A 63,824-nucleotide genomic window follows, 5' to 3' on the forward strand; every position below is an offset into this window, starting at 1 on the left:
GTTCCACCCCCAGTACCACATTAAAAAAAAAAAGACAATGAACCCCTATATATGCATGGTCTAGATTTATTAATTACTGGCCTTTTGCCACATTTACAATGTTTTTTTCTCTGCACACACGTAAAGCACGCACACAAGAGAAATAATCGTATCTATATACATAGATTGGACATGCAAGTGTGTGTGTGTGTGTGTGTGTGTGTGTGTGTGTGTGTGTGTGTGGTACTAGGGAATAAAACCAGTGGGGTTTTGTCACTGAGCTACATCCGCAGTCCTTTTTATTTTTTATTTTGGAAACAAGATCTCACTAATTTACCATGGACTGTACTAGAATCTGCGATCCTCCTGTGTCAGTTTCTCAAGTACTGAGTTACAGGAGTGCACTACACTCTTTTTTTTTTTTTTTTTTTTTGGTGGTACTGGGGTTCCTGGAAGCCCTTCTACCTCCAGGCTACACTCCCAGACCTATTTTATACTTTTTTATTTTTTGGGAACAGGGTCTCTTAAACCAGCGAGGCTGGCTCCGAAGCAGCGCAATCCTCCTGTCTCCGCCTCCCAAGCTTGGGGATTACAAGCGTGCCCCACCACCCCCGGCTACTACACTCTTTTTTATTTACTTATTTATTTGCGATACTGGGGATGGAACCCAGGGGCATTCGACCTCCAAGCTACACCCCCTGCCCTATTTTCTTATTTTGAAACAGGTTTTCACTGAGTTGCAGAGGGCCTCACTAAGTAGCTGAGGCTGTCCGCGAACCTCCAGTTTCAGCCTCCTAAATGCTGGGATTACAAGGGTGCACCACCACGCCCGGCTGTCTTTTTTTTTTTTTTTTTTTTTTTGAGACAGAGCCTCATTATGTTACCCAGGATGGGCTCAAACTCCTGGGCTAAGAGATCCTGTTGTGTCATTTTTGGAAAAATGACGTAACTAGAGAGTCAAGCAAGACTCGAAAAGAAAAAGATCAGCTGAGACCAGAGGATCGCGGTTCGGGGCCAGCCTCAGCTACTTAGTGAGGCCCTCTGCAACTCAGTGAGACTCTGTTTCAAAATAAAGAATAAAAAATAGGGCTGAGGTATAGCTCAGAGGTAGAATGCTCCTGGGTTCCATCCCCAGGACCGTAAAAAAAATTAAAAAATCATATATTTTTGTATATTTCCTCTTATCTGTAGAAGTTAGAGGGAGAAAAAGAAACAACAGAATATCATGAAAGCAAAAGCAAAACCAGGTGTGGCTGCACACTCTTGTAATCCCGATACTTGGGAGGCTGAGACAGGAGGATCGCGGGTTTGCTGCCAGCCTCAGCCACTTAGTGAGGCCCTCTGCAACTTAATGAGACCCTGTTTCAAAATAAAGAATAAAAAAATATGACTATAATGCACCAATAAAAATTTTAAAAAAAGAATAAAAATCGGGCTGGGGGTGTAGCTCGGTGATAGAATATCCTGGGTTCAATCCCCAGGACTGAAAAAGAAAAGCGGGCCATTCACTGTTTAGATAAAGGAAGGAGATCAGGAGGAGGGAGGGAGGACAGGGAGATATGCAGGTCCAAACATGCCACCATGAAGCCCACTCTTCTGCATAATTAATATGTGCCAATCATATACCTTTATATATAAAATAGCAAGCGTCTGAGGCTATAGGGGCACACCACCACGCCCAGCTCTACGTAAATTTTTGTACTGAACCATTTGAGATTAACTTGTAAACACGGTGCCTCTTTACCCTGAAATACTATAGTACTATCACCAACATTGATAACTTTAATATTATTGATACAATATTATAGTCTAAGTACCATATTAAAGTTTCACCAGTTTCTCCAATAACATCCCTCCCCCCTTACTGCTGCTCCCTCCCTCCCTCCCATTTTCCCTTTCACTCTCCCCCTTCTCTTCCTTTTTCTTCTCTCCTCTTCGCTGAGACTGAGACGCAAAAGGCCTCACTAAGTAGCCGAGGCTGTCCTCGAACTGCAGTCCTCCTGTCTCAGTCTCCCGAATGCTGGGATTACAAGCGTGCGCCACCACGCCCGGCTATAGGTAACGACTTTTGCATTACCTTTATTTTGTGTCCTTTCTCAGCATATGACATTAGAAAGTATATGACATTGGTTTAGCCTATTTTAAGAAGTGTGAGCTTTGATCATTTGGTGAAAATGGTAGCCCCCATGCCTCTCCACTGTTAAATTACTATTTTCCACTTTGTAATTAGTAACTACTTTGTCAAGTAAATTAACAGTTCTCCTCCTCCTCCTCCTCCTCTTCGTCTTCTTTTTCCTCTTCCTCCTCCTCCTTCTATCTTCTATTTCCTCTTCCTCCTCCTCCTCCTCCCCTCCTCTCCTCCTCCTCCTCCCCTCCACTCTTCTTCTTCTTCTTCTTCTTCTTCTTCTTCTTCTTCTTCTTCTTCTTCTTCTTCCTCTTCTTCTGTTCTAAGCACTAGATTTGTTCTTTATTTTGAAACAGATTTTCACTGAGTTGCAGAGGGCCTCACTAAGTAGCTGAGGCTGTCTGCGAACTGCGATCCTCCGGTCTCAGCCTCCCTAATGCTGGGATTACAAGCGTGTGCCACCACGCCCAGCTCTCAGCACTAGATTTGAACCCAGGGCCTTGTGCATGCTGAGCAAGCACTCAGTCACTGAGCTACACCCCACCCCTTTTATTTCCTTTTATTTTATATATATATTGCAGTACTGGGGATTGAACCCAGAGGCATTCTACCTCCAAGCAACAACCCCAACCCTATTTTTTATTATTTATTTTGAGACAGAGTCTCACTGAATTGCAAAGAGCCTAAATAGTTGAGGCTGACTTCGAACCTGCACAGTCCTCCTGTCTCAACCTCCCAAACGCTGGGATTACAAGCGTGCACCACCATGCCAGGCTTTATTTATTTATTTATTTATTTTGGTGGTACTGAGGTTCCTGGAAGCCCTTCTACCTCCGGGCTACACTCCCAGACCTATTTTTTATACTTTTTTATTTGGAAACAGGGTCTCATAAGCCAGCGCGCGCGGCTGGCTTCGAACCTGCGCGATCCTCCTGTCTCTGCCTCCCAAGCGCGGGGATTACAAGCGTGCGCCACCACGCCCGGCCTAGCCAGGCTTTATTTTATATTTTGAGACAGGGTCACACTAAGTTGCCCGCTCTGGCCTTGAACTTGCTGTCCTTCTGCCTCAGCCTCCTGCCTAGCTGGGATTCTAAGTGCGCGCCCCCACACCAAGCATCCTCATTTTGCTCTTGTCTAGTGAAAATATCAAGATCGCCACGATTCATAGACTGGCTCTTGAAAACCCCTGAACGAGGATGCAAGCAAGCCCTTCACTGAGCAGAACGCTGGAGTGCTGTGTGTGCCAGTGCCGTGCCAGACCCCACCTTCTCCACCCCGCCTTGTCTTAAGTAGACCTGGAGAGGAGGCCCACCTTCTGGTCCCCAGAGCCACCTTCTGAGCTGCTGGAGGAAGCATCAGATCCAGGGATGCATGTGGTAGTGACTCTGGAACCTAGGAAACGCCGATGTTACAGAGTCCTGCAAATCTACAGATGCAGCAAGGCTTCCCTGCGATGAAATAAATAAGAGCGCTCATGTGTTTATATTTTAATTAGCTCTCCCAAAGTTCCACTGCGGAAACAATGTAAGGATTTATTTCTCATGGGTGTCACATGTCAGCTGTGGTAACTGGTGGCTCTGCTGTGTATTATAATCTCCATTCCAGGATCTAGAGAGAAGACAAAGATCCTATCTGGAACATGTCAACCTCACGGTGGGGGAAAAAGAAAGCGGCTCTATGGCTCCTGTAGGGAAGAGCAGAGCCATCTCTACGCACATTTCAGTAGCCAAGGCTATGTTCGTCATCAATGGGGCAATGAAGTATATTCCCCTCCAAAAAGAAATACTGCCGATCACACAGCCCAGGGAGCAGATGTATAGTCACCTGCCGGGGAAGAAGAGAACATTATGAGGCCAGGCTCGGTGGCTCGCGCTTGTAGTCCCAGTACTTGGGAGGCTGAGACAGGAGGATCACAGGTTTGCAGCCAGCCTCAGCTACTTAGTGAGGCCATTCGCACTTAGTGGGATCCTGATTCCAAATAAAGAATTTTAAAAATAGGGCTGGGGGTGTAGCTCGGAGGTGTAGAATGCCTCTGGGTTCAATCCTCAGTTCAAAGAAATAAAAAGAAAATAATCAGGACTAATCCTATTAACTAGAGTACAACTCTTTCATAGGACCTCTGGACCTAACTTCCACACTTCAACATAGGGCAAAAGATCGAGTTAAACAGCGCCGTGGCCAGGCGTGGCGTTGCATTCCTGTAAGCCCAGTACTTGGGAGGCTACAATGGGAGGATTCCAGGCTCACGGCCAGCCTCAGAAACTCAGTGGGGCCCTCTGCAATTTAGTGAGACCCTGTTTCAATATAAAGAATAAAAAGAGGGCCCCTGGGTTCCATCCCCAGTGACAGACACACATATACACACACACAGTACCATGAGGAAACGATTGCCAAGTTAAAAGTATGGGACAGTCAATGAAAAAGCAGAGCCTAGAGTTTTCAAAAAGAAAACGTCATGTAAAAAGAAAGGCGTGACAACACGGGTGTGGCGGCGCATGCTTGTAACCCCAGTACATGGAGGCTGAGACGGGAGGATCGCAGGTCCATGGCCAGCCATAACTACTTAATGAGGCCCTCTGCAACTTGGTGAACCCCTGTTTCAAAAATAAAGAATAAAAAATAGTGCTGGGTTTGTAGCTCTCAGGTAGAATGCGGAGTCCCATCCCCAGTACCTCAAATAAATAAATAAATAAATAAATAAACAAACAAATAAATAAATGAAAGAAAGAGAGTGACAATAACAGATTAAAAGATACAGCCGAAGCCAGGCGTGGTGGCGCACGCTTGTAATCCCAGCATTCGGAGGCTGAGACCGGAGGATCGCGGTTCACAGACAGCCTCAGCTACTTAGTGAAGCCCTCCACAACTTAGTGAGAACCTGTTTCAAAATAAAGAATAAAAATAGGGCAGGGCATGTGGCTCAGAAGTCAAATGCCCCTGGGTTCCATCCCCAGACCCGCAAAAAAAAAAAAAAAAAAAAAAAAGAAAAGAAAAGAAAAGAAAAGAAAAGAAAAAAACACAGCCGGGCGTGGTGGCGCACGCTTGTAATCCCAGCGCTTGGGAGGCGGAGACAGGAGGATCTCGCAGGTTGGAAGCCAGCCACGCTGGCTTAAGAGACCCTGTTTCCAAATAAAAATATATAAAAAATAGGTCTGGGAGTGTAGCCCGGAGGTAGAAGGGCTTCCAGGAACCCCAGTACCACAAAAAAAAAAAAAAAAAAAAAAACATCACCAAGCCTGCCTTAAATTTTTATTTATTTTATTGTGGGTCTGGGGATGAATCCCAGGGACATTCTACCTCCGAGCTACACCCCTGGTCCTATTTTAGTCTTTTTAATTTTTATTTATTTATTTATTTTTACGGGTCTAGGGATGGAACCCAGGGGCATTCAACCTCTGAGGTACACCCTCTGCTCTATTTTTTATTCTTTATTTTGAAACCAGGTCTCACTGAGTTGCAGAGGGCCTCACTAAGTAGCTGCGGCTGTCTGAGAACCGCGATCTTCCTGTCTCAGCCTCCCGAATGCTGGGATTACAAGCGTGCGCCACCATGCCAGGCTTAAATTTTTATTTTTGAAACAGGGTTTCACTAAATTCTGAGGCTGGTCTCAAACCTGCAATCTTCCTGTCTCAGCCTCTCAATTACTGGAATTACAAGTATATATAATCACATCTGGCTTAAATTACTTTTATATTAAAAACAAAATGATAAAATATAACACTGAATCACTTCATGTTTTTTTCTGAAGAATACAGAGTCCCCCTGAGGGTCACTGGAGCCTCATAAAGGGGTAGGACCATCCCAAGCCACAAGGTGGCAGCGCTGCTTCCAGAGGCTCTCCCATCAACCCTCCTCCGGACACACAGACATCGCCTGAGAAAAGGCTCCCCCCTCTCAGCGCCTCCCTGCAAATGGCGCAGGGGAGTGGAGATGGCAATCAAGAAGTGCCCCAAGCCGGGCGTGGTGGTACTCGTTTGTAATTCTAGTACTTGAGAGGTTGAAACAGTAAGATCACAGGTTCGAGGACAGCCTCCTCCAAGAGTAAGACTCATCAGCCTAGTGAGACCCTGTTTCAAAATAAAAATAAAATAAGACTGAGGGTGTAACTTGGAGGTAAAATGTCCTTAGTTCAATCCTCAGTACCCCCCCAAAAAAAAAAGTCTCTTTCCTACCAGATATGGTGTTACTTGGGAGACTGAGACAGGAGGATCAAAGTTTCGAGGACAGGTTCTGCAACATAGCTACAGTTTTTTTGTTGTTGTTTTTGTGGTACTGGGGATGGAACCCAGGGGCATTCTACCTCCGAGCTACACCCTAGCCCTATTTTTTTTATTCTTTATTTTGAAACAGGGTCTCACTGAGTTGCAAAAGGCCTTATTAAGTAGCTGAGGCTGTTCTTGAACCGCAATCCTCTTGTCTCAGCCTCCCAAATGCTGGGATTACAATCGTGCGCCACCATGCCCAGCTTCATAGCAACTGTTTTAAAAAAAATTAAAAAGGGCTGGGATGTAGCTCATAGGTAGAATGCCCTTGCATTCAATCCTCAGTAACACACACACACACACACACACACACACACACACACACACAGAGAGAGAAAAAAGAAAAAAATCAGGTGTTGTGGCACAGGCCTGTAATCCCAGTATTTAGGAGGTTGAGACAGGAGGATCACAGCCTTGTCGAGGACAGCCTCTACAAGTAGTGAGAATCTCATCAATCGAGGAAGACCCTGTTTCCAAATAAGAAATAAAAGCAGGTTAGGGGTATAACTCAAAGGTAACTTGCCTCTGCCTTCAAACCCCAGTACCACAGATCTGGGGATGGAACCCAGGGCCATTATACCTCGGAGTGACACCCCACCCTATTTTTTATTCTTTATTTTGAAACAGGGTCTCACTGAGTTGCAAAGGGCCTAAGTAGCTAAGGCTGTCCACGAACCGCGATCCTCCTGCCTCAGCCTCCCAAATGCAGGGACTGGTGGCGCACGCTTGTAATCCCTGAGCTTGGGAGGCTGAGACAGGAGGATCGCACAGGTTCGAAGCCAGCCTCAGCTACTTAGTGAGGCTCTTAGCAACTTAGTGAGACCCTGTTTCCAAATAAAAATATAAAAAGGTCTCGGAGTATAGCCTGGAGGTAGAAAGCCTCTGGGTTCCACCTCTAGTATCACCAAAAAAATAAAAAAAATAAAAAAATAAATAAATAGGCCGGGCGTGGTGGCGCACGCTTGTAATCCCTGCGCTTGGGAGGCAGAGACAGGAGGATCGTGCAGGTTTGAAGCCAGCCATGCTGGCATAAGAGACCCTGTTTCCAAAAATAAAAATAGGTCTAGGAGTGTAGCCCGGAGGAAGAAGGGCTTCCAGGAACCCCAGTACCACCAAAATAATAATAATAATAATAATAATAATAATAATAATAATAATAATATAAAAATAAATTAAAAATAAAAATAAAAGCGTGCGCCACCACACCCGGCTTTTATTCTTTATTTTGAAACAGGGTCTCACTAAGAGCTGAGGCTGTCCAAGAAACCGGGATCCTCCTGTCTCAGCCTCCCAAGTACCACCAGGCCCAGCTCTCAACTCAAAATTTAAAAACGTGTTCTGTTGCGCTGAGAGCGCGGCTCAGTGGTAGAAGACCCGGGGTTCATCCTCCACCACACACATGAGATAAACACACTCTGCGTGTCTTACGCGTTGTGTCATCTCCCTCGGGGTTTCCATGTGTTTTCCTGTTCAGTGTGGCTTCATTTCAGAACAATGTGGACAGAATGTCGAAGAAAATACATTGACTTCATTCCTGATTCTACGCAGACTTTCTTCTGCGTTTCCATCCAGACATTGTTCATCATATGAAAATCCTTTCTGCACCTGCCTTTGAAGCAGGATCAATGCACCACACTGATTTAATTTTAGCGGAGAACTCAACAACAATATGAAGCGCACTGCATACATTTCTCATTCCGCTCTGTGGGCTTAAAACAAGACTACTGAGTGTACGAAACAAGGCTGTAGCCATATTTATAAAGAAATTTTCCAGTTAGCAAATGTTTAATCATTTTTTTGTATTGGGGTTGAGTGTAGGGACAGTCTACCTCTGAGCTGCACCTCCAGCCTCCAGCTTTTATTTGTGTGTGTGTGTGTGTGTGTGTGTGTGTGTGTGTGTGTGTGTTGCTGGGGATGGAACTCAGGGGCATTCTACCTCCGAGCTACACCCCCAGCCCTATTTTTTAGTCTTTATTTATTTATTTTTGTGGTACTGGGGGTGGAACCCAGAAGCTTTTCTACTCAGAGCTATACTCCCAGACCTATTTTATATTTTATTTGGAAACAGGGTCTCACTAAGTCGCTGAGAGCCTCACTAAGTAGCTGAGGCTGGCTTCGAACCTACGTGATGCTCCTGTCTCAGCCTCCCAAGCGCGGGGATTACAAGCATGCGCCACCATGCCCATCTTTATTCTTTATTTTGAAACAGGGTCTCAGCCGGGCGTGGTGGTGCATGTTTGTAATCCCCGCGCTTGGGAGGCTGAGACAGGAGGATCTCAGGTTCGAAGCCAGCCTTAGCTACTTAGTGAGGCTCTCAGGGACTTAGTGAGACCCTGTTTCCAAATAAAATATAAAAATATATAGGTCTGGGGGTATAGCCCACAGGTAAAAAAAAAAAAATAGCCCCTGGGTTCCACCCCCAGTACCATCAAAATAAATAATTAAATTAAATAAAGAATAAAAAATGGGGCTGGAGCCGGGCGTGGTGGCGCACGCTTGTAATCCCAGCATTTGGGAGGCTGAGACAAGAGAATCCAGGTTCACAGCCTCAGCTACTTAGTGAGGTCTTCTGCAACTCTGTGAGGCCCTGTTTCAAAATAAAGAATTAAAAAATTGAGCTGGGGGGGTGCAGCTTGGAGGTAGAATGCCCCTGGGTTCAGCCCCCAGTACCGCAAAAAAAAAAAAAAAAAAAGGGTCTGGGAGTGTAGCTCAGAGATAGAATGCCCTGGGTTCCATTCCCAGTACCACACACACCACCATGAATAACATAACAGCAATTCGATTCTCAAGTTTTCAGAAAGATTTGTGCGTGAATGTTTATAGCAGTTTTATTCACAAAAGCCAAAAACTGGAAACAACTCAAATATTCATTGACAAGAAAATGGGTAACTAAATTGTGTATAATTAAAGACAAGTCAATAACTTTAAAAACCAAATTACTGACACACATAAATGTGTGAATCTTGAGAAGATTACACTGAGTTCAAAAGATGTAGCCAGACAAAAAACAATGTAGTGTGTAACTTCACTTACATGAGTCCAGAGCAGACGGACTCGGCTCTACGGTGGCAGATCGGCACTTGCCCGAGGCCAGTGCGGGTGCGAGGGTCGACTGCAAAGAGGCAGAAGGCAATTTTCTGGGACAGTGAAATGCTCTGTCCTCTCTGGCATGTGGCTACATGAGTGTACACCTTGAGAAAACCCACTGAGTTGCTCTAATATACTTGGTGTACATTGAAATTACTGTACGTAAGCAGGGTGCAGTGGCACAGGTAATCCCAGGACTTGGGAGGCTGAGACAGGAGAATTGAAGGTTCGAGGCCAGTTTTGGCAATTTAACAAGACCCTGTTTCAAAATTAAAAATAAAAAGGAGGGCCGGGCGTGGTGGCGCACGCTTGTAATCCCCACGCTTGGGAGGCGGAGACAGGAGGATCGCGCAGGTTCGAAGTCAGCCTTGTTGGCTTAAGAGACCCTGTTTCCAAATAAAAAAATATAAAATAGGTCTGGGAGTGTGGCCCGGAGGTAGACGGGTTTCCAGGAACCCCAGAACCACCAAAAAATTTAAAAATTAAAAATTAAAACATAAAAAGGGGTTATAGCTTGGGTATAGAGTGCCCTTAGGTCCAATCCCTGATAGCAACTAAACAAATAAACAATAGCAAAAATTGGGTACACCCATGATAAAATAAAATGAATGTATAGGTGCTCATTTTATGATGGAGATATGTCCTGACAAACCCATAGTAAAGAGAAAATATTGTAAATTGAAAATAAACATAATTCGGGGATGGTGGTGCACGCTTGTAATCCCAGCATTCGGGAGGCCGAGACCAGAGAATTGCAGTTCGCAAACAGCAGCCTCAGCTACTTAGTGGGTCGACCCTGTTTCAAAATAAAGAATAAAAAAAAACTAGGGCTGGGGGTGCAGCCTGGAGGTAAAATGCCCCTTGGTTTCCATCCCCAGTACCACAAAAAAAAAAAAGTAAAAGAAAATGCATATAATATACCTAACCCACCAAACATCACGCTCACACTGTACACTGCAATGCAGCACACTGTACGTATTGGGTTTTTGTTTTTTGTTTTGGTGGTACTGGGGGTGGAACCCAGAGGCTTTCTACCTCCGGGCTATACTCCCAGACCCATTTTCTATTTTATTTGGAAACAGGGTGTCACTAAGTTGCTGAGAGCCTCACTAAATAGCTGAGGCTGGCTTTGAACCTGCGTGATCCTCCTGTCTCAGCCTCCCAAGCGCAGGGATTACAAGCGTGCGCCACCACGCCCGGCTCTATTGGTTGTTTAACCTTGCAGTCTTGGGGCTGACAGGGAGCGAGTTTGTGGCCACTGCGCAATATCACGAGAGAGTACTGCACGGCCTGCCAGGAAAAGTACCCAAACTCAAAATCCCAAGTAGGGCTTCTAATGAGTGCGAATCACTTTTCTGACCATTTTAAAGCTGAAACCATCCGTCAAACCATCACAGCCAGGGACCATCAATCTTTACAACAGGTACATTTTATTGAGTGTAAATCAGCTCTCAGTAAACTTGACTGAAAAATAGTAAGCCATCGTTGGCTATTACAAGGGCTTCAGCCGTCTCTGTTTCTTCTCTATGTCAGAAAATTTCTGCTGTGCTAATTATCATAATGAGAAAGGGGGTTTCCATGGTGAAAGTAAAAACGTATTGATCAATAAATTAATAAATGCTCCTCTGAGGACTACTGTGAGGACCAAATGGGATGCCATCTGTGCCTTGCAACTGCGAGGGGTGTACGAGGAAGTCCTGGCTTGGAAGTCAGAGATGCCCCGGGATCCCAGCTTTTCGGCCTCCCTACCCTCCCGAGCTGCCCCGGCTATGCCTGCCAGGGTGTCGGCTTACTGCAGTCACCTCCAGGCCTTGCCCTTCATCCCTTGCAGCAGCGAAGGGGGCCCATCTGCCTTGCCTCTGAGAGCCTTTGCCTCTTCCCTTTGCCCGGCACCGACAGGATGCTCTTTGCTCTGACTGGCCTGAAGATTCGTAAACTGTCTTGACTATACTACAGTCTCAAGGAACTCATCCTGGCAAACTGGTAGTGAGCAGGAACTTCCCCTCCCTGGCTATAGAACTCAGGGGCTTTCTACCTCCAGGCTACACTCCCAGACCTATTTTATATTTTATTTGGAAACAGGGTCTCACTAAGTTGCTGAGAGCCTCCCTAAGTAGCTGAGGCTGGCTTCGAACCTGTGCGATCCTCCTGTCTCAGCCTCCCAAGTGCTGGGATTACAAGCGTTTTTTTTGTGCCGCCACGCCCAGCCCTCCTCTTCTTCATACTAGAGATTGAACTCAGAGATGATCTACACTGAGCTACCACCCACTTTATTTTTGTGGTGCTGGGGATCAAACCCAGGGGCATTCTACCTCTGAGCTACACTCTCAGCCCTATTTTATTTTGTCACTAAGTAGTGGAGGGCCTCAAGAGGTTGCTGAGGCTGGCCACAAACCTGTGATCCTCCTGTCCCAGCCTCCCAAGAACTGGGATTATAGGTGTGTCCACTAATTTTGCCTTGACCTTGCTATTTTTTTTTCCAGTTAGACAACTTTATTTGAATGTTGGGGACAACCGAGCCCTCCCACCCGCAAGGTCCTGATGGTGTCAGAGACACTGGCGATCTGAGGAGAAAAAAACAGGGTCAGGTATTAGTGATCATAGTCCAGACCGCACGAGAGCTGCCACACAGGGACTGTTGGGGCCCGGGCTTCACCCACCCACACCACGTAGTGAGTGGTGAGCTGAGGCCCCTGGAACTCTGGGTGCTGAATCACACCCCTGGTCACGGCCAGAGCCAGGGGTGATTTTCAACCAACGCCCGTGACCTTGCGATTTTTTTTTTAAGGGTCTGGGGATGAAACCCAGGAACAGTCAACCTCCAAGCTACACCCCCTGCCCTATTTTTTTAATTCTTTATTTTGAAACAGGGTCTCACTGAGTTGCAGATGGCCTCACTAAGTAGAAGCTGAGACTGGCCTTGAACCTCGATCCTACGGTCTCAGCCTCCCAAATGCTGAGATTACTAGCGTGCGCCACCACGCCCGGCTGTGAATATTTCTAATTCCTACAAGAGAAATGGCTTAAAATAAATAAATATACAGAATATTTTTGTATTTATTTATTTATTTATTTATTTATTTATTTATTTTGGGTGCTGGGAATGAAATTCAGGGAGATTCTACCTCTGAGCTACACCCCCAGACCTATTTTATTTTTTATTTGGAAACAAGGTCTCACTGAATTGCAGAGGGCCTTACTAAGTTGCTGAGCCTGGTATTGAACCTGCGATCCTCCTGTCACAGCTTCCCAAGTACTGGTATTACAGGTGTGTACCACCATACCCAGCTCAGAAGATTCTTCACTGTTGTACCCAGTTATCAAGATTGTACCCAACTGGGGGTGGTGGCACACTCATGTAATCCCAGTACCTGGGAGGGTGAGACCGGAGGATCGCAGTTCGTGGACAGCGTCAGCTACTTAGAGAGGCTCTTCGCCACTCAGTGAGACCCTGTTTCAAAAAGTAAAGACACAGGCCGGGCGTGGTGGCACACGCTTATAATCCCAGCATTTGGGAGGCTGAGACAGGAGGATCGAGGTTCGCAGACAGCCTCAGCTACTTAGTGAGGCCTTCTGCAACTTAGTGAGACCCTGTTTCAAAATAAAGAATAAACAATAGGGCAGGGGGTTTAGCTCGGAGGTCAAACGCCCCTGGGTTCCATCCCCAAACCAGCAAAAAAAAAAAAAAAAAAAAGTAAAGACACTAAAAAATAGGGCTGGGGTTGTAGCCTGGGTTCCATCTCCAGTACCACATCTCCAGTACCACACACACAAAAAAAGATTGTACCTACTTATTCTGCTACTAATAACACACGAGCCTTTCCTCCCGTGCCCAGTGGCCTTTCTTCAGTGGTTTTGGCAGTGTCAGTCTGATAGGTGAAAACGAGCAATAACCTTTCCAACAGAAATCAGCCTCAGCAGTCAGCACCGAGCGAGCAGTCCTGACCTCCAGCACCGCGCTCTTGGGAGTGTGAGCGGAGAGGGGTGAACTCTGGCCCCTCTCAGGAAGGCGGTTCAGGCTCAGCCAGCTCTGGACTGGGGAGTCCTGTACTTTCATATGCAAGGTCTCCTCTCCTTTGAGCTACACTTTCTGCCCTTTTTGGTTTTTATTTTGAAACAGGCTCTCAATAAGTTGCTAAGGGTCTGTTTCTGAGGCTGGGACTCAAACTTACAATCCTCCTTTCTCAGACTCCCATGCACTGGGATTTCAGGTGTGTGCCACACCACACCTGGCTTACTTACCACATTTTTATAAGGAGGCAGACTTTTCCAAATCGTAAAGTTCAGAAGTAACAGCCAAAGCTGGGCATGGTGGTGCGTGCCTCTAATCCCGGTACTTGGGAGGCTAAGACAGGAAGTATCACAGGCTCAAGGACAGCCTCAGCAAGTAGTCAGACTCTCATCAACCTAGCCAGACCCTGTTTCAAAAATAAAAATCAAGGCCGGGCGCACACTTGTAATTCCAGCATTTGGGAGGCAGACAGCCTCAGCTACTTAGTGAGCCCCTTGCAATTCAGTGAGGCCCTGTTTCAAAAACAAAGAGTAAAATATTAGGGATGGGGGTGTCACTCAGAGGTAGACTGCCCCTGGGTTCCATCCCCAGTACCTAAAAAATAAATAAATAAATAAATAAATAAATAAATAAATCAGCCAGGTGTGGTGGTGTAATCCCAGCACTTGGGAGGCTGGGACAGGAGGATCACAAGTTTGAAGCCAGCTTCAGCAACTTAGTGAGGCTCTCAGCAACGTAGTGAAACCCTTGTTTCCAAATAAGAAAATAAAATAGGTCTGGGGGTATAGCCCAGAGGTGAATGCCCCTAAGTTCAATCCCCAGTATCACGAAAAAATAAAAAATAGGGCTGGAGGTGTAGCTCAGAGGTAGAATGTCCCTGGGTACAATCCCCAGAACACACACACACACACACACACACACACACACACACACACACACACACTATAGCCAAGCTGTAGGAGAGCTGTTACCCGGGTGACAGTGAAGCGGGTGAGCTGATGAGGTGCCTGCAGGCCTTGTCCGCAAGCTGATGGGCAACTTCTCCCATGCTCTTAGCTGACTGCAGAGACAGTCACTACCAAAGAGCCCTCAGCAAAGACCCCCTCAAATTAACCCCACCCCAGACTAGCCTCCTCGCCCGCCTGCCCGCCTGCCTGCCTTCCTTCCTTCCTTCCTTCTTTCCTTCCTTCCTTCCTTTCTTTTTTCAGTGCTTCGGATGGGACCCAGGAGCATTCTACCTCTGAGCTACACTCCCAGTCCTATTTTCCATTTTTTATTTTGAAACAAGGTCTCACTAAGTTGTGGAGGACCTCACTAAGTAGCTGAGGCTGGCTGCAAACCTGTGATCCTCCTGTCTCAGCCTCTCAAGTCCTGGGATTCTCCTTGTATTTCTACAGAAATAAAAGCTCAGTTTGTGAAAGGAATACCGCTTTCCAAATTTGTACATGTGGATTGGATTTTTGTTCACTGAGTTTTCCTAGAGTAGAACAAACTGTATGGCACTACAGTTTTAAAAGTGCACTTAAACATTTTTTGTAGTGACCAAAGTGTTCCCCAAAACAGCAAAGTATGAGCCGGGCGTGGTGACGCACGCTTGTAATCCACGCGCTTGGGAGGCTGAGACAGGAGGATCACGCAGGTTCATAGCCAGCCTCAGCTACTTAGTGAGGCTCTCAGCAACTTAGTGAGACCCTGTTTCCAAATAAAATATAAAATAGGTCTGGGAGTATAGCCCGGAGGTAGAAAGCCTCTGGGTTCCACCCCCACTAAAAAAACAAAACAAAACAAAAAAACAGCAAAGTATGGATCAGCAGATTTTTTTTTTTTTTTTTTTTTTTTTTTTTTTGCGGGTCTGAGGATAAAACCCAGGGGCATTTAACCTCCGAGATACACCCCCTGTCCTATTTTTTATTCTTTATTTTGAAACCAGGTCTCACTGAGTTGCAGAGGGCCTCACTAAGTAGGCTGAGACAGGAGGATCGAGGTTCGCGGACAGCCTCAGCTACTTAGCGAGGCCCTTTGCAACTCAGTGAGACCCTGTTTCAAAATAAAGAATAAAAAACAGGGTGGGGTGTCACTTGGAGGTAGAATGCTAAAATGCCCCTGGGTTCCATCCCCAGTTCCGCAAAACAAGAAAACTAGGAATGAAACCAGCACGTGGCTCAGCTGTAGCATTCCTCGGTATCTTTCTAAAAGGATAAAGTCAGAATGTTACGGTGGCACATGCAAACACATGATTATAGAAGCCCGATTCACAATCGCCAAATTATGGAATCAATCTAGGTGTCCACCGACAGATGGATGGATAATAAAAAGAGTGGTGGATACACAAAATGAACTTTACTCGGCCATAAAGAACAAAATCATGTCATTTGCAGGAACATGGACGGAACTAGAGAACATTACGCTGAGTGAGGTCAGCCGGCCTCAGAGAGTCAGAGGTCGAGTGACTTTTCTCATATGCGGAAGCTAGAGAGAAAATAGGAAAGAAGAGGGCCTTTAGATAATCAGAGAGAAAAGGCAGTAGATATGAAAGGGGATGAGGGAGGGAAGTAGAGAGAGGGAAAGGAAGAACTGATGAAAGAAACCGTTCACGGATGCTGTGCCCATGCATGAAGGCGTCACTACCGGCCTATCGGGGATGGAGAGGGGCGGGGCCTGAGGGACTCCAAAGCCTCAGGCGTTTGTAAGACTTTGAACTTCACTGCGATGCAGAAATACAATGCACCAGTAAGAGTACTTAAAAAGTATGGCTTCTGCCGGGTGTGATGGCTCACGCTTGTAATCCCCGCGCTTGGGAGGCAGAGACAGGAGGATGGCGCAGGTTCGAAGCCAGCCGCACGCGCTGGCTTAGGAGACCCTGTTTCCAAATATAAAATGTAAAAAGAGGTCTGGGAGCGTAGCCCGGAGGTAGAAGGGCTTCCAGGAACCCCAGTACCACCAAAAAAAAAAAAAAGTATGGCTTCTGAACCATGAATACTTACAATTATTACTGAAGATATGAATGTAAAATGCACACAAGATACAGCGTATACTGACATACGGAAAATAGTCCCTCTCAGTAGTCAAAGAAAGAAATTCAAACAAAAACAAAGAAAAAACTTTTTTTTTTTTTTTTTTTTTTTTTGCGGGTCTGGGGAGGGAACCCAGGGGTTCCACTGCCACTTTGTCTGTGTGGCCTGGGGCAAATGACCTGATCTTCCTGAGCCCTTGTCTGCAAAGATGGAAGAAGAAAAATAGGCTGGGAGAGTCCTGTGGGGCCAGGTCATGGAGGATCCTGATTGCTAAGCAAAGATTCCAGGCTCCGTGCAGTCAGGGGGAGAACGTACACGTACACGTTCAGAGCGATGTGTCAGGAAGATTAACCCGGCAGTACCATGCAAGATGAATGGGACGGGGAGAAAGCGGAGGTGGGGAAGCCAGCTAGAAGGCTTCTGCAGTAGTCGACGTGAGAGGCAATGACTAATTAAATAAAACAGCTCAAATTGTGTGAGTACCTTGTGGGTGATGAGCCATTATCATAAATCTCCTGCCTCCCCGTAGCATCTGTTTTATAGTCTGCACTGAGCCGAAATAGTGCAGACTAACATCTTACGTTTCTAAAGCCCTTTACAGTTCAGAAAGCGCTTTCCTGGGCATTATCTCATTTGATCTTCTAGGGCGTTAACAGGTTGATATTTATGAAGGAACTTTCTAGTTATTGAGATCAGACCTATGGGTTTATCATTTCCAGGGTCCACCTTTCTCTCCTCGCCCACTCAGCTTCCTTTTGTTGGGTCTTCAGGTCCTTTCTGACTCTTTATTCCATTTCACGGGGGCAGGGGGTGTGCTGAAAAGTGTGCTTACGTCCCGCCAAAGGCAGGTAAGCCACCAGGGTGCTGGGTTTGAGTGTATTGGTTTATTTAATCAATTGTTCATCTTTCTCTGAACACAGCAGAGTTTCAAATGTTCCACCATATGTTGTCCCCAAGATGCTCTGCATTGGAATGAGAAAGCCCACGGTGGGGGGGGGGCTCGCCTTCCTCTTCTCCCTCCAACTTTGACTCTTGCCCCATATCAGGGAGGAGGTCTCCCTGTGGAGGCCCCAAAAGGCACCCAAGTCACACAGACCCAATCCACCGGCCGTGCGGCTAGTAGACCCGGGAGGCCTGTGGCCCCGGTCTCCGCTGTGATGGGAGCTTCCTAACGCAGGGCTTCTCTGGCTTCCAGAGGCACTAATGAGCAGGGCTGAGCGGTAATTAAGACTGCTCAGTTCCACATCACGAGCACAGCTGCAGCCGGCGAGAGGAGGGAGGGAGGGAAGACAGGAACGATGCCCTCAGCCTTCTCTTCCACTCCAGCCCGCCTGCCCCCCAGAGCTCTCTTTGGTGCAGCAAGGGGGGGATGGTAAAGCCGGAGGATGAGGGGGAAAACGCCACAGAACATGGCAGCCCGGGGCTGGAGCGCCAGCCAGGTGATGCTGCTCCGTCCCCTGCCCCAGGTGGGTGCTGGTGGTTTTCTTAGAGGTGTGGAGCCGTGCAACCAGCCTGGCACCGGTTGGGACTGCAGGATGCGCTGTGATCTGGCAAGAAAGGGGGTGCATGACATCCGGGCGTGGTGGCGCACACTTGTAATCCCAGCACTGGGGGGCTGAGACAGGAGGATCGCACAGGTTCAAAGCCAGACTCGGCTACTTAGTGAGGCTCTCAGCAACTAAGTGAGACTCTGTTTCCAAATAAAGTATAAAATAGGTCTGGGAGTATAGCCCGGAGGTAGAAAAGCCCGTGGGTTCCATCCCCAGTACTACAAAAAAAGAAAAAAGAAATGGGGTGCATGACATGTACCACCCATTCATTCCTCACTGTCATGCGGTTACATTCATTGTCTCTGGAGAATCTGGGACCCTCTCTGGGCCTCTTCTGGGGAGACCCAATCGCATCAACAAATATCCGGTGGGTGGCACCGAGCAGAGTGCTGTTGGCTCACGGGTAATACAACCCTGTCCCATCAGGGGAGCACACAGTCCTCTGACAAAACAGAAGAGAAAAGACAGGACAACTGTGCCAAGAAAAGGCCATGGGGAAGCCCAGACTCACCTCGGGCAGACGCAGGGAACCGTCATCTGTAGGGGGCATTTGAGCTTGGAACAGAAGAAGATGAAGTCACGAGGAAAGATGTTTGGGGCAAGAGGAACAGAAGGAGCCAAGACTTGGGCCACAGAAATAATGGCTGCCTGGCCTAGCCCAGCGAGCGCCAGCAGAGATGTCCGGCCCATCCAGAGCGGCCGGAGAAGGGCGGATACGGCCAAGTCAGGGTCAAGGCCTGAGGAGCCATGGCCAGGATGACCCACACTTCGGATTGCTCCACTTCAGGAGTCAGGCAGATGTTCCTCGGCTATATATTTATAATGCCTGAGGAGCTATCCCAGCCTCGTCCGGAGGGAAGGCTTGGGATGAGTCAAGGGGCTAACAGAAAACAGACAGCTGGGGGAAGGGGATTAGTTAGAACCAAACAGGAAGGAATTGATCACCGGGCACCAGTCCCCTTCTGAGTCAACCTCAGGGAAGTGAGTGCAGCCGGGGAGATAAAAGGTCCAACCGCGAGGCCCAGGGAGGAGCACACAACCTGAGTCAGAGAAAGAAAGGCTAGAGCCAGGCGGCGTGGTGGCGCAGGCTTGTAATCCCAGCATTTGGGAGGCTGAGACAGGAGGATCGCCGTTCACAGACAGCCTCAGCTACTAGGCCTTCTGCAACTGAGTGAGACCCTGTTTCAAAATAAAGAATAGAAAAATAGGGCTGGAATGGTAGAATGGCCCTGGGTCCCAGCCCTAGTACTGCAAAAAAAAAAAAAAAAAAAAAAAATAGGGCTGGCTGGGCGTGTTGCTGGGAGGTAGAATGCCCCTGGGTTCTATCCCCAGTACCAGAAAGAAAGAAGGAAAGAAAGAAAGAAAGAAAGAAAGAAAGAAAGAAAGAAAGAAAGGTGGGCTAGAGTCTTGCCAAGCATGGTGGCACAAGCATGTTACTTAGGAGGCTGAGACCAGAGGATTGAAGGTTCAAGGCCAGCCTCAACAACTTAGTGAGGCCCTCAGCAACTTCAAATTAAGTGCGCGCGTGCGTGCGTGCGTGCGTGCGTGTGTGTGTGTGTGTGTTGGTGCTGGGGATGGTGGACCTAGGGCCTTACAAGTTAGGAAAGTGCTCTACCACTGAAACACAAACCCAGCCCCTCAGATTACTTTTTTTTTTTTTTTTTTTTTTTTTGCGGTCTAGGAATGGAACCCAGGAGCATTCTACCTTCGAGCTACACCCCAGCCCTATTTTTCACTGAGTTGCAAAGGGCTTCACTAGTAGCTGAGGCTGTCCTCGAACCCAGTCTTCCTGTCTCAGCCTCCCACATGCTGGGATCACAAGCGTGCACCACCACTCAGCTCTCAAATTACTTTTTGAGATGTTCTAACTTAGGGCCACACAGCTCTGCTGGCCCCTCTTCTGCCCAAGATACCCTTCATTAAATGAGTTGCAAGAGGGTGGTTCCCCAAGGGGATTTGGGGCTCTTGTATAACAGAAACCCTGTAACACTGGTGTGTCTGCACCCACCTCTTGGCAGGTGAGCGCCCCCTTCAGGTCTTTTCTTACTATAGATTTTTTTTTTGTACTGAGGATTGAATTTAGAGGCATTCTACCTCTGTGCTACACCCCCAGACCTATTTTGCTTTTTACTTGAAAACAGGGTCTCACTAAGTTGTGGAGGGCCTCACAAGATTGCTGAGGCTGGCCTCAAATCTGTGATCCTTCCCTCTCAGCCTGCCAAGTACTGGGATTACAAGCGTGCACCACCACACTCGGACTGAATGCAGATTTTCTTTTTTTTTTTGAAGATTTAAAGAAGTTTAGTAAAAAGATAGAAATACAGAAAAGAGTTACAGCCCCATGTAAAAATGGCATGGGGGAGTGACTTGAATAAATACACCAAAGGGATCACACGTGGACCGGACTTTTTATACCCATGACCTCCATCTTGTTTACATAATTTTGACGTAGTAAACGTCCCTGTAAGGTACCTCCCCCAGCAAGGTGTGGTAAGGTGTCTCCTTTCATGAAGGTCGACCCCTCCTACCATCTTAGCTAGCTTATCTAATATTCCCCCCTCTGTCTAGTAACTTCCTGACACCTGTCAGGCCAAAGGTAGCCCCAAAGAAACAGAAAAACAGAAAAACAGAAAAAGATAGAAATACAGAAAATAGTTACAGCTCCATGCCAAAATGGCATGGGGGGGGGTGACTCGAATGAATACACCCCAGATTTTCAATAAAACAGATTTTTCCATTCTAAGTTGTGGTCTTGTTTCCCATAGCACCGGGGCCCAGAGAGCTTGAGGTCTTTTACATGGCTGTCTGGAAGTTGTATCCAACAGGTAAGCTGTGTTCACCGTGGAGCTAGCCTGAGGCCGTCCCATACTGCTCGGCTCTCACTCACGAGGTCACAGAAGACCACGGGGGCTCATACTTTACTCCCTCCCAGTACTTGGGAGGCTGAGACAGGAGGATCTCAGGTTCCAGGCCAGCCTTAGCAACTTAGTGAGGCCCTGAGAAACTTAGTGAGACCCTGTTTCAAAACAAAACAAAATTTTAAAAATAGGGCTAGGAGCCAGGCGTGGTGGCGCACGCTTGTAATCCTCACGCTTGGGAGGCAGAGACAGGAGGATTGCGCAGGTTCAAAGCCGGCCGCGCTGGCTTCAGAGAGACCCTGTTTCCAAATAAAAATATAAAATAGGTCTGGGAGTGTAGCCCGGAGGTAGAAGGGCTTCCAGGAACCCCAGTACCACCAAACAAACAAACAAAAAAAATAAGGCTAGGAATGTAGCTCAGAGACAGAATATCCCTGGGCTCAATCTCTGGTACCAAAAGTCTTCCTTGAGGAGAATGCATAAAATCTGTGGATGCTGTCTGAGTGTTCCAAGAGAAGAAAGAAGAGGGGTTGGGGGGAGAAACGAGCTCGCCCACTGATGGGTCTGAGGGTCTGGAGGACGGGCTGAGAGTGCCCCTCGCCCTCTGCTGGTCCTGTTCCCGTGTGCACACTGGCCTGGCCCCTGCCCTGCCCTGGGAAGCAGGAGAAACCGCTGGGAAGGAGCCTCCCGGGGCAGGGAACAAGAGGGAAGACAGGGATGCCTTTTAGTTTAACTTCTGTATTTATTATTTATTTATTTATTTTGCGGTACTGGGATGGAGCCAGGGGCTTTCTACCTCCGAGCCACACCCCTAGCCTCATCTTTTATTCTTTAAAGAATTGATTCCATTCCTTGTAGCATATTTTCCTTAGAGCAATGAAGCCATTTGCAATGTGGGAAAGGGACATTAGATGTGAAGGCGTCTCGGGGAGCTCTGAGCGCCGGGAACTGACCTTTAAAACCCACCCACCGGGGCTGCAGAGCTGAGCCTCCGGGAATGGCGCCCCCTGCGGGTCAGTTCGCAGCGGGCGTGTGTTGGTGAGACCCTGGGGGCATCCGTGCCTGCGTGTGAGCGCCGCTCCGCCCTCTTCCCGAGGTCTCCCTCGGTGCCTAGGGCTACCCCGCCTCTCCTCTCCACTCACTTCTCCCGGCCTCCCTCCCTCCTTTCAGAAGCAGAGGCCCGGGCCAGAGGGAAGCAGTTGTTGGTGTTTTTCCCAGCTAAAACCCGACGCCCACGGAAAGGTCAAGGCCACGTGGTTGCACACCTCCCCTGCCTGGCCCGCCCTGGCTGTTACCATGACGACTGCCAGGCTGGAAATGTCCTTAGCCACCTCTACCCAGCACACTGGGTGGCTGTCCCAGGCTCCATCCTCAGAAAGGCCTCTCCTGCCTGGAGTTCTGGAGTTATCGGGAGATGGACGGACAGATAGACAGACAGACAGATCCGGCTGAGACACACTCTGACACAGCCAAAGAGAACAAGCATACTCGGGCAGAGAACGGGAAGACACAAGGAGACCAGGTGGAGGCTGAGCCTCAGACACACAGGACTGAGGGCTGAATACAGCAGAACAGTCTGAGATGGAAATAAAGAGGCAAAGGGAGGCACAGAGAACCAGGACAACCTAGGGAGAGGAACTTAGAGAGATTCTGTTGCAAAATAAAAAATAAAGCGGGGCGTGATGGCGCACGCTTGTAATCCCAGCCTTTGGGAGGCTGAGACCAGAGGATCGTGGTTCATGAACAGCCTCAGCTACTTAGTGCGGCCCTTTGCAATTCAGTGAGACCCTGTTTCCAAATAAAGAATAAAAAATAGGGCTGTAAAGCCGGGCGTGGTGGTGCGCACTTGTAAACCCTGCACTTGGGAGGCCGAGACAGGAGGATCGCACAGGTTCAAAGCCAGCCTCAGCTACTTAGTGAGGCTCTCAGCAATTTAGTGAGACCCTGTTTCCATATAAAATATAAAATAGCTCTGGGAGTATAGCCCGGAGGCAGAAAGCCTCTGGATTCCACACCCAGTACCACAAGAATAAAATTTTAAAAAAATAGGGCTGGAGGGGGGGTGTGGCTCAGAGGTAGAAAGACCCTAGGTTTGTAATCCCAGGCTGAAAGAATTGGAAGAATATGGAGAGGACTGTGAGGCAGGACGTGGGGAGAGGCAGAGATCGGAGAATAAGTAGTTAGAGCCTACAATCCCCATACTCGGGAGGCTGAGACAGAGGATCTCAGAGTTGAGGACAGCATCAGCAACTTGGCAAGGCCTTCAGCAGCTTACAGAGACCCAGTTTCAAAAAATAAGCCAGGCATGGTGGTGCATACTTGAAAGCCCAGTATTTGGGAGGCTGAGACAGGAGAATCACAGGTGCGCAGCCAGCCTCAGCTACTTAGTAAATCCCCTCTGCACTTAGTGAGACCCTGTTTGAAAATAAAGAATAAAAATGACGCCGGGCGTGGTGGCGCACGCTTGTAATCCCCGCGCTTGGGAGGCGGAGACAGGAGGATCGTGCAGGTTCGAAGCCAGCCGTGCTGGCGTAAGAGACCCTGTTTCAAAAATATAAAATAGGTCTGGGAGTGTAGCCCGGAGGTAGAAGGGCTTCCAGGAACCCCAGTACCACCAAAAAAAAAAAAAAAAAAAGAATAAAAATGGGGCAGGGGGTGTCACTCGGAGGTCCAATGCCCCTAGGTTCCATCCCCAGACCCGCAAAAAAAAAAAAAAAAAAGCCAATGTTAGGATGTAAAGTCCCAGGGGGAGGAAGCTCCTGGAGATAATTAATATGAAAGAAATGGAGAGGCAGCCCGATTGGACCAGACCGGAGTGCGGACTGCAATAAAAGGGCGGGGCGGGGCTCTGATCAAGGCCCAGGGCACAGGTGGGGTGGGACCGCTGAACTGGCCCTCGGTCCGGCCAGGAATCCTGCCTCCGACACTGGTGTTATGATTTCCCATCCTGGAAGTGTGGTCTTTCAGGGTGCTTGAATTCTTGGTTTCTTAGAAAACAGTGAGGCCCCTGGCACAGAAAACTCTGGGGCCCTCCAGCATGTGACAGTGTTTATCTTGACTATCCCGAGGAGGAACAATGGAGGCAGTGCCCCTGACGCGGTCAGGTTCCAAGGTCACGTGTGGGCATTGGGTTGGGCAGGTGCCAGCCGCAGTGGCCCACTCCCTGGTGCCCTCTGCCCAGAGAGCCCAGAGAGGGAGCCGCGCCCCCCTGCCCAAGAGAGCTGTGGCTTGACATTCAGAGTAGAAGCAGCGGAGCCAGCCAACCTGGGAGAGCCCTTCCCCGCTGGGCTCCAAGGTCCCACACTGCCCCGGGAGGCGGGTCCCAACTGGATGGGAATGGACTGCGGCAGATGTGGATACCCCGCATCCCTCCTCACCTCTGTGAGGAGCAGCCTGGGGACAGTTCCATGCACGCTCACAGCAGGCTTCTGGCTTCTTTTCTTTTCTACCTGAGATTGCATTAGGGGGTGGGGGGTTACTGGGGATTGAACCCAGGGGCACTCTATTACTGAGCAACATCCTAGCTCTTTTTATTTTTATTTTATTTATTTATTTTTATTTCATTTTATTTTTTTGTGGTGCTGGAGATGGAACCTAGGGGCTTTCTACCTCTGGACTATACTCCCAGACCTATTTTATATTTTACTTGGAAACAGGGTCTCACTAAGTTGCTGAGAGCCTCAGTAAGTAGCTGAGGCTGGCTTCGAACCTGCGCAGTCCTCCTGTCTCAGCCTCCCAAGCGCGGGGATTACGAGCGTGCGCCACCACGCCCGGCAGCCATTAGGAAGTTCTTAACGCTGCATGGTAATTGGTCTCCCCGAAGCTCCCCCACTGGAACTGGTTTGTCTGTTGTACTTCAGTGTTTCAGCTTTCTACCCAAGGCTCAGCCAAATATTCTAAACCCAACCATCTCTGTTACAGGCCAGGCAATCTTATGGGCTTGGCTTCGCCGTGGTCTTCTGGCCTCTCCTCCTGGACGCTGCCCTGGAGTAGGGACCACTGTAACTTGTCTATGTTCCTCTCGTAGCACGCTGTCCAGATAATGCTTTCAGAGCAGTATGAATGTGTTCCTGTGGCCCCGAGTACATTTCCACTATCGATTCCTAGAACTGTAACTTTCTTTTGGCAGCAGCATAGCTCTGCTGACTCAATTGGACTGTTAAGACACGGAACAGCTGTTGTTTTGACTGTTCAACATCCCTTTTCCTCTTCTTCAGGTAACAGCAACCCTCCTCCACTTCCCATTCTCCTATGGCTCTGGCAGGACTCTTAACCCCATATCCTGTGCCCCGAGGCATGGCTCTTGCCCTGGTCATCGTCCTTGCTTCATGCTGAGCATGTGAGCCAGGCCAATTAGACTTCTTCCTTGGTGTTTATTACATGGAGTTGAAAAGCATGAGCTTTCCTCCAGAAAGATTAAGCTGGGGTGATGCACGCTCAGAGCGCTCTGTTATACCAACCCAGAGAAGAATCAAGAGTTAAAAGAAGCTGGGCAAGGTGGCACACACCTGTAATCCCAGTACTTGGGAGGCTGAGACAGGAGGATAGTAGGTTTGAGGCCAGTCTCAGCAGTTTAGCAGTACCCTCAGCAATATAGCAATACCCTATTTCAAAATTTATTTTATTTTATTTATTTATTTATTTATTTTGGTGGTACTGGGGTTTCTGGAAGCCCTTCTACCTCTGGGCTACACTCCCAGACCTATTTTTACATTTTTATTTGGAAACGGTCTCCTAAGCCAGCGCGCGGCTGGCTTCGAACCTGCGCGATCCTCCTGTTTCTGCCTCCCAAGCGCGGGGATTACAAGCGTGCGCCACCACGCCCGGCCCTATTTCAAAATTTAAAAAGAAATGCCGGGCTTGGTGGCGCATGCTTATAATCCCCGCGCTTGGGAGGCTGAGACAGGAGGATCGCGCAGGTTCGAAGCCAGCCTCAGCTACGTAGTGAGGCTCTCAGCAACTTAGTGAGACCCTGTTTCCAAATAAAATATAAAATAGGTCTGGGAGTATAGCCTGGAGGTAGAAAGCCTCTGGGTTCCACCCCCAGTACCACCAAAAATAAATAAATAAATAAATAAGGGCTAAGGATGGAGCTCAGAGGTAGAATGCCCCTCGATTCAATCCCCAGTATCAAATAAAAAAGGACAGAGGGTGTAGTGAGAGAGAGAGAGAGAGAAAAGAAGAAAAGAAGAAAAGAAGGAGAAGAAGAGAAGAAAAAGGAGAAAGAGGAGGAAGAGGAGGAGGAGGAGACTGAGATCTGTCAGAATTCTTAGATCTAAGCCGGGCGTGGTGGCGCAGGCTTGTAATCCCAGCATTTGGGAGGCTGAGACCAGAGGATCGTGGTTCTCAGACAGCCTCAGCTACTTAGTGAGACCCTGTTTCAAAATAAAGATAAAAAATAGGGCAAGGGGTGTTGCTCAGAGGTCGAGTGCTCCTGGATTCCATCCCCAGACCCACAAAATAAATAAATGAATAATAAACAGAATTCTTAGATCCAGATGACCCGAGGCTAGCTCCATTCTTGTCCTTCTCAAACAATGTCCCTTTATGGTTTAGCCTGAATTGAGTCTGGCTTCTATCACTAGAATAAACTAATTAGCACACAGTTCTTCTTTGTCCTCTGCTTGTGGAGTTAGGTTTTAGACTTCAGATTTATATCTATTAGCTTTCATACTTTGCCCCTTCGCGCTAGTCTGCAGAAAAAGTGCTAGGATTCTTTTTTTTTTTTTTTTTTTTTTTTTTGGTGGTACTGGGGGTGGAACCCAGAGGCTTTCTACCTCCGGGCTATACTCCCAGACCTTTTTTATATTTTATTTGGAAACAGGGTCTCACTAAGTAGCTGAGGCTGGCTTCGAACCCGTGCGATCCTCCTGTCTCAGCCTCCCAAGCGCGGGGATTACAAGCATGCGCCACCACGCCCGGCTAAAGAATGAATTTTCAGAAGTGGATTAGGTCAACATCAAAGAAGAGAGTCTGGGAAGAGAAAACCTTTATTTCAGAACACTTTATGACATACAGTACTTGGGCTAGAGCAGGTGGGCAAATGGGAGGCGGCGGGCACTCCTCAGCCACACGCTGACTCTTGGGCTTGCTAAGGGTGGGCTGGGGGGACAGGTGGGAAACTGCGGGGCAGGGTGGGCTCTAGCCCGGCCTGCAGGAGGCAGTGTGGCCCAGGACGGTGAGCCGGGCTGGAGCCCCGCGCCAATGCCTGCGCCCCCCAGCCACCCGCGGCCCAGGCCCGCTCCTCCCCACTCAGTTACCGCCCCAGCGCTGGGGCCCCTGTTCCTTTTCTTGCGCTCTCGCCTTCTGGGGCTGACATCACTCGGGGATTAGACCGCTCTTGTTGCTTGGAACAGTTCCGGAAACCTTGGCTGGCTGGTTTGCTGTGCTCCCAAGCCCTCCCGATCCATTTTCTCTTTGTATTTCAGTGCAGATTACTTTTATTGACCTAGCTTCGCCGTTCCCTGGTACTTTCCTCAATTGTGCCTAGCAACTGAAAAGTAAAAGCCCATTGGAGAAACTCATCTCTAATATGGATTTTCTGTTTTGTTTTTTGTTTTGCTGTAGTGGGGCATGAACCCAGGCCAGTGATCTGTATTTTTCCCCCAGTACTGGGGGGGGGGGTCCAAGGGAATTCTACCTCTAAGCTAGACCCCAGCTCTACTTTTTATTCTTTATCTTGAAATAAGATCTCACTGAATCACAAAAGGCCTCACTAAGTATCTGAGGCTGTTGAACCCCGATCCTCCTGTCTCCTGTCTCAAATTCTGGGATTACAAACCTGTGCCACCATGCCCAGCTTCCAGCTCTATGTTTTATTCTTTATTTTGAAACAGAGTCTCACAGAGTAGTAGCTGAAGCTGTCCACAAACCGCCATCCTCCTATCTCAGCCTTCCAGATCCTGGGATTACAAGCGTGCACCACCACGCTGGGCTCCTGAATTCTTATTTCCTTTTCAGACATGGTTCACTAAGTTGCCCAGGCTGGCCTCAAACTTGTGATCCTCCTGCCTCAGCCTCCTTGAGTAGCTGGGATTACAAGCGTGCAGCACCGTGATTTTCGTGTTTTTTATTTGTAACGTTTCCATTTGACTTTCATTTAGTTCCCATGTCTCTGCTGAAATTCCTCGTCTGTACACAGATGAGTTACCCACCTTTTCCCACTACACCTTCTTTTATCATATTGACCCTAATAGTAACTATTATTTTGTGGTACAGGAGTGTTTTGACTTCAAGCCCTATTTTATTATTATTATTAATTAATTAATTTAGGTGGTGCTGGGGTTCCTGGAAGCCCTTCTACCCCGGGGGCTACACTCCCAGACCTATTTTTATACTTTTTTAAATTTGGAAGCAGGGTCTCTTACGCCAGCGCGGCTGGCTTCGAACCTGCCCGATCCTCCTGTCTCTGCCTCCCAAGCGCGGGGATTACAAGCGTGCGCCACCACGCCCGGTTTATTTTTATTTTGAAACAGGGTCTTACCAAGTTGTTGAGGCTATCCTCGAACCTATGATTCTCCTGCCTTAGCCTCCCAAGTACCAGGGTCACAGTGTGCACCGCCACGCCCAGCAATCATTTTTAAATAATTATTTTAAAGCCCTTGTTCAATATTTCAACCCTGTGTCACCTGTGAGTCTAGTTCTGCTGATTTAACTTCTGCTGATGGACTGGGTTTCTTTTCTTTTCTTTCTTTTCTTTTTTGGTGGTACTGGGGGTGGAACTCAGGAGGTTTCTACCTCCGGGCTGTGCTCCCAGACCTATTTTATACTTTATTTGGAAACAGGGTCTCACTAAGTTGCTGAGAGCCTCACTAAGTAGCTGAGGCTGGCTTCGAACCTGCGCGATCCTCCTGTCTCAGCCTCCCAAGCGCGGGGATTACAAGCGTGCGCCACCACGCCCGGCTCCCGGCTGGATTGGGTTTCTTTCTCTTGCCTTTTTGTAGTTTTCTCTAAATGTCTTTGGTGTATAGAACAGCAGGAAATGAGGTACAGAGTGTTTGTGCCTAGAAGTGGCCGCGCCTCCTCGCAGTGCACAGGTCTGGAGCGGGTCTGAGGCGGGCAGGTCTGGGTTTTGTTGCTGGCGTCATTAGCTCCGCCCCAAGTCCTGTAGGGTGGGCCTGTAGGGTGGGGCGGGGTGGGACCAGTGCTCCTGCTCCTCCCTCAGCCTTCAGCCCGCACTGCTCTCCAGCAGCAGGAGGCTCCTGGAGGAGCTGGCGGACCATTGACCGTCGGGCTCAGCTCCGTGTTAAGCAGGTGTCCTCCCTCCTGAGGCTCCTTCCTTGGTGTTCCGGCCCCTCTTCCCCACAACGGCCACACTCTGCCACAAAATTCTTATTGCTGGTTTGGGATGGGTCACGTTTTCTTGCCCTCTTCCCAAACAGGGCAGGCCTTTGCTTGAATCTTCAGCCCAAGGGAATTTCCTGCACCTGCCTCTGGAACAAGAACAGAGCCGTTTTTACTTCTATTCTTCCCCCAGAAGCAATGAGCGTTGCCTGTGTTCAAGAAGGGCAGGAAGGTCTGTGCTCCTCGCTAGAAGCAGGTGGGTCTGGCCTTTATTCCTCCTCCTAAAAACAGCCGTGCAGCCCCCCAGGGGCCAAGGCCTTTGTTCACGGGGAGGGTTGTGGCAGCCTTCGAGGCTTTTCGCCTTCCTCCAGCAGGCACCTTGATCAACTCCCACGATCCTGCCCGCGGCACTCAGGAGGAAAACCCTCTCCTGTCTCCTACTCTGCTCCCTTCAAGAACCCCAGGGGAAGCCTGTGGGAAAAAAGGCTGCTTGCGAGTGCAGACTCCCCCTCGTCTGGTACAGTCTCCAGTTATTCTAAACTGACAAGATAGCCCACGTGTGTGTAGCTGTTATATTTCTGTTAACATTTTTGTGGGTTTCTTCTTTCCACTTGTATGGCAGCCGCATCTTTGCCAGATTGAAGCAGCTCTCCTTGGAGGGGCTTTACTTCATTGCCTGTGACCCCAGGTTTCCGATGGGCTCAAAGACGACGACGATTAGGTAGATTATCTGGTTGGTTCTCATTGTCGGGTGAGTACCGTCTTGCAGCATGCTACATCCTAAGTGGACGGAGTCCTCAAGGCACCATCGTCTCGTAGACAACTGGGTCCATCGCACAAATGGACACCTGCATCCGATTTTGCTTTTCTCCATACTGTGGCCAGTATATGTATTTAAATTCCGTGGCCATCAGAAACAAGTGCGGCTGAATACCAAGACACTTGAAATTAGCTACGCAAAATCTGAAATCTAGATCAGGGCTCTCAGTTATCTGTTGCTGAGTAACAAGTCAAACCCAAACTTAGCGGCTTCAGCCTTGGCATTTATTTCATACGTGAATCTGCAGGACTTTGCAGGGACTGCTTGTCTCTGCTCCACCTGGTGTAAACTGGGCAGGTTTGAAGGCTGGGGGCTGAGGTCACATGCATGGAGAGGAAGAGCGAGTGGAAAGCTTTTATGATCCGGCCTTAGAGGTCACATTACTTCTGCCGGACTCCATTTTCAGGACAGTTACAGAGGTCTGACAGGTTGAAAGGGAGGGAATCCTGACCCAGCATCTCAGTGGAAGAGTATCCATAGCACACTGTTAACATGAATGTGTGGGACGCGATATACTGATGTGGCCATCACTGGAAAATCAAATCTGCCATACATTATTCTATTTGTGTGCAGCAGTGAAAAAGTAGCTTAAAATAAATCAAGGTGAGCTGAGCATAGCAGCGCTTGCTTGTAATTCCAGTACTTGGGAGGTCGAGGCAGGAGAATTACAGGTTCAAGGCTAGCCTCAGCAACTTAGACCCTCAGCAACCTAGAGAGATCCTGTTTCAAAATAAAATAATAAGCTGGGCATGGTGGTGCACGCCTGTAATCCCAATACTTGGGAAGCTGAGACAGGAGGATTGCAGGTTCACGGACAGCCTCAGCTACTTAGTGAGACCCTGTTTCAAATCAAAGAATAAAATAGGGCTGGGGCTCTATCTCCAAGGTAGAATGCCTCTGGGTTCAATCCCCAATATAATAATAATTAATAATAATAATAATAATAATAATAATAAACAGCAGCAGCAGCAATGGCTGGGGTGTATCTTGGAGGTAGAATGCCTCTGGGTTCAATCCCCAATATAATAATAATAATAATAATAATAATAATAATAATAATAAACAGCAGCAGCAGCAGCAATGGCTGGGGTGTATCTTGGAGGTAGAATGTCCCTGGGTTCAATCTCCAGTACCATTAAAATAAAATAAAATACATAAAGTTAGAAGGTACAACCCATGAGCCTCGAGTTGCATCTTTCCCGTGGACATGTCACGCACGCACTTCATGCAGCCATGCCGACTAATGTGTACGCTCCCAATTAACTTAGTCACGTCGAGTCCACAATAGTCAGGACCATCTTTCTAGACGTAACTCTGATCTCGCACCACCCCTCTAAAAATGGCCCTGCAGCTTCTCGTTAGCCACAGTGAGTCCCCTCCTTACCGTGGCTGTCAGCCTCGGCTGCGTTCTTGCTCCTCTCAAACTCACTTCCGGTGGCTTCCTCCTTTGTTCTCTGCGCGGCAGAGAGTGTGCTGTGCTGCGCCGAGTTACTTTCAGTCCTTCAAGCTTCTCTGCCTTTAGGCCTCTGTGCACTGGCTGTTTTCCTCTTCTGATACTCTCATTGGCTCCCGTGCTTTCATCCCTCTATTTCCTCTTGCTTTTACTAGTTTTTCTCCCTCCAAGCGACACCCCCAGCTCTATTTTTGTTCTTCTTTCTTTCTTTTTTTGGTGGTACTGGGGTTCCTGGAAACCCTTCTACCTCCAGGCTACACTCCCAGACCTATTTTTTATATTTTATTTGGAAACAGGGTCTCCTAAGCCAGGGAGTCTGGCTTCGACCTGCGCGATCCTCCTGTCTCCGCCTCCCGAATGCTGGGATGACAAAGCCGCGGGGATTACAAAGCGCAGGGATTACAGGCGTGTGCCACCACACCCAGCTTGTTCTTTATTTTGAAACAGGGTCTCACTGAGTTGCAGAGGGTCTCACTAAGTAGCTGAGGCTGTCCTTGAACTGCGATCCTGCGATCCTTCGGTCTCAGCCTCCCGAATGCTGGGATTACAAGGCCGCCCACCATGCCCGGCCCTGCCCTTGGCTTCTTAATACCTCCTCTCTCCCAGCCCACAGGCCTGGCCTCTTATCTCCGTCCCGGGTGCTGTCAAAGCATGTGTGGGTATCCTGCCCTCACTGTCACCAGGCAGGCCCCATCTGCCTCTCTATTGTTCTATGTGGGGTGGCAGGGTTTGGTTTTTAGTTTTTCTTATTTTTATTTTTATTTAATATTTATTATGGTACTGGAGGTTGCACTCAGGGGCATTCTTCCTCTGAGCTAAACCCCCAGCCCTATGTTTTAGTTTTTTAATTTTGAAACAGGGTCTGGCTAAGTTACAGAGGGCCTTGCTAAGTTGCCGAGGCTGTTCTCAAACCTGCGATCCTCCGGTCTCGCCCCTCCGGTGCAGGGATGCCAGCGTGAGCCAGCACCCGGGCTCGGGCCTTGCTGCCGTGCACAGCGCCGGAGCGTGTGAGCAGCTCAGCACTGTGGTTGGATGAATGAATCTGTGCCTTAAATCACCCTCTTCTGAGCTTAAGTAAATAGCCCCCCTCAAACCTACCACTGCTACCGCAGCGTCCGCCTGAATCTTGTAACTGAAATAGGGCCAAAGCGGGTTGGAACTGTTTAGAATTTTTAAGAAAATATTGGCTGCTTCATGTAGCTGGGGCTGTTGTTGGCCTGCGGGGACCCACAGCGAGACAGGGCCGGGGAGGGGCTCCAGGGCCTCTTCCTGCAGTCGCCCCGCGGCCGGCCTGCCTGGTGGGACGGGTTTCCTTGCTGCGCCTACGGCCAGGCCTATTTCTGGAGAGGAGGCTCTGGCTGCCAGCCCACGCCATTCCTTCACTGCCCTGCCGAGCTCTGGGCGGTGACGGCGTGTGCTGGAAAGGACTGTGGCTGTCACTTAGCTTACCCCGGGTCCAACCCCACCTCCCCGGGTACATCAAGTCATCACTGCTCTGCTTGTCGACAACTCCCCTTCGCTGGCGCTGTGGTTTAGCGTTAAGTATCGCTCCTGTCTGCTTCACTAAGAGCACAAGGAAGAAAGTCGTCGTGGGAGATAACTGCTCATCAACTGCACTGGTTTGAAGGAGTCCTCACTGGAGTTGCTTGGAGTTTAAAGAACAAAGGAAACAGGTCACCGTTTGGGGCCAATACTAGTTTTCCTATGGTTAGTCCAATTACTGACAAGGAACTGGAACACGCAAAGGTCATTTGACTTATTTATGACCACAGAGTAAGCCATAAGACACAGATAGTACCCAAGACTCTGGGTTTCAAATTCAGTGCCACTTCGGTAGCCTGAGACAAATCTCTATTGATGTTAGCTTTGGACATGTCTGAGGAAGGAGGGAGGAGGAGCAGGCTGGGTGTAGGGAGGAGATACACCAAGGGACCTGTGTCTGTGTGTTTAGACTGCTTTGAATCTCACCATAATGTACAGTTCTATGCACCCATCAAATTTATCTCAAAAAGGGAGTTTTCTAAGCTAATAGCAAATTTTTCCTTAATGAGTTTTCACCTTTTTTACCTTGTTTATTGCAGCACTGGGGAGTGAACCCCAGGGGTGTTCTATCTCTAAGCTATACCTCCAGGCCTTCTGTGTTTTTTATTATTTTTTATTTATTTATTTTTTTTGGTGGTACTGGGGGTGGAACCCAGAGGCTTTCTACCTCCGGGCTATACTCCCAGACCTATTTTATATTTTATTTGGAAACAGGGTCTCACTAAGTTGCCGAGAGCCTCACTAAGTAGCTGAGGCTGGCTTCGAACCTGCGCGATCCTCCTGTCTCAGCCTCCCAAGCGCAGGAATTACAAGCGTGCGCCACCACGCCCGGCTTTGTATTTTTTATTTTGAAACAGGGTCTTGCTAAGTTGCTTAGGGTCATGCTATGTGGCTGAGGCTGTCCTCAAACCTGAGATCCTCCTGTCTCAGCCTCCTAAATCCTGGGATTACAGGCACGCGCCACCACGCCCGGCTGGTTTTCATGTTATTTAAAGCCATCACTCCAGTTGTAACCTCTAAAGCAACTCTAAAGCCGGGCGTGGCGGTGCATGCCTACTGAAATCCCAGGACTTGGGAGGCTGCGAGGAGGACCGCACGTTTGAGGGTAGCAGCGCTCCATCTGCTCCTTCTGGAGAGAACTGCAGTGAGATTCTCATCAACCTAAAAGACCTTGTTTCAAAATAAGTATAAAATAGGGCTGGTGATATAGATAGCTTGGAAGTAGCCTGCCCCTGGGTTCCATCCCTAGTATCACAAAATAAATAAATAAATAAATAAATAAATAAATAAATAAATAAATAAATAAAAAAGAAAAAGAGAAAAGAAAAAAAAAAGAAAAAGAAAAACTGTAACTTGGGCCAGCACAGTGGTGCACACTTGTAATCCCAGTACATGGGAGGCTGATTCAGGAGGATCGCAGGTTTGCAGCCAGCCTCAGCTACTTAGTGAGACCCTGTTTCAAAATAAAGATTAAGATATAGGACTGGGGGTGTAGCTTGGACTGGGGGTGTAGCTTGGAGGTAGAATGCCCCTGGGTTCCATCCTCAGCACCAAAAAACAATAACAACAACAACAAAAAAAACCTGTCACTATAGTTACAACTCACTGGGATCCTTTTTGTGGAGGCTTGCTTTCTTAAAGTTCATTCAGAAGGTGGTTGGAGATCTGGGGACTTTCTCTCATACCTCCATGGGGATTCCCGCTAAATTTACACCCCATCTTCTTATACTAAAATGTCTTTTTCTGAGGTAGAAATGGAAGGTAGGGAAAAGGCAAGATTTTTGTCTGAATTACAGAAACACTATTTTTGTTTTGTTTTGTTTTGTGGGTCTGGGGATGGAACCCAGAGGCATTTGACCTCTGAGCTACACTTCCTGCCCAATTTTTTCTTTTTCTTTTTTTTTTTTTTGGTGGTACTGGGGTTCCTGAAAGCCCTTCTACCTCCGGGCTACACTCCCAGACCTATTTTATATTTTTATTTGGAAACAGGGTCTCTTAAGCCAACGCGGCTGGCTTCGAACCTGCGCGATCCTCCTGTCTCCGCCTCCCATATGCTGGGATTACAAGCGTGCGCCACCACGCCCAGCCCTTATTCTTTATTTTGAAACAGAGTCTCACTAAGTTCCGGAGGGCCTAAGTAGCTGAGGCTGTCCATGAACCTCGATCCTCTGGTCTCAGCCTCCCAAATGCTGGGATTACAAGTGTGCGCCACCACGCCCAGCTCAGAAACACTATTTTCTAGTACAGAATCATTCACCCGACACTCTAGGACCAGATGCTCCTCAGGAGAGTGGGACTCTCATTGCTTTTTTTCCCCCTTTAAATTGTTAGGGAAAAAAATGTTTATTGTACAAAGTAAAGAAAAAATCTTAGTCTTTAACTGAAAATTATAATAAAAATGTCATTAAGAAAGTATGTGACATCACTAGTTGGCTCCTGTCCCTTCAGGAAGGCAAATACTTGATTTAGAAATGAGCAAATGTCCCGGGCGTGGTGGCGCACCCTTGTAATCCCAGTTCTTGGGAGACGGAGACAGGAGGATCGCGCAGGTTCACAGCCAGCCTCAGCTACGTAGTGAGGGAGGCCCTCGGCAACGTAGGGAGACCTTGTTTCCAAATAAAATATAAAATAGGTCTGAGAGTGTAGCCCGGAGATAGAAAGCCCCTGGGTTCTGTTCCCAGCAGTACCAAAAAAAAAAAAAAAAAAAAAAAAAAAAGCAATTGTTCTTTGTTTTTTATTTTGTTTTTGTTTTTTTTTTTTTTTTTTTTTTTGCAGGCCTGGGGATGGAACCCAGGGGCATTCAACCTCCGAGCTACACCCACTGCCCTATTTTTTATCCTTTTTTTGAAACAGGGTCTCACTAAGTTGCAGAGGGCCTCACTAAGTAACTGAGGCTGTCCACGAACAATCCTCCAGTCTCAGCCTCCTGAATGCTGGAATTACAAGCGTGCCCACCACGCCCGGCCATACTTAGGGATTTGGAAACTATTACCCAGGAAGAAGCTCCAGGTGTCACAGCCTCAGGACACCAAGCTCTGGACTGTTGGAGGGCATGAGCCAGGCCGGGTGGTGCGCACCTGTGATCCCAGTACCTGGGAGGCTGAGATGGGACGATTGTAGGTTTGAGGACAGCCTCGGTGACTTAACAAGACTCTGGTTCAAAACAAACATTTTAAGGGAGGATTGGGAGTGTCGTTCAGAGGCAGGATGCTTCTGGGTTCAATTCTCAGTACCAAAACCTAAAAAGGAGGAGGCTGGCAAAGGTCAGCAGCGCCCTGCAGGGGCGTTGTTCTGCTTTTGCTGCCCGCTGCCCGCTGCACCCCCGGGAGAAATCCAGCGGCAGTACCACAAGGGGGATGCTGATGAGAAAGGTTCTGTATGGACGACACAGACCTTGTATGTTTATATGAACAAGAACACGATAAACAAGGAAGAAAGTGTAGGCTTGGCCAGGAAAGCTGCCACCAGGAACAAGGTCGGAACTCTCCAGAAATAGTGTCAAACACTAAACTATACTTCTGTCTAATTTGGAAACTGGTACAGGGGGAAGCTCGCGGGGAAGCTACGCATGAAATAAAGACTCTCTAGACACAGATATAAACACCCACATTTTCACACTTCTTTTGCCCATTTTCTCCGCGGAACAAAACAGAGAGGAAGAGCCCAGACTCTTTCCCCAGGGGACCCCCATTTCCTGTGGACTTGCCGGGGAAGCCCCACGTGGCCTGGCCCCACTCACCCTGCTGACTTGCCAGGGGAGGGCTTGGACACAGATGACAATACCCAGAGAGGCAAGAAAAAACATGGCTCACTTAACTTAAGCACTGTGTCCAAGGTCATCCGGGACCCCAAGGACTTTCGCACTTGTTCCTTCACTAGGTCCCCCGCACACTGCTAACGTGCAGCCACAGAGCTGTCAGTGGGAGACAGAGCGAAAGGCCGAATCTGATCCAGCACGCACTGGGTCGGGCGCTCCATCCAGGACGGCCGCACACACCGGCCAGGTCCGCAGGGGCCCGCAGCCGTCTGCTCCGCGGCGTGGAGGTCTGGGCTTCTACCCTCCCCGGCTCGCTCCCCGCGGCCGCCCTGAGCTCTCTGCTGCCCCTCTGGACCCGAGGCAGCTGCTCAGCCCGCGAGCGCCCTAATTCACTGTTCCGCTGCTGCTGGCTGCTCGCCACGGTCTCCAGGCGCGGGCTTCTCAACTTGTGACTCTGGCGGGATCAGATACTGGACCTCCTCCGCGCTGATGGCTACTTTATCTGGCTGGAGCCACCTCTTGAAATGCTCCAAGGTGCTACAAAAGAGCAGAAGAGAAGGGGGTCTGTGTCAGAGCTTGCTGATTAATTACTTAATGATCAGCTCACTTACCAAATACTGCCTTCCCGCCCACCACCAATTTCTTCCTACAATTGTTTTTCTCCGCTAACGTGGGGAGAACAGCGCTACTCTGACAGCTGTGCATCCTGGCAGCTCTGCGGCATAATTTACCCCCTAGTGGGCACTTTGGCTACGCAGCACCAGGCCCCCTTCAAAGGCAGAGCCGCTGAAGGCTCGGCGAGAATAGCTGAAGAGCTCCTGCCTCCGTCCTATCTTTTTCCCCTCAAAACTGAAGAGGAGAGAAATTGTCAAGGGGAGGAAACACTCAAATAAATATCAAATTATTTGCAAGGCAGAAACCTGAGAATCTTTAAGCCTCTCATACCTGAGGCATCTGAGGCTTGGTTATGCATACAGGGTATATTTGTAGGAAGTGCAACCTGGGGGGCCCTGGAGAGGGAGTTATCTGTTGACTCCATCCCGCAGTGAGTTCCCAAGATAAAAACATCTGGGCACCACGGTGCCAGAGGGCTCTTTTTGTTTGTCTAAGTAGGGAGGGAAGAAATGTGATTGTCAGATTCACACCCCCCATACACACACATTCCTTCAGTACCCAGGGCCCTCCACCTTCCAGACAGCTATTAGACTAGAAAAAATGTAAACCTCATTCTAGGCGTGGAGAGAAAGAGAGAGACAGGCAGACAAGGGATTGAATCCAGGGGCATTCTACCTCTGAGCTAGACAACCAGCCCTATTTCGACTTTATTTTTATTTTGAAACAGGGTCTCACTAGGTTGATGAGAGTCTCACTTCTTGCTGAGGCTGTCCTCAATCTTGTAATCCTCCTATCTCAACCTCCCAAGTACTGGGATTACAGGTGTGCACTACCATGCCTGGCTGTTCTATGTTCTTTAATAGCACAGAGAATAACTGCAGATCCCCCCCCCCTTGCTTTTTTTAAATTTTCCTTCGGTACTGGGGATAGAATCCAGGGGGCATTCTACCTCCAAGCGACACCCCCAGCCCTATTTTTTTGTGTGTGGTACTGGGGTTCCTGGGAGCCCTTCTACCTCCAGGCTACACTCCCAGACCTACTTTTTATATTTTTATTTGGAAACAGGGTCTCTTAAGATGGCGTGGCTAGCTTCGAACCTGCGCAATCCTCCTGTCTCCGCCTCCCAAGCGCGGGGATTACAAGCGTGCGCCACCACGCCTGGCTCCTATTTTTTTATTCTTTATTTTGAAACAGGGTCTCACTGAGTTGCAAAGGGCCTCACCAAGTAAATAAGGCTGTCCAAGAACGGTGATCCTCCTGTCTCACCTCCCGAATGCTGTGATTACAAGCGTGCGCCACCACGCCCTGCTCTAACTGCAGATTTTTAAAAAATTTAAAACAATAATAGGGCTGGGCCTGGGTGTGGTGGCACACGCTTGTAATCCTAGTACTTGGAAGGCTGAGACAGGAGGATCACAGGTTTGAGTGAGGCCAGCCTCAGGAGCTTAGTGGGGCCCTCTACAACTTAGTGAGACACTGTTTGAAAATAAAAAACAAAATAGGGCTCTGGGTGTTGTGGTTTGGAGATAGAATGCCCCTGGGTTCAACCCTACCACTAAAAAAAAAAAAAGAAGAAGATAATGGTTCATCTAAACTCTATTTAAATCTGTGACCAATGTGTAGCTGAAATATTTGCCCTTTGGCAAAAATACCCATTCACAGAAATCTACTGATGGGCTAAGATCAAACAGCAAACTTACAAAGCCTGAGTCCACTCAAAAGAGCTGATGTTGATATCAACTAACATCAGGACTCAGATGTCACCATCCCTGAATTCTTTAGAGAAAAAGAAATGGCTCAACAAGAAGCTGGGCGTGGTGGCGCGCGCTTGTCATCCCAGCATTCGGGAGGCTGAGACCAGAGGATCGCGGTTCGCGGACAGCCTCAGCTACTTAGTGAGGCCCTCTGCAACTCAGTGAGACCTGGTTTCAAAATAAAGAATAAAAAGTTGGGCAGGGGATGTAGCTCAAAGGTCAAATGTCTCTGGGTTCCATCCCCAGACCTAAAAATAAAAAAGAAAGAAAGAAAAAAGAAAAAAGAAAAGAAATGGCTCACCAAAATAGACTGGAACTAGATTAGAAATCAATTACCTCTCATCAGAATCAAGTCCGTCCACAAAGAACTCTGATGCTAACTTCTCCTGGAGGAAACGATCCCAGCATTCCTTCTTGGCCTGCGCCAGGGTTCGAAGCATGTCCTTGGAAGTCACTTCTTCATTTAAGCCTTTGATTCTCCTCAGTTTCTTCTCTATAGAGAAAAGAAATAGAAAAGCAAGGCAAGTGAGTATGAAATGAAATTTTTTTTTTTTATTTTGCGGGTCTGGGGATGGAACCCAGGGGCATTTGACCTCCGAGCTATCCCCCCTGCCCTATTTTTTATCCTTTATTTTGAAACAGGATCTCACTGAGTTGCAGAGGCCTCACTAAGTAGCTGACGCTGTCCACGAACCGCGATCCTCCTGTCTCAGCCTCCCAAATACTGGGATTATAAGCCTGCGCCACCACGCCCGGCTTTGAAATGAAATTTTAACTGAATCTAAAATGCAAAATGTGCCAGATGTGGTAGCACAAGTTTGTAATCTCAGTACTTGGGAGGCTGAGACAGGAGGATCACAGGTTCAAGGACAGTCTCAGCATGTAGTGAGACTCACATCAACCTAGTAAGATCTGTTTCAAAATAAAAATAAAGAGCCAGGCGTGGTGGTGCACGCTTGTAATCCCAGAGCTTGGGAGGCTGAGACAGGAGGATCGCAGGTTCGAAGCCAGCCTCAGCTACTTAGTGAGGCTCTCAGCAACTTAGTGAGACTCTGTTTTCAAATAAAATAGAAAATAGGTCTGGGAGTATAGCCCGGAGGTAGAAAGCCTCTGGGTTCCATCCCCCAGTACCACAATAAATAAATAAATAAATAAATAAATAATAAAAATAGGGCTAAAGGTGTAGCTTAACAGTAGAATGCCTCTGAGTTCAATCCCCAGTACCAAAAATTAAAAATTAAAAATTAAATGCAAAATGCCAGTTTACCAACTCACTGAGGAGTACATCCACATTTTATTTTATTTTATTTTATTTTATTTTGGTGGTACTGGGGATGGAACCCAGGGGCCTTCTACCTCCGGGCTATACTCCCAGACCTATTTTATATTTTATTTGGAAACAGGGTCTCTTAAGCCAGCTGAGGCTGGCTTCGAACCCGCGTGATCCTCCTGTCTCAGCCTCCCAAGCACGGGGATTACAAGCGTGTCCCACCACGCCCGGCTTACATCCACATTTTAAAAGTACTTATTAAAAGGGACTCTCTCTTTTGAGCCAGGCGTGATTGTAATCCCAGCATTTGAGAGGCTGAGACCGGAGGATCAAAGTTCAGTGACAGCCTCAGCTACTTAGTGAAGCCCTTTGCAACTCCATGAGACCCTATTTCAAACTGGGGGTGTAGCTTGAAGGTAGAATGCCCCTGGGTTCCATCCCCAGCACCGCAAAAAAAAAAAAAAAAAAAAAGACCGTTTTTCCTTCACAGTATCCTTATCCTGTACTATATCAAATATGTTTAACCCCAGAAAAGGGAAACGCCATGGGTTCTCATAAATAAGTCAATAGCATGTTTTCTTTGAAATCGCAGAAGCCCAGCAGGTTTCTCTCTAAGGAACGCTTGTTTTCCCGGCCTGACATGTGTACACTATCCTCTCTTTTTCAACTCCTTGCAAATAACGTCTCCGAGGAGCAAATGGCTTTTCTTCTTGTTGTAGAGACATGAAGTGGTTTCCAAGCCTCATGAGAAAGAATTAGAGAAAACGACGAGACCCATGGTTCATTAGACACTGAAATCGACTTGATGAGAACTCAGTGATAAGAGACCTTTAGATCGCTGTGATTAAATTCTTGATTAAGGAAAAGAATCTCCCAACATTTTTAAAACTTGCTCAATTTATGGTCTAGATGTTGGGGCCTAATAAAAACAAACGTCTTGTAATCCTCTGAGAGCGGTCCATATGGCTTCCTGATGATAGACGCTTAATTACTCTTCTTTGCATTTAAGTACAATTATTGAACAGATTTCTCCTTTTGAAGAATACAAGAAAGGACATCACCATTTACCTTTTGGCTTCAACTATAACATAGTCTTTTGTGTGTGTGTGGTACTGGGGCTCCTGGAAGTCCTTCTACTTCCGGGCTACACTCCCAGACCTATTTTCTATTTTATTTGGAAACAGGGTCTCACTAAGTTGCTGAGAGCCTCACTAAGTAGCTGAGGCTGGCTTCGAACCTGCGTGATCCTCCTGTCTCAGCCTCCCAAGCGCGGGATTACAAGCGTGCGCCACCAAGCCCGGCTCTTTATTTCAAAACAGGGTCTTACTACTTGTTGAGGCTGTTCTCAAACCTGTGATCCTCCTATCTCAGCCTCCCACACACTGGGATTACAGGCATGCACCACCACACCCAGCTTGAAACTAGACACTTGATGATACACAATACTGTTATTTTTCTTTTGTCCTTGCTTGTCATGGTGAAAGGTCTTCTCCTGGGCTACAGGAGGTCTTCCCCTCGGACATTGCTGAGGTCTTGATCAGGAATGACTTCAACGGTGCAGGCAGAGGTAGGTCCTGTTACAGACTCCAAACCTGCCTGCCACTGCCACCCAGGCCCTTCCCTAGGCGATAAAGACGGCTCATATTTTCTCCAGAGAGGGAAATGTTAATTACCAGCTAGTTTCTCAAACGATTCAGCAGAGTTTTAACTTACCAAACCAGTCTTCACCAATCAAAATGATCACATCTGCAGGGCATGGTGGTGCACATTTGTAATCCCAGTACCTGGGAGGCTGAGACAGGAGGATCCAGGTTCACAGTCAGCCTCAGCTACTTAGTGAGGCCCTCTGAAATTTAGTGAGATCCTGTTTCAAAATAAATAATAAAATAGGGCCAGGGGTGTAACTTGGTGGTAGAATGCTCTTAGGTTTAATCCCTAGTACCAAAAAGAAAAAAGGTTCCTTCTTCCTGAATTACCTTTCTTTCCTCAAATAATTATTTTCAAGCCAGGCATGGTGGCGTACGCTTCTTTTTTTTGGGGGGGAGGGGTGGTACTGGGGTTCCTGGAAGCCCTTCTACCTCCAGGCTACACTCCCAGACCTACTTTTTACATTTTTTATTTGGAAATAGGGTCTCCTAAGCCAGTGCGCGCGACTGGCTTCAAACCTGCGCGATCCTCCTGTCTCTGCCTCCCAAGCGTGGGGATTACAAGCGTGCACCACCACACCTAGCTTGGCGTACGCTTTACACTTCTAATCCCAGCGTTTAGGAGGCTGAGACAGGAGGATCGCACAGGTTCGAAGCCAGCCTCAGCTACTTAGAGAGGCTCTCAGCAACTTAGTGAGACCCTGTTTCCAAATAAAGTATAAAATAGGTCTGGGAGTATAGCCCGGAGGTAGAAAAGCCCCTGGGTTCCACCCCCAGTACCACACACAAAAAAATTATTTTCAGATTTCATCTTTTAACACAAGGATGGGCCCCACTGATGTTCAACAATAAAAGGAAAGCACAAGAAGAAATTTTAAAGTTCACCATAAAGAAATGATAAATGTTTGAGGAAACAGATATGTTTACCCTCATTTCAATTCAATATCTCACAATGTGTACACATATCAAAATATTACATGGTACCAGCTGGGTGTGGTGGAGCACACTTGTAATCCCCGCACTTGGGAGGCGGACACAGGAGGACCTTGTAGGTTCGAAGCCAGTCTCGCTGGCTTAAGATACCCTGTTTACAAATAAAATATAAAAATAGGTTTGGGAGTTTAGCCCGGAAGCAGAAGGGTTCCATCCCCAGTACCACCAAAAAATAAAAAAAGAATAATATAAAAAAGAATAAAAAATAGGGCTGGGGGTGTAGCTTGTAGGTAGAATGCCCCTCGGTCCCATCTCCAGTACCGCAAAATAAATAATTTGAAGAAGAAAAAAGGATAAAGCCAGGCGTGGTGCCGCACGCTTGTAATCCCAGCATTCAGGAGGCTGAGAATGAAGGATCGCAGTTCACAGACAGCCTCAGCTACTTAGTGAGGCTCTTTGCAACTCAGTGAGACCCTGTTTCCAAATAAAAAATAAAATAAAAATAGGGCTGGGGGTTTAGCTTGGAGGTAGGATGCCCCTGGGTTCCATCCCCAATACAGAAAAAAAAAAAAAAGAATAAACAAAAGAATAAAAATAGGGCTGGGCTGGAAGTATAGCTCAGAGGTAGAATGCCCCTGTGTTCCATCGCCAATGCTGGAAAAAAAAAAAAAACAAAGGCTAGGAGTGTAGCTCAGAGGTAGAATGCCGCTGGGTTCAATCACCCATGCCAAAAAAAAAAAAAAAAGAGTAAGAAACAGCAGAATGAAGCTGGGCACAGTGGCACACGCTTGTAATCCCAGTATTTGGGAGGGTGAGACAAGAGGACCTTGGTTTGCAGACAGCCTCAGCTACTTAGTGAGGCCCTCCGCAACTTAGTGAGACCCTGTTTCAAAATAAAGAATAAAAAATGGGGCAGGAGGTGTAGTTCGGAGGTCAAATGCCCCTGGGTTCCATCCCCAGACCCGCAAAAAACAAACAAACAAAAAAGAAATCCCCACGTAGAGCTCTCTGAGGCCATGAGCTTTTCATCAGAATGGCATGAAGTTTAACACTTTTGAGTTATCTGAATGTATAAGCCACCAAGAGTAGGCAAGAAGGTTCTATTGTATGCCAAGAAAAAAAATTTATATTAGTTATAGAAGCAGGAGGTGAAAAAAAGCTGTTTTTTTTTTTTTCTTTTATGTGTGTGTGGTACTTGGGGTGGAACCCAGGGCCTTTCTACCTCCGGGCTACACTTCCAGACCTACTTCATACTTTATTTGTAAACAGGGTCTCACTAAGTTGCTGAGAGCCTCACTAACTAGCTGCGCTGGCTTCGAACCTGCGCGATCCTCCTGTCTCAGCCTCCCAAGTGCGGGGATTACAAGTGTGCGCCACCACGCCTAGCAAGACAAAAGCTGTTTGATGGGAAGTACAAGAAAAGAGGGGTACTCTGCCCAATTATAAATCCGAAATACCCTCTAGAATGAGATCTGATACATGTGACAAAATAAAACATAATAAAAAAATAAGGCCGGGCGTGGTGGCGCACGCTTGTAATCCCCGCGCTTGGGAGGCGGAGACAGGAGGATCGCGCAGGTTCGAAGCCGGCCGCGCTGGCGTAAGAGACCCTGTTTCAAAAATATAAAATAGGTCTGAGAGTGTAGCCCGAAGGTAGAAGGGCTTCCAGGAACCCCAGTACCACCAAAAAAAAAAAAAAAAAATAATAATAATAATAAAATAAATAAAAAATTAAAAAATAATAAAAATAAAAAATAATAAAAAAAAAGAAACCAAGTTTGATGTAACAGAACTTCAGTATCTTCAATATGCCTCCCTAAAACCACCAGCTTTTGTGTTTTTTGTTGTTGTTGTTTTTTTTTGTTTTTGGTGGTACTGGGGTTTCTGGAAGCCCTTCTACCTCCGGGCTACACTCCCAGACCTATTTTTACATTTTTTGGAAACAGGGTCTCCTAAACCAGTGTGCGCGGCTGGCTTCGAACCTGCGCGATCCTCCTGTCTCTGCCTCCCAAGCGCAGGGATTACAAGCATGCGCCACCACGCCCGGCCCAGATTTTGTTTTTTAAGAGCAAAAAAGATCAACTTTACCTAGAGATGCCAAATACACTTCTGAGTCCTGCAGAGGAGCCCAGGGCTTTATAACTGGCTGGACGGCTGAGTCAGCTGCCTCCCTCTGGCCTTCCGGGGCAGAGTAAGAATCCACAAAAGAGTCCGAGAAGGCATTGTTGGCGACATCTTCTTGGTCAGGATTTGGCAGACAGGAACAGATTTCCGCCCAGAGATCCCTGCCAGACCTTGTGGCTGCAGAGTCAACACTCTCAAACATTTTCATGTGGAATCTGAGCTGGAAACAAGTTCAAAAGAGTAAGGACATAGTCTAAGTGTGTGGTGCTCGTATATTTATTTACCTATTAAAAAAAGGTAACAGAGTCGGGCGTGGTGGCACACACTTGTAATCCCAGCATTCAGTAGGCTGAGACAGGAAGATCTGGGTTCGCAGCCAGCCTCAGCTACTTAGTGAGACCACATTTCCAAATAAAGAATAAAACAATAGGGCTGGGGATATAGCTTGAAGGTAGAATGCCCTGGGTTCCATACCGCCAAAAAAAGAAAGGGAATACAAGAATTTCATTGTGTGTGTGTGTGTGTGTGTGTGTGGTACTGGGGGTGGAACCCAGGGGCTTTTCTACCTCTGGGCTATACTCTCAGACCTATTAATACTTTATTTGGAAACGGGGTCTCACTAAGTTGCTGACAGCCTCACTCAGTAGGTGAGGCTGGCTTCGAACCTGTGCGATCCTCCTGTCTCAGCCTCCCAAGTGCGGGGATTACAAGTGTGCGCCACCACGCCAGGCTTTAAGAATTCCATTTTAACAAAAATTTAAAATGTCTCCCATCAGCTGAGTGTGGTGGCACACACCTATACTTCCAGTACCTGGAAGGTCAAGACAGGAGGATTACAGGTTTCAGGCCAGTATCAGCAACTTAGTGAGACCCTGTTTCAAAAAAAGAAAAAGAGCCAGGCGTGGTGGCGCACGCTTGTAATCCCCTAGCTTGGGAGGCTGGAACAGGAGGATCACACTGGTTCAAAGCCAGCCTCAGCTACTTAGTGAGGCTCTCAGCAACTTAGTGAGACCCTGTTTCCAAATAAAACATAAAAAAGGTCTGTGAGTATAGCCCGGAGGTAGAAAGCCTCTGGGTTCCACCTCCAGTACCACCACCAAAAAAAAAAGGTCTTCCATCAGATTCATATTATATAGAAAGATGACAAAAGGATAACTGAGGTCCTTTTCTGGCTCTGCATTTAAGTTGTTGTCATAACGGGATTTGTCTTTGAAAGTGGAATTTGTACAAGCGTAGACAAAAAAAGACACTGTGAGCAGGTGTGGTGGTACACACTTGTACTCTAGTACTTGGGAAGCTGAAACAGGAGAATCTGAATTTGCGGTCAGTCTTGGCTATTTAGTGAGGCCCTCCACAACTCAGACCCTGTTTCAAAATAAAGAATAAGCCGTGTGTGGAGGTGCAGGCTTGTAATCCCAGCATCTGGGAGGCTGAGACAGCAGGATCCAGGTTCGTGGACAGCCTCAGCTACTTAGGCCTTCTGCAACTTAGTGAGATCCTGTTTCAAAATAAAAAATAGGGCTGGGGGTGTAGCTCGGAGGTAGAATGTCCCTGGGTTCCATCCCAGAACCACAAAAAAATAAAAAATAAAAATAGGGCTGGAGCTGTATCTGGGAAGTGGAATGCTCCTGGGTTCCATCCCCAATATTCCCCATACACACAAAGAAACACTGGAAGGCATGTTCATCATTCCCAATGAAAACACTGATGCTCGCTCAGAAAGGTAGCTTGCTCTAGGGCACATTACTGATAGATGATGAATCACTGACTGCAAACTAGACTTAAACTGCCCCCAAATCCTTATTTTTATCCAGTACCCAATATTCTGCCTATATGGGAAATAATACTTCAGAAACCCAAGCAAGGACAGGTAGGAAAGGCCATGCACAGAATGTAGGGGCATTCATGGTCATCTAGGTTCATAGGATAGGTCGACAGCTTCTTTAATCAGAGTCTTAGAGCCAGGTGCCCACCGGTGATTCCTAGCTACTCGGGAGGCTGGGGTAGGAGGATGGCAAGTTCAAAGCCAGCCTGGGCAACTTGGTGAGGTTCTGTCTCAAAAAAAAAAAGACTAGCCGGGCGTGGTGGCCCACGTTTGTAATCTCTGCGCTTGGGAGGCTGAGACAGGAGGGTCGGGCAGGTTCGAAGCCAGCCTCAGCTGGCTTAAGAGACCCTGTTTCCAAATAAAATATAAAATAGGTCTGGGAGTGTACCTCAAGAGTAGAGGGCCCCTGGGTTCCATCCCCAGTACCACCAATAAATAAATAAATAAAATAAAATAAATAAAAAAGACAAGAGTGTAGCTCAGTGGTAGAGCGCTTGCCTATCACGTGCAAAGCCCTGGGTTCAAGCTCCAGCACTTAAAGGGGGGGAGCATGTGGGGGGTTTCTTAAATCAGCTCAAGGTCTGAAAACTTCCAGGCAACAGAGCCCAGCCAGCGCAAAGGCCCAAGGTAAAAGAGACAGATATGTCACAGATCATTTCACAAGGGTGAAATGGTGAACCCCCCACCCACCCACCCAAAGTCGTCGGAACACACTCAACCCAAAACTCTGCTCTCACTGGAGCCCCCTCCCCGGAGGCTCAGAACCGCGCAGCAGACCCTGAGTCCAGATCCAGGCCTCAGTCTCTCGGGCCTCAAGGACTGGATGGGGACATGGATCAGGTCCTTGGTACCGCCTGTGGCATTCTGGCACTCTGGGGTCAGGCCAGAGTTGGGGTACTGAACGACGCGCCCCTCCGCCCCTCCCCACCTACCGCAATCGCCGGCCCAGGAGCCCGCAAACGCTCAGCCGGGGTTTGTGCCGACAGCCCGGAAGACACGGGGGGCGGAGCCTCCAAGTGACGGAACCCAGGAGTCCTCCAGTCACGGCCCGACCCGGCGACGTTCTGTGATTCGATTGGTCGAGGGACTTCGTGGGCCGCAAGGTGCCCCGCGAGGAAAGCAGTGGGTGGGACGATGGTTGCCGGGAAACGGAGGAGTCAGGTGCCGGCGCCCTGGGTGGAGTGGGGCTGATTTCTGTAGGATCTGGGGGCTCCAGGACCTCGCCGACGCCTGCTCTGATAGGGAAGCCTTCCAGACCTTTGACTTTTCTTGGTCCCCGGAGCAAGTTCACTCCCGGGCCAGTCTCCGGCCGGGTGTTTGTCTTCTTCACTATATGCTGCCCAAGAGAGAGCACATAAATGGCTTCTTTCCTATCACAGCCGACCCATGCCCAGCTCCTTTTGTGTTCTAGGTATTGTGGTAAGTCTGAATTCAAGAGTTGATATGGGTTCCAGAGGTCCTTACAGCTTGTAGGAAGGGGTTCACCATGGAGGCTGTTAACAACGAAGAATTATAGTGGATACGACAAATTGGAGAGAGTACATAAAAGAGAGGGTCAGAAACACTTTTTATTTTATTTTTATTTTAGCATTGGGAATGGAACCCAGGGGTATGAACTACACCCTGCCCACGAACTACACCCTCAGCCCTATTTTTTAATCTTTATTTTTTGGTGCTACTGGGGGCAGAACCCAGGGGCTTTCTACCTCCGGGCTGTACTCCCAGACCTATTTTATACTTTATTTACCAACAGGATCTCGCTAAGTAGCTGAGGCTGGCTTCGAACCTGCATGATCCTCCTGTCTCAGCCTCCCAAGTGCAGGGATTACAAGCATGCACCCCCATCCCTGGCTCTAATTTTTTTTTTAATTTCCATATTGAAACAGGGTCTCACTAGGTTGATGAAAAGTCTCATTACTTGCTGAGACTGTCCTCGAACCTGTGATCCTTGTCTCAGCATCCCAAGTACTAGGGTTACAGGCATACACCACCATACCGGGCTAGATTCACAGTTGTTAATAAACAAATTGGCACCTTACCACTTTACCCAGATCCTCTCTGATTCATGTGTGTATGAACAAACCTAAGAGATCTTGGCTTGGAAAGCTAAAACCAAAAGCAAGTGTGATCTCCTCCTTCACAAAGACTGCTTTACCCTGGGATCTATGTGAGGGCATTCAGCAGCCTTCTATCTCAGACTCTGCTTTGCTGCAATGAGATTAATAACTATATCTTTCCCTCTGTATGTATATATGGTGTGTGTGTGTGTGTGTGTGTGTGTGTGTGTGTGTGTGTATGAATATTAAAGCCAGTCATGGTGGCACATGCATATAATTCCAGTACTTGGGAGTCTGAGACAAGAGGATACAGGTTTGTGGCCAGCCTCAGCAATTTAGTGATTTCCTCAGCAATCTAGTGAGACCCTATTTAAAACAAAACAAAACAACAACAACAACAACAAAAAGCTGGTGTGGTGGCATAAGCTTGTAATCCCAGCATTTGGAAGGCTGAGACAGGGTGATACAGGTTCATGACCAGCCTCAGCTACTTAGTGAGGCCCTCTGCAACTCAGTGAGCCTCTGTTTCAAAATAAAGAATAAAGCCGGGCGTGGTGGGGCACGATTGTAATCCCCGCGCTTGGGAGGCTGAGACAGGAGGATCGCACGGGGTTCAAAGCCAGCTTCAGCTACTTAGTGAGGCTTTCAGCAATTTAGTGAGACCCTGTTTCCAAATAAAATATAAAAAAGGTCTGGGAGTATAGCCCAGAGGTAGCCTCTGGGTTCCACCCCCAGTACCACCAAAATAAATAAATAAATAAATAAATAACAAAGAATAAAGGCCGGGTGTGGTGGCAAATGCTTGTAATCCCAGTATTTGGGAGGCTGAAACAGAAGGATCTGCGTTCAAGGTCACCCTCAGCTACTTAGTGAGGCCTTCTGCAACTTAGTGAGAGCCTGTTTCAAAATAAAGAATTTTGAAAAGTAGGGCTGGGGTAGAATGCCCCTGCGTTCAACCCCCAGTACTGCAAAATAAATAAGGAATAAAAAATAGGGCTGGGGGTGTCGCTTGGAGGAAGAATGCCCCTGGCTTCCATCCCCAGCACCGCAAAACAAACAAACAAACAAACAAACATGAACTAGGGATGTGGCTCTAAGGTAGAATGCCTCTGGGTCCAATCCCTAATGCCACACATATACACAAAAGTATACATGTATACTGTAATCACAGTATACAGATGGCTGAAGAGAGAGGACCGCAGGTTACCCTAGTTGCAGAAATTTAGCTGAGACCCTCTTCCTTCCTTCCTTCCTTCCTTCCTTCTCCTTCTTCTTTGTGGTACTGGGGGTGGAACCCAGGGGCCTTCTATCTCTAGGCTATCCTGCCAGACCTATTTTAGATTTACTTGGAAACAGGGTCTCACTGAGTTGCTGAGAGCCTCGCTCAGTAGCTGAGGCTGGCTTCGAACCTGTGCGATCCTCCTGTCTCAGCCTCCCAAGCGCTGGGATTACAAGCGTGTGCCACCACGCCCGGGGACTCTTTTTCAAAATAAAAAAGGTAAAGGGGTGGGAGTGTAGCTCACAGGTAAAAATGTCCCTGTACCATCACCACTACAACAACAAAAAGGCATACAGTACGTGGCTTCTAGTATGTCCACAAAGTAGCAATCTTCATTCTGGTTAGGTTTTGTTGTGGTTCTTTTCATTAAAGCTCCTGCCAAGCATTTCTCGAACCCGTGGAATATACAGATCAACTTCTACCATGGCTTTCACACAGGGCAATCCCAAATACTTCCTTTATAATGTGTCATCCGACTTCCCTGGTGGGACGACTTAGGGCACCTTCGGGGAGACGTCGCAGGCCCTCGACGCGCCGCTCAGCTCCTCCGACCCCACTCCCCGGCTCCCTCGCTCACTCGCAGAGCCCGCCTCGCCAGGGCCTCGCCGATTGGCTGGTGCCGAGTGACGCCATCACGTCGCGACGCGGAGCGGCGGCCGCGCGGCTATGCGCCCGGGCGGCTGCAGGTGGCTAGCGGTTCTCGCGCGGCAGCGCGTCGACCTCCGGCCGCCCAGATTTGCCAGGACTGGGGGTAGCTGTAGGGGCCCCATGGCGGGAACACTGTCGACCCGAGCCGAAGTCGCAGGCGAACGGAGTCCTCCTGCTCAGCAAAATGGAGACGCTGGTAGCGACGTGCCAGCCGATCCGCCGCCAGGGCTCCCTGAGCTGGCGGGCCGGGGCGTGGGGCCGGCCCCTGGGAGCGGGGAGCAGGTCTCAGGAGGAAGGAAGCAGGCGTCAGCCCCAGCCCTGGACCCCGGCAAGCAGAAGAAGCGGCGGGGCGCCACCAGGGAGCGCGTCGTGCCGCCCCCGAAGAAGCGGCGGACTGGGGTCAGCTTCGGCGACGAGCACTTTGCAGAGACCAGCTACTACTTCGAGGGCGGCCTGCGCAAGGTGCGGCCTTATTACTTTGACTTCCAGACTTACTGCAAAGGCCGCTGGGTGGGCCGCAGCTTGCTGCACGTCTTCAGCACCGAGTTCCGAGCCCAGCCTCTCGCCTACTACGAAGCCGCAGCCCGGGCTGGCCGCCTGCGCCTCAACGAGGAGCCCGTACAAGACCTCAGCGTCGTTCTCAAGGTGGAGTCCTAATGGGGCTGGCCACAAGCGGGCAAGGAAAGGATGCAGGGTTTTATTTTTTTGTCTTGTTTTCAGACTTAGTAGTGCATAGATGCTGGAGTACAATTATGGTAATTCGGAAGCGTTCTTGTTTTTGCTTGGACATCTAGCCAGAAGTGGACAGGCTCTCAGTGCTTCATATGTCAGCCTGTCCTCATCAGAGGGGCTTCCCGGTTTCCAAGGGGCATAAGTTGAAATTATCATAGTTCCTTTTATATATGGCACTGCCTACCTATCCTGCATTGTAGAGCTTGTAATAATAGAAGCTATTGCTTATATCTCCTTACTGCGTGTTGTACACAAAGTAATTTTTTTTCGATATTGGTGATGGAACCCAGGAGCATTCTATCTCTGAGCTACACCCGCAGCCCTATTTTTTTTTCTTTTTTTTTGAAATAGGGTCTCACTGAATTGCAGAGGGCCTAAGTAGCTGAGGCTGGCCCTGAACCGCCATCCTCCTATCTCTGCCTCCCAAATGCTGGGATTACACGCGTGTGCCAGCATGCCAGGCGAAGTAAAATATTGTATGTACTTTAACGTTTAGTTCTAGTGATAACCTTAAGGAGTAGGTTGCCACTGCATTTTACTTGAGAAAACTGGTGGAACAGGTAATGCAATAGTGCCACTTCCAAAGCCACTTTGTTTATATACCTACTTCTTAAACTATTTAGCATATAGCCTGATAGAATTGTGAGATGTCAGCGACAGGAACTAGAATTGTCCAGCTAAGTGCTTTGACCCATTCTTTAATATTCTGTCACATCAGCCCGGTGTCATGGTGCACACTTGTAATCCCAGTATGTGGGAGGCTGAGATGGGATTGTAGTTGGAGGCCAGCCTCAGCAATTTAGGCCTTTCCCAATTTAGTGAGACCCTGTTTCAAAATAAAAGAATAGCCGGGTGTGGTGGCGCACGCTTGTAATCCCCGCGCTTGGGAGGCAGAGACAGGAGGATCGCGCTGGTTCGAAGCTAGCCGCGTGCGCTGGCTTAGGAGACCCTGTTTCCAAATAAAAATGTAAAAATAGGTCTGGGAGTGTAGCCCGGAGATAGAAGGGCTTCCAGGAACCCCAGTACCACAAAAAAAATAAATAAATAAATAAAATAAAATAAAATAGGGCTGGGGGTGTACCTAAGATGCCCTTGGGTTCCATCCCCAATACAAAAAATAAGTCATATCCAAGAGTAACACTAGTTTATCTTGGTTATGAGAAGAGACAAGACAGTTTCAAACTTCAGGAACTTCCTCTCATCCCAATTTTGAGAAACACAGTACTGATATAATCTCATATTTTACAGATAAGGTAACAGAGGCCCAGAGATAATGACTTCCCCAAGAACGTGCAGTGAGTCTGCGACAAATCCAGACATAGAGCCCAGATCTATGGACTTGATGTTCTTTGTTCAAGGTTATGAAAAGTGATGATTCATACAGGTTCTTCATTTAAAAATTTGAGCCACCATGGTGGCCTATGCCTGTAATCCCAGCACTTGAGAGGCTAAGACTGGATCACAGATTTGAGGCCAGTGGGTAGTAATTTAGTGAGACCCTGTTTCAAAATTAAAAAAAAGATTGGGGGTATAGTTCCAAGGTAGAATGTCTTTGGGTTCAATCCTCACTACCATTAAAAGAAAAAAATTTTTTTTCTTGGTGGTACTGGGGTTCCTGGAAACCCTTCTACCTCTGGGCTACACTCCCAGACCTATTTTATACTTTTATTTGGAAATAGGGTCTCCTAGCCAGAAAAGCTGGCTTCAAGTCTGTGCGATCCTCCCGTCTCCGCCTCCCAAGCGCAGGGATTACAAGCACGTGCCAACACACCTGGCAAAAAAAAAAAAAAAAAAAAAAATTAAAATTAACTTCATTGAGCCAGGCATGGTGACACACGTTTGTAATCCCAGTACTTGGGAGTCTGAGACAGAAGGTTCACACAGGTTCAAAGCCAGCCTCAGCTACTTAGTGAGGCTCTCAGCAACTTAGACCCTGTTTCCAAATAAAAATATAAGGTAGGTCTGAGAGTGTAGCCTGGAGGTAGAAGGCCCCTGGGTTCCATTCCCAGTAGCATACACATACAAAAATTATTGTAGCCATGAATGGTGGCACATGCCCGTAATCCCATTATTTGGGAGGCTGAGACAGGAGGATTGCAGGTTCTTAGCCAGCCTCAGATATTTAGTGAGGCGCTCTGCAACTTAGTGAGACCCTGTTTCAAAATAAAGAATAAAAAGTAGGTCTGAGGGTGTAGCCTGGAGGTAGAAGGCTCCTAGGTTCTATCTCTATCTCGCTGAGTTGCAAAGGGCCTCACTAAGTAGTAGCTGAGGCTGTCCTTGAACCACAGTCCTCCTGTCTCAGCCTCCCAAAGGCTGGGATTACAAGTGTGCATCACCGTGCTCGGCTCCAAGCTCGTATTTTTAATGAGATCACACTCTACACTGCTGTTTCTGCTTAAGGATTCATTGTGACCATTTCATAGCAATACGAGGGCAAGCCGAGTGAGTCTGACTCACCAGGCTGCTCGACCGGTTAACCTATGTTTTGACAGGACAATGATTTCTTGCGGAACACAGTGCACAGGCATGAGCCCCCAGTCACAGCAGAACCCGTTCGCTTGATAGCAGAGAATGAAGATGTGGTGGTTGTAGACAAGCCTTCCTCCATTCCTGTCCACCCCTGTGGCCGCTTCCGACACAACACGGTCATCTTCATCCTGGGCAAGGAGCACCAGCTGAAGGAGCTCCACCCACTGCATCGGCTGGACCGCCTTACCTCAGGAGTGCTCATGTTCGCCAAAACAGCGGCGGTCTCTGAGAGAATTCACGAGCAGGTTCGGGACCGGCAGGTGAGCCAGGCCTTTGTCTCCTGGAGGCCACTTCCTGGGCTCACGAATGATCTCTGTGTCAGAAAGGTGTCACAGAGTTCTCAATCTGAAATGGGACTTGATGCTTTTCTGGCCAAGCTTCCTGCTTGAAAATCAACAACCAAAGTACCAAATATCATATATGTTTCAAAAGATCTTTAGAAAGCTGGGCATGGCAGCCCACATTTGTAATCCCAGTACTTGGGAGGCTGAGACAGGAGGATTGCAGGTTCAAAGCCAGAACTGGAAAAGTTGGGCGTGGTGGCGCACGCTTGTAATCCTAGCATTTGGGAGGCTGAGACCAGAGGATTGCAGGTTAAAGATACCCTCAGCTACTTAGTGAGGCCGTTTGCAATTCAGTGAGTCCCAGTTTCAAAACAAAGAATTAAAAAAAATAGGCCAGGGGTGTAGTTCAGAGGTAGAATGCCCCTGGGTTCCATCCCCAGTACTGCACAAAGCCAGAACTAGAGCCGGTGGTGCACACTTGTAATCCAGCATTCGCTTGTAATCCCAGCATTCTGGAGGTGGAGGACAGAGGATCAGGATTTGCAGACAGCTTCAGTCACTTAGCAAGGCCCTTCAGCGTCAGTGAAACACTGTTTCAAAAAAAAAAAAGAAAAAAAAAGACTTAAAAACTAGGGCTGGGGCCCTTTGCAACTCAGTGAGACCCTGTTTCAAAATAAAGAATTAAAAAAAAAAAAATAGGGCAGGGGGTGTAGCTCAGAGGTCAAATGCCCCTGGGTTTAATCCCCAGACCTGCAAAAAAAAAAAAAAAAAAAAAAAAAAAAATAGGGCTGGGGGTGTAGCTCAGAAGTACAATGCCCCTGGGTTCCATCCCCAGTACTACCAAAAAGAAAAAGCCAATTTATTGAGGCTCTCAGCAACCTACTGAGACCTTGTTTCCAAGTAAGAAATAAAATCAGGCTGGGTTGTTTCTTGGAGATAGAAAGTCTCTTGAGTTCAAGCATCAATACCAAAATAAGTAAATAAAAGATTTTTATAAATGGCACACGCTAACCAAGTGCCGTGGTGCATGCTTGTAATCCCAGTACCTGGGAGGCTGAGACAAGAGTATTGCAGGTTCACGGACAGCCTTGGCTACTTAGCGAGGCCCTCTGCAACTTAGACCGTTTCAAAATAAAGAATGAAATATAGGGCTGGGAGTGTAGCCCAAAGAGAGGATGCCCCTGGGTTCAATCCCCAATACCACAAAAAAAAAAAAGGGAAAAGAAAAAAGAAATGGCACACTGCAGTGCCATTTTTTCTTTTTCTTTTTTTGAGGGGGAGGTATCTGAGATTGAACCCAGGGACATTCTACCTCAGAGTTACACTTACAGCCCTATTTTACTTTTTGTAACAGCATTTTTCTAGGGTGAGGAGAGTCTCACGCCTTGCTGAGACTGTCCTTGAAGCTGCAGTTCTCCCATCTCAGCCTCCCAAGTACTGGGGTTACCGGCATGCGCCACCTCACCTGCCTTGCTTTTTTTTTCTTTTTGCGATACTGTGGATGGAACCCAGGGGCATTCTACCTCTGAGCTCCACCCCGGGCCTATTTTTTTTAGTCTTCATATTTTTTTGAAACAGGGTCTCAATGAGTTGTAAAGGGTCTCAATAAGTAGCTGAGGCTGTCCGTGAATCACGCTTCTCCAGTCTCCACATCCCGAATGCTGGGATTTCAAGTGTGGGCCACCATGCCCGGCCTCCCTTGCTTTTCTGGATAGTTTGCTATTTTGAAGTTTTAAAGTACTGACAGACTAGGGAAGGTTTTAAATTTTAGGGGTAACTGGGCATGGTGGTACACACCTATAATCACAGTACTTGGGAGACTGAGACAGGATTGTAGGTTTGAAGCTAGCTAGCCTCAGCAACTTAGTGAAGCTTTCAGGAACTTAGTGAAATATTGTTTCAAAACAAAAAATAAAGCCAGGAGTGGTGGCACATGCCTGTAACCAGTACTTGGGAGGCTGAGACCTCCAGGCTATACTCCCAGACCTATTTCATATTTTATTTGGAAACAGGATCTCACTAAGTTCCTGAGAGCCTCACTAAAAGAAGCTGAGGCTGGCCCCAAACATGCAGTCTTAGCCTCCCAAGTACTAGGATTACAAGCATGTGCCTCCACATCAGGCTTTTTTTTTTTTTTTTTTTTCAATACTAGTGATGGAACCCAGGGGCAGTCTACCTCTGAGCTACACCTCCAGTCCTACTTTTTAATCTTTTTATTTTTTAAAACAGGGTCTCACTGAGTTGTGAAGGGCATTGCTAAGTAGCTGAGGCTGTCCACAAACTGCGATCCTCTGGTCTCCAAATGCTGGGATTACAAGCATACACCACTACGCCCTGCTAATCTCACATTATCTAGATGCATTAATGTGTTTTATTTATTGGTTCTGAGGATTGAACCCAGGGGCATTTTATCTCTGAGCTATACCCCCAGCCCTATTTTTTTTTTTTAATTCTTTTATTATAAGACAAGGTCTCACTGAGTTGCAGAGGGCCTCACTACGTAGCTGAGACAGTCCGAGAACCATGATCCTCCTGTCTCAGCCTCCAAAATGCTGCTATTAGCACTATGCCCAGCGCATTCTACTTCTGATCTGCACTCCCATCTCTATTTTATTTATTTATTGTATGTGTGTGTGGTACTGAGGATGAAACCTAGGGGCCTTCATCTCCGGGCTACACTCTGAGACCTATATTTTATTTGGAAACAGGGTCTCACTAAGTTGCTGAGAGGCTCACTAAGCAGCTGAGACTGGCTTCAAACCTATGATCCTCCTGTCTCAGCCTCCCAAGTGCTGGTAATACAAGCATGCACCACCACGTCCGGCTTTTTTATTTTTATTTTGAAACTGGGTCTTACTAGGTTGTTGAGAGTCTCACTACTTGCTGAGACTGCCCTCGAACCTGTGATCCTTATGTCTCAGCCTCCCAAGTACCGGGATTGCAAGCATGTGCCACCACACCTGTCTCATTACGGCATTTTTTTTTTTTTTTTTATGGTACTGGAGTTCCTGGAAACCCTTCTATTTCTGGGCTACACTCCCAGACCTATTTTATATATTTTTTAATTTGGAAACAGGGTCTCTTAAACCAGCGAGGCTGGCTTCGAACCTGCACGATCCTCCTGTCTCCGCCTCCCAAGTGCGGGGATTACAAGCGTGCGCCGACACACCCGGCCATTAATGCAATTTTAAAACGTGAAGCTCTTCTGTGATGCTGATGCATTCCTGTCACTGCACAGAGGGTTTGGAATTTGTGCTGACTTCTGCCTCTTCCCTCCTGTATAGCTGGAGAAGGAGTACGTGTGCCGAGTGGAAGGGGAGTTCCCGGCTGAGGAGGTGACCTGCAAGGAACCCATCTTAGTAGTGTCTTACAAGGTAGGGGTCTGCCGTGTAGATCCCCAGGGCAAGCCCTGTGAGACTGTGTTCCAGAGACTGAGCTACAATGGCCATTCCAGTGTGGTACAGTGCCGGCCACTCACAGGCCGTACACACCAGATCCGAGTCCACCTCCAGTTCCTGGGCCACCCCATTCTCAATGACCCCATCTATAATTCAGTGGCCTGGGGTCCTTCTCGAGGCCGAGGTGGCCATATTCCTAAGACAGATGAGGAACTGCTTCGGGACCTCGTGGCAGAGCACCAAGCCAAACAGAGCCTGGATATGCTGGACCTCTGTGAGGGCGACGTGTCCTCAGGACTCACAGGTTCTGCAGCCCCCGCCTCAGAGGTGGCCAAGGACAGCTTGGAAGAGTTGGCTACAGCTTCCCAGAAGGGGAGTGGAGTAGTTGAGGCAGCCCCTCTGCGTCTGGACGCAGTGGCCTTGGCATCAGGGAAGGCAGCTGAAACAGACACTAGGAGTCAAGAGACGGATCCACTCTGTGCAGAGTGCCGGCTGGTGCGCCAGGATCCCTTGCCCCAGGACCTTGTGATGTTCCTGCATGCCCTCCGTTATAAAGGGCCAGACTTTGAATATGTTTCACCCATGCCAGCCTGGGCACAGGATGACTGGCAAAAAGACTGAGGATCTGACCAGTGAAAGAATTGTTTCTTGAGTTGGGATGGGCAACCATGGGACAGGGGCAGAGCCCATGGGCTGTTACTCAGGGTTTCTACAAGAGTAAGATTGGGCTCCAAAGGGATCACACTTGATACCTCTTTGCTTTTCCCTCTGGCTACAGTCTGGGAAGTTTTTGGTTTGTAAATATATTTCTTTTCTAACACCTTTTATAAGGTTTCATTTCTTTTAATTATTTTCTTAAATCAAGATAAAATTTACAAAGCCGGGTGTGGTGGCGCACACTTGTAATCCCCCCGGCTTGGGAGGCGGAGACAGGAAGATCACGCAGGTTTCAAGCCAGCCGCGCTGGCTTAAGAGACCCTGTTTCCAAATAAAAAATATATAAATAGGTCTGGGAGTGTAGCCCGGAAGTAGAAGGGTTCTATCCCCAATACCACCAAAAAAATAAAAAAATAAAAATAAATAAAAATTCACAGTGTTGTACAACCATAAACATTTTTTTTCCAGAACTGGGGGTTAAACACAGGGGCATTCTACCTTTGAGGTACACCCTCAGCCCTGAAATTTTTATTCTTAATTTTGAAATAGGGTAGCCGGGCGTGGTGGCACATGCTTCTAATTCCAGAATTTAGGAGGCTGAGACAGGAAGACTGCAGTTCACAGACAGCCTCAGCTACTTAGTTGCACAGGGCCTCACTAAGTAGCTCAAACTGTCCTTGAAGTGTGATCACCCTGTCTCAGCCTTGCAAGTACTGGCATTACAAGCATGTGCCACCATGCCTTGCTCCCCAGCCCTATACATATATATATATATATATATATTTTTTTTTTTTTTTGAAACAAGGTCTGAGTTGCTGAGGGCTTCACTAAGTTGTGGAATCTGGCTTTGAACCTGTGTCCTCCTGTCTCAGCCTCCCAAATACTGGGATTATAGGCATGTGCCTATAAAAATAGACTAGCCAGGCGTGGTGGCGCATGCTTGTAATCCCAGCATTCAGGAGGTTGAGACTGGAGGATCGCAGTTTGTGGACAGCCTCAGCCACTTAGTGAGGCCCTCTGCAACTCAGTGAGACCTGGTTTCAAAATAAAGAATAAAAAATAGGACTTGCGGGTGCAGTTCGGAGGTTGAATGCCCCTGGGTTCCACCCCCATACCTGCAAAAATAAATAAATAAATAAAAAATAGGGCTGGTGACATAGCTCAGAGGTAAAATGTTCCTGGATTCAATCCCCATATAACACATGCACACACCCCAGATGAATATATACAATATAATTCCATTTATGTAAAATTTAAAAATTGACAATATGTTTTAGGGATACATGCATATTTGGTGAGAAAAGCAAAGGACTATTAAAGTAGTTGTGAAGCCAGGTATGGTGGTGCACACTAGTAATCCTAGTACTTGGGTGGCTGAGACAGGAGGACCTCAAGTTCAAGGCCAGCCAGTGACTAACCACTTACGTGTTTTTAGGCTCACACAGCACTCCTTCAGCATGGAATTAAAAGATCTAAAGCAGTCCATGGGGTTATTATTCTAGATCTGGGGTGCTCTCAAACACAAGATAGCCCATGAAAAAAAGAATAAAATAGGGCTGGAGGTGTAGCTCAGAGATATAATGCCCCTGGGTTCAATCCCTAGTCACACACACACACACACACACACACACACACACACACACACACACCCCAGAAATAAAAAGGGCTGAGATGTGGTTCAGAAATAGAATGTATCTGGGTTCAATCCCAGTACCACAAAATATCAATAAATAAAGAATAAAGAATAAATAAATAGAGCTGGGGTTGTAGCTTAGAGGTAGAATACTCCTGGGTTTAATTCTCAGTACCACAAAACCAAAAAATCTAGTGAGGTCTTCTTTCAAAATAAATAAAAGGGGCTAGGGGTGTATCTTAAAGATAGGATATCAGCCGGGCATGGTGGCACACACTTGTAATCCCAGCATTTGAGAGGCTGAGACAGGAGGATCTCAGTTTGTGGACAGTTAAGAATTAAAAAAGAAAAAGCAAGCCGGGTCTGTGGCCTGTAATCTCAGTACTTGGGAGGCTGAGACAGGAGGATTGCAGGTTCAGCAAGTAGTGAAATTCTCATCAACCTAGTGAAACCATTTCCAAAAAAGAAATAAAATCAGGCTGGAGGTCTAGCTCAAAGGTAGAATGCCTCTGAATTCAATCCCTAGTACCACAAAAGAAAGAAACAGTAAACAGAGCCAAGTGTGGTGGCATATCATACTACTTGGAAGGTTAAGATAGGATCACAGATTCAAGACTAGCCTCAGCAACTTAGTGAGACTTTGTTTCAAAATTTAAAAAATAAACAAAACAAAGGGCTAGGAGTGTAGTTCAGAGGTAGGACGTCCCTTGGTTCAGCAGGGTGTGGTGGCACAAGCCTTTAATCCTAGTACTGGAAGTCTGAGAGAGTAGGATCCCAGGTTTGAGAACAGCCTCAGCAAGTAGTGAAACCATCATCAACCTATCAAGACCCTGTTTCAAAAGATAAAAAATAGGACTGGGAGTGTATTCAGAGGTAGAATGCCCCTGGGTCCAATGCCCAGTACCACAAACGAACAAAAATCCAACCCAAGGATGCTGAAGATTACCAGGAAACTACCAGAAGCTAGGAGAGGTACTTTGTGGAGCAGATTCGCCTTTACATCCCTGCAAAGGAACCAATCCTGCTGACATTTGGGCTCAGATTTCTAGTTTCTAGACAATAAATTTTAGTTGTTTAGGCAACAAAGACAAAAGAACTTAAAGCCCTGCACCATGAACTGAAATAAAGGTAACCTCTGTTACGCTTGTAATCCCAACATTTGGGAGGCTGAGACAGGAGGATGCAGGTTTGTGGCCAGCCTCAGCTACTTAGTAAGACCCTTTGCAATTCAGTGAGATCCTGTTTCAAAATAAAGAATACTCCATTAAGATGTATGGCTACAATGCTCCAATAAAAAATAATTTAAAAATCAGGCTATGGAACTATTTTTGAGTCGTGCAGTTGTAGCTGCTCCAGTAGATGGCGCTACTAACTCTTTTTTTCACCCCAGCGTCTAACACATTTCTTTTTCTGTTATTAATTCATGTTGATTTTTTCTCCCCCTTTCTGCCTCCCTCCCCCCTCTCTCCCCCTCTCTCTCCCCTCTTCTCCCCTTTTTTCTCTCCCTCTTACCTCCCTTTGAGATCGAGCCCAGTGGCACTCTACTACTGAGCTACATCCCCAGCCCTTTTTCTTTCTTTTGAAATAAGATCTGACTAGCCAGGCGTGGTGGCGCATGCTTGTAATCTCTGCGCTTGGGAGGCTGAGACAGGAGGATCGCACGGGTTCGAAGCCTTAGGCTTTCAGCAAAGTATATATAGTATATATTATAGGAGTATAGCCCGGAGGTATAGCCTCTGGGTTCCACCTCCGGTACCACCAAAAAAGAAAAAAAAAAAAAAAAAAAGAAAAGAAATAGGTCTGACTAAATTGTCACACACTAACGTCAAACCTGTGATCTTCCAGTCTCAACCTCCCAAGTGCTGGGATCACAGGTGTGCATCACAGGTGTGCGTGGTGCCCATCAAGGCAATTTAGAATGGTTCATAAAGCGGTGGGCGTGGTGGCGCACACTTGTAATCCCAGTGAGAAGGTGATACAGGAGGATCACAGCTTCAGAAACTTAAGTGAGACCCTCTCCAACTTCGTGATACCATTGTTAAAAATAAAGAATAAAATACACCAGGAGTGCTGAGGCTGTCTGCGAACCTCTGGTCTCAGCCTCCCAAATGCTGGGATTACAAGAGTGTGCCACCATGCCCGGCTGTTTTTTTGGTGGTACTGGGAGTGGAACCCAGAGGCTTTCTACCTCCCGGCTATACTCCCAGACCTTTTTTATATTTTATTTGGAAACAGGGTCTCACTAAGATGCTGAGAGCCTCACTTAAGTAGCTGAGGCTGGCTTCGGACCTGTGCGATCCTCCTGTCTCAGCCTCCCAAGCGCGGGGATTACAAGCGTGCGCCACCACGCCCAGCCACTCCCAGACCTTTTTAATACTTTATTTGGAAACAGGGTCTCACTAAATTGCTGATAGACTGTCTTAAAGAATAAAAAATAGAGCTGAGGGTGTATGTAGCTCGGGGGTAGAAAGCCTCTGGGTTCCATCCCCAGTACCAAAATAACAACAACAAAAAAACCCCACACAACTCAATAACCCTAGCCCTGTGTGACGACACAGGCTTGTAATCCCAGTACCTGGGAGGCTGAGACAGGAGGATTGCAGGTTCACAGCTACTTAGTGAGGCTGTCCACAACTTAGAGAGACCCTGTTTCAAATTAAAAAAAAAAAAAAAAAAGGAAAGAAAGAAAGAAAAAAATAGTGCTGAGGATGTAGCTCGGTAAAATGTGTGTGTGTAGGGGACAAAAACAACCCCAAATATCTCAATCCTTCGATTCCCCAGCACAATATCAGCAAAGCAACATGACCTCAAATCTGAGACTCAGGGTGTCAGATTAAAGCCTAGTAACTCTAAACCAGAATTCAAGTAGTTACATTCGCAAATAAACCCAAGTTCAAGGATGCAAAAATCGAGGCAAAAGGTAACTCCCGACGAGGATGGGATTCGAACCCACGCGTGCAGAGCACAATGGATTAGCAGTCCATCGCCTTAACCACTCGGCCACCTCGTCCCCGAAGCCTACCTCTTCCTGGTTGCTATAGGGAGTAACACTAGGGGGCTGTGACGCAAGGCTATGGAAAGCGCCATTTTGTACGGAAGCCAAAATCCGCTTATTTCTACAATGAACAATAGAAGATGGCTGCTCCCATGATGCGAAGAGCTCTACACTGGAGCCGGACGGAGGAAAACCAGTAGAAAGTGAGATAAACTTGAAAGAAACGAAGCTGCTACACGGCCTGGCGGAGAAGCTTCGTCCAGGGATCGGGAACGGGCGTGGCCGGGGGCGTGGCCGGGGGCGTGGCCAGCGCGGAGCGGCGTTGCGCATGCGCGCCGGCTGGCGGTTATATTTGAACACCTCACCGAGGCTGTTTGGGCGTTGCGAGGCGGCCTCTTCTCTGAGAAGCGCGCGGACCCCGAGAAAGTCCAGCAGGTGGGCTGCGCGGTAAGGAGGATGAGCCTCTGCCCCGGGCTCCTGGGCCTTGGGTCTCGCCGAGCGGTGGGCGGCCCGGCGTGGGAAGTGGGGTGCCCGCCGCTGCGGTGCCGGCCTCCCCGCCGCCCTCGGCCGCGCCGGCCTCGGCCTGGGCGGCGGGTGGCTCGGCGCTCGCGCCCCCGCGCTCCCGCCGCCGGCCCGGCAGCCCCCGCGCTCCCGCCGCCGGCCCGGCAGCCCCCGCGCTCGTAGTCGGTTCTCTTGGTTAAAA

The 63,824-nt window shown here is 47.8% G+C and overlaps 2 protein-coding genes across 2 annotated transcripts; one reads left to right on the plus strand and one right to left on the minus strand.

Annotated features, from left to right (window-relative positions):
- Positions 1-37,131: 37,131 nt before the first annotated feature.
- On the minus strand, positions 37,132-45,301 carry CCDC32 (coiled-coil domain containing 32; the record flags this gene model as incomplete). The annotated part of the gene is made up of 3 exons (XM_080707693.1): positions 45,049-45,301; positions 39,448-39,604; positions 37,132-37,279 (listed from the first exon to the last, which is right to left on the minus strand). Exons 1-3 carry the CDS (start codon positions 45,290-45,292, stop codon positions 37,132-37,134), a joined length of 549 nt encoding a protein of 182 aa, XP_080563819.1. The 5' UTR covers positions 45,293-45,301.
- Positions 45,302-50,911: 5,610 nt separating this feature from the next.
- On the plus strand, positions 50,912-58,457 carry RPUSD2 (RNA pseudouridine synthase domain containing 2; the record flags this gene model as incomplete). Its single annotated transcript, XM_080707948.1, has 3 exons — positions 50,912-51,538; positions 54,118-54,414; positions 57,723-58,457. The coding sequence occupies 3 exons, from the start codon at positions 50,912-50,914 to the stop codon at positions 58,455-58,457; spliced, it is 1,659 nt and encodes a 552-aa protein (XP_080564074.1).
- Positions 58,458-63,824: the final 5,367 nt, after the last annotated feature.

Source organism: Muscardinus avellanarius (genome assembly GCF_963383645.1).
Source record: "Muscardinus avellanarius genome assembly, chromosome: 12".
NCBI lineage: Eukaryota > Metazoa > Chordata > Mammalia > Rodentia > Gliridae > Muscardinus > Muscardinus avellanarius.